The sequence below is a fragment of the Leptodactylus fuscus genome, chromosome 6 (genome assembly GCF_031893055.1).
Source record: "Leptodactylus fuscus isolate aLepFus1 chromosome 6, aLepFus1.hap2, whole genome shotgun sequence".
In the NCBI taxonomy this organism is placed as follows: Eukaryota; Metazoa; Chordata; class Amphibia; order Anura; family Leptodactylidae; genus Leptodactylus; species Leptodactylus fuscus.
In genome coordinates this window covers 71,810,647-71,869,795 of record NC_134270.1, presented here as the reverse complement: position 1 = coordinate 71,869,795, position 59,149 = coordinate 71,810,647, and the positions used below count along the sequence as shown (strand labels likewise).

Genomic DNA, 59,149 nt, shown 5'->3' with positions numbered 1-59,149 from the left:
ATGCACCAAAACTAACTGCACTGATTGGGAACAGTGAGACTAGAGATAATGCATTTTGCTCCTTGACTGGATAAATAATAATTTAATAGATAAACAATATTCATCACATGTGTAGGCATACATATTATCAGGGGTGTAGTTGTATGGGGTGCAGCAGTAGCAGTTGCACAAGGGCCCTCTGCCACCTAAAGACATTATGATTGGCACCTGGTAGGTAGGGATCCTATTACAGATTGTGCATTGAGGCCCAGGAGCTTGAAGCTATGCCTTAACATGCATACAGCAGAGATATTTCAGTTGTCTCTTTAGTTGAGTCAAAAATCTAAAAATTCAGCCCAGAAGCAGAAGACTGAGCACAGAAATAGTTAATAAATTCCACCGTTGGATTTCGACTGATCATTTTATTTTGGACTTCTTTCCTGAAATAACTAGCATTTTATTATGCTATAGTTGCCAACGAGTGATTTAATACACTACGTGGTACACGCCTGAGATCTAAAGAACACAGTAAAACAATATAAATCTATCTGTTGACCTCTGCTTGCACCATTCTGTTCAGGTTGAGTGGGGTCCTGTGCTAAGTTATGTCAGTGACTTGTCAGCAAAATGTTACTTGCAACATACTAGGCCCTCCCACCTTACATCAATATAAACCCAGGATATCAGGTAAACAGATCAGAGAATCTTTGCTGGATGTGAGGAGTTTAGGCTTCTTCTACAGCAATGGCCACAAAATGGGGAATCTGCGCTGCAGGCAAGATAAGCAATGATTTTATGGTAGCCCTGCAAACCCTGCCAGCTAAGGATCACCAGGTAAGTTCTACAAAACTAATCAAAAGCTGTGGCTGTTGTTTCTGAAGATTCAACACTAATATTTTCTTATTATTTGGAATAATTGTTGGAGAAGTTATGAAACTGGCTTTAGGATATTTAGAATTTTCTCGGATGATTAAAGGGGTATTCTGATCTGGAAATGACATAAATAGGTGGAAGATGCGGGGGCCACATTAGTATAAAGTCCATCCTAACACACAATGTCAATTATAATAATCACCTGTCATGTGAAATGTGATGATTGATCATTTTAGCCGATACATAACAGTTATCTGGTGAAAAGTTGGTCAAAATTTTCATCCCATAGTAGCTAGTCCATGAATGATCTGTCTATCACCCAAAGATTTTTTTTATCCTTTTCTCATTTATCATGCATAACCAGTCTGAACAAATGAATCTGGACTAAAATGTGTATTGGTGTACCAGAGGAATGATCCTTCACTGTCAAGTTACTTTTATCCAATGTGTATGGCCAACTTAAGACTAAATCATCAGTTTTATTGCTCTTAGGCAGTGGCTGTTGCAGCTAAAGATCTGAAACGTGCTAAAGAATTTGGCCAAACCCACAACATACCAAAGGTGTATGGCTCATATGAGGAACTTGCCAAGGACCCAAATATTGGTGAGGGATTACTTTGCCAGAAATATAATTCAATACTTAGATAGTCAATGCTACTTGTGGAATGGGCAGTGTGTAGAACATACAACATAAACCACTGAGCATACCTGACATTTCATAGGAATGGTCACTGAGAAGGAAGCAGTAATACTATATGTTGCAATTTCCAGCTAGAAGATCAGAATGACTGAAAGGGAAGAAGTAGAAATGGATCCCAAAGCAATGGCTGCTCATGGGAGGTCCACTCAACAACTAATGGCTGGATACATCATGATGTATGGAAACTACAAATGTTACATAACTATCACTATAGAAGAGTGGAGGTTGACAGATATGATCAACACAATACTTAATATGCCAGGTATATGTGCAATATCAGATTGGTGTTTGGGGGGGGGGGGGGGGCATTTTCTAAGTTTCTTTCTTGTGTCCTTCCATTAGAATCATATTATCATTGACGTGACTGAATTAATCCTTCCCATGAAGAATACTACAGCAATTCAAGACAAACTCTAGTAGTACAATCACAAGTTATCTGTCAAACCTAACTCCCATCATAATGCTACCCTTACTCTTACTTAATTCCGAAATGTAAACTTCCAGCTGCCATATTGCTTGCAGAAATCACAGTGGGTTCCACAAGGGGGTTACAGCATCCATGGTTTGTAAGAAAAAAGGTATATTAAAACGTAACTTTTAATTTAATAAATAATAAAATGCTCAACAAATGGACGTCAACTACAAAAAATGGAATGTGATCGATAAATTTAAAGGACTCCCCTAACAAGAAGTGGGAGTAGGTAAATAGATATAATTCCACCCCACTATCACTATAATAGGGTCATACAGAAAGCTGTACGGCTGAGGAAACCCCACACCGTAATAAGGTACTTGCATCAAGACCCATAACTTTAATTTATTGTTTATTGTGGACTTATTTTTTACGGGAAGACCTGACATTTTTATTCAAGTGATTTTGGTGAATGTAACCCTTTTTGATCGCTTCTTGCAATGTTTTTTTCAGTGGCTGACAGACAACAATTTTGGCATCTTTTTTGAGATTTTTTTTTTTTTTTTACACCATTAAGTGTGCAGTCAAAATCACATTACTGTTGTATTGCTCAGGTCCTTACAGACATGGAAATACCCAATGTGTGTGTTATGTTTTTATTTTTTATGATTTTTTTTGTGATGAGAGATTAATGTGGTGTTATATTTTAATTGTGTGGGTTTTTTTTTATTTAAATTTTTTACTACTATTTTTGTCCACTTTTTTGGTCAAAGAAATATAATGTGTATTTTTTAGTAAATTACTGGGTAAGACTGACACTGAAAAAGACTTGGGGATTTTGGTGGACAGTAAGCTTACTTCTAGTGACCAGTGCCAGGCAGCTGCTGCCAAGGCAAATAAAATTATGGGATGTATTAAAAGAGGCATAAATGCTCATGTCCACACAACCACACATAGACTGTTGTGCACAATTTTGGACACTGACCAAGGTAATAAGGGCAATGGGTGGATTGGAATGCATGACAGATGACCAAACTTGGAGTTATTCAAGTTATAAAAAAAGATGGCTACCAGGAGATCTAATAACAATGTACAAATATATGAAGGGACAGCACAAAGATCTTTCTAATGATCTTTTTACTGGCAGGCCTGTGTCAGGGACAAGAGGACATCATCTATGGTTGGTGGAAAGAGCATTTTACCAACAATATTTTCCCCCTGACATGGGGCAATTGGCATTAGTCTCTTTTTTTTTTTTTTCCTTCCTCGGTACCTACACTGTAGGGTTATAGATTGTACTTGATGGACCTGTGTCTTTATCCAACCTCTACTACTATGTGACTACCATAGGGTGTACTGGGCAGGGTAAGAGGATGTGAGGAGGGTGTACTGTGTGGGGATGATAAAATGCTCTGAGGTGATGTAGGCGGACACTGGAAGGGGCCTAGAAAAACTCTGATACTACTACAACCCAAAAGTGTAAACCAGGAGGTATTGCACGAGCCTGCAAACATTTGGAATGGTACTAATGGTCCAAATACATATAAAGATACTCAGTTACGTTTGTTCAGTCGTACAACAAGCATTTCCTGCCTTTAGTCATTTCTGCTTAGTCCCATAAAACCCCTTGAAGAAGAGGAGAATCTGCCCCATATTTCTCTCTCTCGTTCAGAAATTGACCCTGTATCATGAAGGACACTTATAGAAAAGTAATGACTTGTACTGATGTGAATAAAGTGCTTTGGTTGCGATAGAAAACTCATATTTAGCTCCAGCAACCCACTGTCACTCTCTGCTTCTGCTCACTCCTCTCCAAGGACCTTAAACAGATATGCGTAATATTAGTCATGTGACCTGCAGTCGATCTCCATGTGGATATAGCAGAATATTCAGTGAAATTCAGTTTAGCAGAGGGATGGAGGCAGCGAAAAAGACTGATAAGAGCAAAAAAGAGATATTTTACAAAGTTTCTCATAAAAGTACTTTTCAATCAGGCAAAGTTTATTAAAAAGTTAGTGATGACTTAATGTACAATTACACTGTAAAATGACCCTCTACACAGACTGCATAGTCCCTATAATTATTATAACATAATATTATAATTATATTGCAGATATTGTCTATGTTGGTGTCCTGCATGTAGTGCATCGAGATGTAGCGTTGATGTTTCTTCAGCATAAGAAAAATGTCGTTTGCGAAAAGCCACTGGCCATGAACTTATCTGAGGTTAAAGAAATGATAGCAGCTGCAAGGAAACACAATGTCTTTTTCATGGAGGTACAATCCTTTATTTTCTTATGACTTTATGTAAAGATAATAGGTACATGGTTAATGTGACTGAGGTAACTACAAGAATTTGTGTTAATACTTAGTGCATGTAACAATGTCCAATGCCTAAAATAGGGAATGTAGTTGTATTCTGTACAAGTGTCTTAGGATAAGCTTTGGGCACCTGATGAAGAATTAGGGATGCAGGTGTGGGCTGCTCAGGTCATTGATTCCAACGAAACCTCCATCCCCGTCAGTAGTGACGTGCTGCATCCTGTGTGATATTGCACACTTCTGAACCAGACTTTATCAGGAGCACTTGATGCTTGTTTGTCCCATCTCCTTTCCACGAATAGTGATTGATTCCATAGGCCAATGTCTGTAGTAAGTTATATGGACTTTAGAGAAATAGAATCTGCTCACTGAAGATTTATCATTGATTCTCAGGCAATGTGGAGTCGCTTTTTTCCTGTATATGATGAGATCCGTACTCTGCTATCGCAGAAAGCCATAGGAGATATCAAAGTTGTTCGGGCTGAATTTGGCTCCAACCAATACCATGTTCCTAGGGCAGTGGAAAAGGAGCTAGGTGGTGGAGCTCTCATGGACATTGGTTGTTACTGCCTCCAGTTTGCTCTGATGGTGTTTAATGGTGAAAAGCCAGAATCTGTAACAGCGAAAGGTTTTCTATACGAGACAGGTATGTCTTTTTAGAACAAGAATTCATTACAAAAAGAAAAGTTGCAAGTGTCACTCATTGCTTCTTGTGTTTTAGGAGTTGATGAAACCGTAACCATTATACTGCACTACCCTGGTAAACGGCAAGCCATCCTTACCACCACTATGATGGTTGGAATGCCAAACCAGGCTTCTATTTGTGGTTCTACGGGCATGATACAGGTATTGCCAATTTAGTTATGGTCTACAAAAATACTTTAACACCTTTAAAAATAAGATTCTGGATTTTAAAACTACAAAAAAGCCTCTATATATATAAAATGGAAGGCTAGGAAGATGTCAAATGTCTTCTGCTTGATCATCATTCTAGCTTTATGAAATGTAATGAAACACATTACCCATTCTTCTAAAACCTGGAAATTTTCCATGTTGAAGACTATCCCATTAATCAGACTGTGATGTTGAATTAGATCCAATGTGTGAATAAAATATGTTTTCTTTTCATTGTATGATGGAATTGAGTGGTGTCTGATGGAATCCCTTTGACCTATAAGAGCTATTTGAGGGTCTAAGGTTTCCAGCAAGAATACAGGAACAGACTTTACTATCAGTGCTGTCTCTTTAGGTTCCCTCATGCATGTGGTGCCCGACTTCAGTAATCTTTAATGGGAAAGAAACCAAATATCCTCTCCCCCATTCCACAAAAGCGATGCATTTTACAAACAGCACAGGACTAAGCTATGAAGCTGAACATGTACGCCAGTGCTTGCTTAAAGGTAAAATTCATGATCGTGTCTCCTTAAATTCTACTGATAAGACAAATATACTCTTCTCTTATGGCTTCTTCTGGTGTTACAGGACTGAAGGAAAGTCCACTAATGACCTGGGCTGATAGTGAACTACTTGCCACCATAATGGAGGAGGTTCGCAAACAACTTGGAGTTAAGTTTCCCCAAGACAAAGCCTGAATGAATAATAGCTACAAAAATGTAACTTAAAAATAAGATAAATATAATTATTTTAAATCTAATTGACTTTTATCCTGCAAATATCTATTATTAACAATAAATTTGCTGTAAATATTACACAAAAGAAGACACATTTTATTTTAGTATAGTTGCTAATTGGGCATTTGACAACATTCACTATATTAGAGAACTGGCAACCTTTGGAGTAAATAGTCTCCTATATGTATGTTTTTGAAAGATACCTCTCAAAAGAGCTGATCAATATTTTACTATGCTACATATCTGTGAGAAAGCAATTTTGTTTCTCCCTGGCAGGCAGACAAATTATGGTGCAGAATCACTTAGAAAAACACAAAAGATACAAGCACTGAGCGGCTCATAGCGTAATTCTGCATGAAATATACAGATAAAAATTATAGGAATGGTAGGAATGACAGATTGGCTTCCCACCTTCAAAGGTTGCGAATGTGTCACAACAACAATCAAAGCTTGTAATTAATCAAGATAAGGGTGGCTATAGATGTGTCCTTGTGGGTGGTTACATAAACTGGACGTTAGGATGTTGCCCATACAACACATAATACAGACAGGGGTATATGCAAGATTCAGTCTGTGACAAATTTGGTTGTGTTCACTTATGCTCCTAACACTCATTTCCCCATAGGTCCTTTTCAATCCCTTTGTGTTCCTATACAATACTAGTGTATCACACAGTATAATCATTAGTGGCCCCCACACAGTTTAATGCTTCTTTTGTGGCCCCAGAAATATAAAATTCCCTTAGTGTCCCCCATACAGAAGACTTGCCATAAAAAAACATTACTAATCTAAGATGGTAGATCCATGGTAGGTCTGTGCTGTCCGTCATCTCATAGCCATATTGTATAATGGAGTAGAGAGCTCCAATATGGTGGCTTTTTAGGCTCATGAAACGGCTGCATATAAATACATTCAAAAGCTGATAGGTTGGTTCAAAATATAAGTGTTATTAGTTTATTTTTGTCAAAAATGCAAAATGAATGAAATAAAGGAATATCTAAATCACATCAATAGTTGGGGTGACTACTCATTGTCTTCAAAACAGCCTCAGTTCTTTTACCTGTACTTGCACAGTTTTTTCTCCAGAACTCAGCTGGGCGGTTGCACCAATTATTTTCTGTAGATATAGGCTCGATCAAATCCTTCTGTCTTTTTGTTTATTGTCAGACCTACCAGAGTTGATGTTCCTGCAAGCATAAATAAGTATACTTAAAGGGGTTGTCCCATCACAAGGATCCTATCTATACTGTTTGCTAATGTGAATGTAAGACTTTTCCTAAATACATTGCTTCAGCAAAACTGCTTTGTTTGTCCACGATATCACTTTATTCATTTTTTGGGACACATCCCTTGACTTATCTGGTCATAAGTCAAGTGATGTATCAGCCTGCTCTCAGGGGGGAGGGAGGAGGGGCTAAGTGCACGGGAGCGAGCCTGGAGAGGGGGGGGTAGTTTACCCTTTGGGGGGGGAAGGGGCTGCCAATACACTTCCGCTGTAATAGAGAGGCGGATGCCGGGGATGGTTAGACGCCGGCACAGATGCCAGCAACATCGCTATGCTTCTGCCCTGCATGAAGCTAGCAGCGGCAGGAGCGGAATAACAGCATCGCTTCTGCCGCTGCTGGCTTCATGCAGGGCAGAAGCATAGCAATGTTGTTGGCATCTGTGCCGGCGTCTGTGCATCTGTGCCGGTGTCTACACTCCCCGGCATCCACTTCTCTATTACAGCGGATGCCGGGTCACATATTCACATATGCATAAGCCAAGCGGCGAGATGCCGCTGGCCCTGCGTGCGCGCTCATAGACCAGTCTAGCCTGTAATAGAGAGAGGCGGATGTCGGGTCTGTATTCGCATTGTGAAGGCTAGACTGGTCTATGAGCGCGCACGCAGGGCCAGTGGCATCTCGCCGCTTGGCTTTGCATATGTGACCCCGCCCACCAATGACGCAACAAAGCCAGAAGACAGAAGATTTTGCAACAACGAAGACTGGTGAGTATGCGACGTGGGAATACCCCTTTAATTTTACTGCAGATATATCTGATATAGATTCTAATTTCTTTGTATTTATTCTTATGCAAATTTTACATATGGCTTTTATTTGTTTTACATTGCTTGAATAGTTATTTTATGCTCTTGAGAAAGGGGCACTGGAAATGTGTTTGAACAATAAAGAAATCCTTATAACCAACACGTTACGTGTTACGGTCAGCAGGCTTATTTAAAAAAAAAAAAAAAAAATTAACAAAAGCCTGCAGAGCCCAACTGGGCTCTGGACTGCAGGGCGCACTGATGTGAACAAGACCCGACAGTTAACCTCACTACCGGGCTACACCACAAACTAGGTGCTCCTTGTTACCTCACATGGAAGCTGTCACTGCAGCCACTTAATGAGAACAGTGTCTAACAGTTGCTTCACGGTCAGACTAACAAACTACTATGACCATGTGCTCCCAGTAACCTCCTGGGCCGCACCCACTACAGTTGGGGCAGTCCGGACCCACTGCCCAGAACAGTGCTACAGCTAATGCAGGACTGTACTGCTATCCCAAGAAGGCCCCCGCTACTATAAGGCCCAGTGTAAGTGCATCTTTGTTTCTAAGTGGTGGATTTGAGAGTAAGCTGCTTGCACCATCAGTTGGAACAATGCTCGATCTTTCTCTTTTGCTCCTTGTTGTTCAAAGTCATCTTTTCTTCTAGATCAGCTTGGTCCTGCACTGTATTAACCCGGCTCCATGCTAATGTACATCACTCCGTCAACTTATGCACTTGAAAAAGGGTTATGCCCGAAACGTATTGTGTCTACCTGTTCTATCAATAAAGAAAAACATAAAACAACAGTTTTTTGGATTAGCGTTGATCCTTCTGCCCGTCGTTTCAGGACTGTTTGGTCCATTTTCATCTTCTGTGCTGACGTCAAGGAGATGGTGATATGGCCGCTATCCTAACATTTATTCCTGTTTATATGCTCTTTGGTAGGTGACAACTTCAGAAGGTGAGTGAGTAATTCATTGCTTGTCTCTCTCACTTATCCGTACGGTATAACATGAGGTCCGACCCGGTGCTGTTGCTTTATTTGTTTCCGAATTTATTGGTAACAGGGTAGAGAGATTGAATGTCATGCAGCGTGCTGGGTAGTCCTCTTCCTCCTGGACACCGCCCAGTGACCAAAGCAGGACCAGGACACCCCTCTTCCCCCTTGCAATGGAGGACTCCAGGCTAAAGGCTTTTCTGCAAGAAAAAAATGCAGCACAAGGTACTGGGTGGCTGGTGTCCCTGATACCAGAAAGATTTCTTTGGGGTAAACTTTTGCTGATGTGTCTTGCTTTATTACATATATCATTAAAATAGTTTTTTTTCACTAAAAACATTCATTGTCCTGTTTTTATTTTTGCTTTCTCTGTGGTTTATAAAACCTGCCTTTAAACAGGTTTTCCGGACTGGGGGACATTTTTGATACTAATGGTTTACCCTCAGGTCACCAGTATCAGTTCAGTGGGGGTCCCACACTCAGACCCCACACAGAAAAGCTGTTCCAGTCAACCTCCAGCATTAGAACCTACACAGGGAACTGAGCTGGAAACAGAAGGCTTGGTTAACTGTATATAGTCAGTAGTATAATACTGCAGCTATGCTTCTATTCGGCAGCTATACTGGGAACAAAGATTATTATTATTATTATTATTATTATTAATAATAATAATGATAATAATTTATTTATTTGCTTACTTATATAACACCATCATATTCATATTCCGCAGTGCTAGTTTGCTGGTTCCTATATTGATGGCCTATTCTGAGGATAAGTCATCAATATCAAAAATGTCCTGAGCCACGAAAATAGCTTTAAAAGAGAGTTCAAAGATGCTGCTATTTACAGATATATATGTGTGCAGCTTCTCTAAGAAGATTAGGAAATGGCCCAGCTCAAAAAATCAATGCTGTGTTTTACAAAGTGAATCAGAATCTAACTAAGGGCTCGTTCACATCTGTGCCCGGGGTCTCCACTTTCAGATTTTTGTTTCCTGCCCGAAACTGGGCAGGAGACGGAAACCTGCAGGCATTTTTCAAACCCATTCAAATGAATGGGTTTGAAAAGTGTCCGGCCGTGAGTGTCGGTGAGCGTTTTGTCCTCTCCACGGCGAAAGCGCTTTTTTTTAAACCGGACACAAAGTTGTACATGCAGGACTTTGTGTCCAGTTTAAAAAAAAACGGTTTAGCCACGGAGAGCACAAAACGCTCACTGGCGCTCACGACTGGACACGGTCTGACAGGTTTCCATCTTCTGCCTGCAGAAGACGGAAACCTGAGAACGGAGACTGGATGCTGGTGTGAACCCAGCGTAATCTAGATTTTCAAACAGGAAAAAAAAACTGAGTTACAAAGCCATATTTTTGAAAATGCAGCATTTTACCTGCAGAAACATTTTACCTGCATTTCCCTATAGATTTAAGGTTAAGGCCCCACAATGCGGAATTGCAATGTTTTTTCTGCTGCAGAGAGCACAGAATGTAAACTTTACCTATGGAAACATTCCCGCTTTCCCTATGGATTTAATAAGGGAAATAAAACTTGAGAGAAAAATGCAGCACAAAACTGTAAAAAACGCTGGGGGGGGGGGGACACACACAATGTTTTTAGCTGCATTTTTTGATGTAGTTCACTACGTGGCTTTGAAAATGAGGCAGAAAAAAATGCTGCGTTTTCCAGTAGCAGCAAAGTGAATGAGATTTTGGTTAATCCCATCAGGAGTGAACCTAGCCTCTCTACTACCCCCAGCCATCCAAAAAATACACAAACTTGTGATCTTTGGTTGCTGGATTGTAGGACACACCACCCATTTGCAGATTAAAAATCCCTTTATTTAGCCCTCAATCTGTACAATGCCCCTTTACTAGATCCCACAAAGTATAATATTCTCTTTACTAACCACAAGACATAATATGGCCCCCTTTCTTCCACACAGTATATCCACCTAGTGGGTAGACCCCACATTGTGATATGTTAAGCCACTACCTTTTGGATTATTTCTCACTCATCCACATTCTGCGGACTGCTCCTGCTTCAACCAGGAATTGTTAACAAGACATACCTCCCACCAACTGGGACAGCGGGACAGGACTTGAAATCCAGTTCTGCCCGCTGAATACGGGAAGATTGGGAGGAATGTTAACATGGGCCATACAACGAGAGTACCCACAACTGGGGTTATCAAGAATATGGTGAGTGAGCAGCGCCCAGCATGGAAATAATACTAAGAGCTGTGTACTCTGGTAAATATCTTATCTGCACGATACTCACAGTCTAAGAGATCAGTGGGGGTCTAACACCCCTGGTTCCTGCTGATCAACTGTTTGAAGGGACTGTGATGCTTTTGCGAGTGCTCTCAATTCTTCGCTATTTACTTTGCACAGACCTGTTTTATAGTAGCTATGCAATGTAATTACATTCTGTGATCATATAGCTGCTAGAAAATAGATGGGATGTGATCAGGGGCGCACCTCTAATGAGGTGAAATGAGGTGGCCGCCTGTAGTGCTAAGGTATTAATTGACAATTCGGAATCCATATTGACAGTATCCCTTTAAGAATATTAGATGGTAACAGTTAGTCTGTAAGTTTTGTAGACTTGGTAATGTTTAGTGAGAGAGGGTGAATTCACACTACGTAAACGCCAGCTTATTCTGAACGTAAAACACGTTCAGAATCAGAGGTGTATAAAGCAGTTCCCATTCATTTCTATGGGAGCCGGCATACGAGCGCTCCCCATAGAAATGAATGGGCTGCTTTTTTCACTACGAGCACTCCCATTGAAGTGAATGGGGAGTGCTTGCGTGTACGGCTCAGCATGAGCAGAGCTAGCCGTACACGCGGGCACTTCCCATTCACTTCAATGGGAGTGCTCGTAGTGAAAAAAGCAGCCCATTCATTTCTATGGGGAGCGCTCGTATGCCGGCTCCCATAGAAATGAATGGGAACTGCTTTATACACCTCTGATTCTGAACGTGTTTTACGTTCAGAATAAGCTGGCGTTTACGTAGTGTGAATTCACCCAGACGCTGCATATTTACGCATAGCTCTCTTTATCAATGTTTCTCACAGAATATTGTTATGAGAACGTTGTACCATATAACGCTGGTTGATGGGAATGCAGGTTTGCTTAGCACCAGGAGAATTCAACATCCGATGAAGGATTTTTCTGAAGAGCTGGCCATTCGGAGGGGGGAGGCCTTATACTGGACAAATGCTGATCTGTTAGTTTGCGTAGCACTGGGTTACGCAAGCACTTGTTTTCAAATAAGATATAAGCTGAGAAAGTTTGCTGTGACGTTAGAAGTGTCTGGACCTGCGTGCTAAGGGGACGCCCATGGCGCAGTGTGGATCCCAGGAACTCTCTATCTTCGCTGGCCTGCTTCTCCCAGCTGATGCCGGATAGATGATGCTTATAATTCCTGGTGAAGCGTTAACCTGTATATAGATGTGTAGTGTAAGCTATGGAGATAATTCTCTGCCTTCGCCAGTCGCCACCACGGTTGATGATTTTCTTTTCCAGGCAGATGATGATGTAAGCTCTTGGTGTTGATTCTGTATCTTAATCTTTGTATATTAATCTTTATAACTTGTATTTGTAACTGATATTTTATGTATTCACTGATTCTTCATATAATAAAATTAGTAAAGCATTCAGAGTTGTCTTCTTTAAAGCCGTACCCAACCCCTTAAAATAGTTGGCAAAACACCGCCCCAGGCAGCACTATCAGAAGGGGCAGCATGGAGGGGCGCTGCTCTGCGTATATCCTGTCAGGTATATCATTCTGCAGGTAACTTTGCCTGATAGGACACCAGCAGCCTAGACTTCCCTCCTACTCCTAGGCTCCAAAGATATACTTCACTGTTAACTAGATCGGCATCTGCAAGACATTGATCTAGTTAAAAATCCCGTGATTCTGTCTTGTAAACCACAAGCCACTTCAGGCCTGCGGTTTACAAGATATCAAGGCATCAGACACAAGACGTCCTGTACAGAGATGAGCGAACAGTGAAATGTTCGAAGTTCGATTCGAGTAGCCGCTCAATACTCGACTGTTTGATCGAACATCGAACCCCATTATAGTCTATGGGGAATAAATACTCGTTTAGGGGAACCACTATTTGACTCAGGAGGGTCACCAAGTCCTCTATGACACCCCAGGAAATGATGCCAACACCCAACTGGGAATGCAACTGGGACAGCAGGGGAAGCATGTCTGGGGGCATCTAACATGCCCAAGTCACAGTATTACGTCTGGATCCCTGTCAGCTTGCGATATGCGCGAGCTGACTTTTTCCCATAGGAATGCATTAACCAGCGTTGATTGGCCAAATGCCATACAGTGTACAGCATTCAGCCAATTAACGTTGGTTCTGCCGGAGGCTCATCTGTGAGGAGGCGGAGTCTAAGATCGGACCAGAATGGAGACTGCTGTGGACCGATCTTAGACTCCGCCTCCTCCGGCAGAACCAGCGTTGATTGGCCGAATGCTGTACTCTATATGGCATTCGGCCAATCAATGCTGGTCAATGCATTCCTATGCCGAGATGCAGTAGTGCTGGCCGTGCGCTCAGTTCGTCTACTCTGGAGATGAGACGAGCTGAGCACACGGCCAGCACTGCTACACTGGAGATGAAGCAGATCTGGCCGTGAGCTCAGCTCGGCTACTCCAGAGATGCAGCCAAACTGAGTGCACGGCCAGCACTGCTACACTGTAGAACCGCTACTACACCGGAGAACCGCTGAACCCTGCTGCACACTCAGCTCTGCTGCATCAGAGATGCACTAAACCCTGCTGCACGCTCAGCTCTGCTGCATCAGAGATGCGCTGAACCCTGCTGCACACTCAGCTATGCTGCATCAGAGATGTAGCAGAGCTGAGTGTGCACTGAACCCTGCTGCACACTCAGCTATGCTGCATCTCAGCAGAGCTGAGTGTGCAGCAGGGTTCAGCTCACACTCAGCTCTGCTTCATCTCCGGTGTAGCAGTGCTGAGCGCACAGCCAGCACTCTACATCTCGGCATAGGAATGCATTGACCAGCCATACAGAGTACAGCATTCGGCCAATCAACGCTGGTTCTGCCGGAGGAGGAGGAGTCTAAGATCTGTCTACAGCAGTCTCCATTCTGGTCCGATCTTAGACTCCGCCTCCTCACAGACGAGCCTCCGGCAGAACCAGTGTTGATTGGCCGAATGCTGTACTCTGTATGGCATTCGGCCAATCAACGCTGGTCAATGCATTCCTATGGGAAAAAGTCAGCTCCCGCATATCGCAAGCTGACAGAGATCCCGACCAGATAGAGCCCCAAAGAGCTGGGTGAGTAACATTCCCCCCTAAATAAAGGTAATCCCTAGCTAACCCTACCTGTACATCTATCCCTGTCTCACAGTCACATAGTTCACAGTCTCATATGAACCGGATATTAAATCCACTGTTTGTATAAATTGGAGGTCACCTGAATTAGCCAGCCAATTACTTTTTCCGATTTTTGTTCGATGTCTCCGTTGTCGTAGCTCCTGTCCCACCTCCCCTGCGCAGTTATTGGTGCAAAAAAAGTGCCAGGGAAGGTGGGAGGGAAATCGTATTTTTTGTGAGTTTGCCACCTGGTGTTCGACTCGAATCGAACATCTCGAACAGCCTGATATCCGATCGAACATGTACTTGATCGAATGCTGTTCGCTCATTTCTAGTCATGTACGCTGTACAAGCAGATGTCCTATATGCTGTTATCCTGTGTGAAGAAGATAAGACAGCAACTGCATCAAGGGATCATAAGTAGGTGAGTATAACTTTTATTATTTTTTTTTTTAGCAAAGTTGAGGGTATTTTAATGGTTCATCATGGGACGTCACAGTGCTGCGGGAACTTCCGCTAGAAGAAAATATGGGAGCAGCAGGATTGGAACGTGCTGGGAGACACCGGAGCACCTTCTCTGGCCTGTTATTAAAGAAAAGTGGTTTTCCTGGACAACCCCTTTAAGACGGCAATTGGGCTCTATTAAAAGGGTTTTCCAGCTCATTTTTATTGATGATCCATCATTAAGACAGATATCAATAAGAGATCAGTGGCGTTCCCTACCCCTGATCAACTGTATGAAGGGGATATGGTGCCTGTATATCACACGCTGTCTGTCTATAGTGATTGTGTGATATAATTCCAGTCTTGTCACATATACGTGTATAGGACAAGGCTGTAGTTACATTACATGGTCACTAGGAGTTGAGTGACACTGTGTAAACAGAGAAGCGGTCACGGCGCTTACACAGGTACCACGGTTCATTCTCACATCTGATCAGTGGGGATCCAGGGTATACCAGCCCCACTGATTTTATTTTTATTAATAACCTGGAAATTTTTTTAATTAGGATACACCTGGGAGAATGATAAGGGGCACTATTTATACAAGGGATACATGGGGCATTATTAATAAGGGGCACTATTTATACAGGGTACCTTGGGGCATTATTAATATAAAGATGCATGTGGAAGTATTATTCTTTATAGGATGGCTATATTATATATTTCATAATTGGAAGTAGCAGCAAGATGGGGGGTTTGTGTAGGTGAGTAAAATGTGGGTCATGTGCCTGGAGAAGTGAGGAGACAAAGATGTCTTTGTTGCAAACTTTACAAAGACAAGTCACAGCTGTAAGAAGTGGTGATGCCGGTCCAAAGAGACGGAAAATGTGAAGGTTTAGTCAGAAATGTCACCTTTAAGTCACAAAATGTTACTGCACTGTATTCACCTAAATGATAAAGGATAAATACCTGATTGATGGGGGTCTGTCCGCTGAGACCCTCACTTGGCTTGAATATTGTTCCCTCCCCCTCCCCTGAAGGCTGAATATAGGTATGTTGCTTGGTGGGAGTGTCAAAGATAACTGAAGTACAGTATTCAGCTATCTGAAGGAAGAGAGAGGGAAAGAAGGGAGGGGGATAAACTTCTAAAAAGAAAAAAACAAAACAAAGGGAAGTAGGCGAAACCTCCGTCCTTGTGTCTACACACAGGACAGAAAAAAACACAGGGGAGGGGGAGATTTCTTCTACCTCTTATAGGTGGACATGTTGTATTTAGTTTTAATTAGTTTTAATTAAAAAGTTCCACCTGTCCTAAACAGCACACAGGGGCAGAAATACCCCACATGTTGTGTTCTTGCTCAGACTAAGAGAAAACAGATTATCTACATAACCAAGGATTGCACAACAGGCTGGATTTGGCTTCAGCAGTGATCAGCACAACGTGTGACCCTCCCCTTTGGCTGTCCTATAAAATGCAGACACAGAATTTTACCTTCCTGTGACAGAACCCGGATTTAGTAAGTCAGCCATGGCCACAAGATGGGGCATCTGCTCAGCAGGCAAAATAAGCAATGATTTTGTGGTAGCTCTGCAGACGCTGCCAGCTCAGGATCACCAGGTGGGTGCAGATCTCCAGCTCCATGCTGAGACTACTGTAATGTGTACTCACCCAAGCTATAGCCAACAATACACAGTTATGATCTGTCTGCAGTGCAATGTTCATAGAGGTGGGCAGAAATTTTATCTAGCAATGACCCTGCGTCTGCCACTCCCAAATCTATAGGTCACCCTCATACAGCATACAGTATGTAATCTGGTAATCCTAATGTCATAACATTAGTAAAGAATATACACGTGTTGTAACAGTAACATAACACATAACTAACAGCCATCACCTGCAGCAGAAGTATACATGTACTGTAGTAATGGCAGGTGCATATACAAGATCATCTGTTTCAACGCATATGTAAGGCCGTTATAATAGATATACCCTGTTTCCCCGAAAATAAGACGGTGTCTTATATTAATTTTTGCTCCCAAAGATGCGCCATGTCTTATTTTCAGGGGGTGTCTTATTTTTTTCAAAGAAGAATTCACATATATTGCTAAATATAAAAATTAACATTTTATTAAATACTGTACAGTATAAAAATATTTTCATAGATTTGTAGAGCAAGCGATTTTGGACACAGGGACACCTAACATGTACGGTATGTGTTTCACAGTATTTACATACCTTTATATGTGTTCTAGGGAAATGGGTTGATTTGAATTTTTAATACTTTTATATATATATATATATATATATATATATATATATATATATATATATATGATTTTTTTTTTCTTTTTTTGCATTTATTAACCCCCTGTAATACATTACAGACAGGCAACCTGCCTTCAAAAGAAATGACGATTTTTTTGCAATGCAATTGCAAAGGTCTGATCACTAATACAATGCATTGCATTAGTGATCAGACCTTTGCAATTGCATTGCATTGCAAAAAAATCGTCATTTCTTTTGCAGGCTGCATAGAGCAGCCTGCAAAATAAAAACACTGCATACAGGCCGGGGAGCCTTTACAAGGCTCCTGGCTGTCATGCCAACGTGATGTCGAGCACCGGCGCCAGAAGGGTTAATGCCCACGGTCGGTCTGTGGGTGGGCATTCAGGGTGCGCCGTCTTCTTCAGCCACGCCTCTTCTTCCTCCGATGTCCTCCGGTCCCGTCCTCCTCCGGCGCTCGCTCGCGGACACTGATAAAAAAAAAATAGCCTGGGAGCATGCGCAGTAGCCGTAGTAGAAGCCGCATGCTACTGCGCATGCGCCCAAGCTATTTTTTTTATATCAGTGTCCGCTCGCGAGCGCTGGAGGAGGACGGGACCGGAGGAAGAAGAGGCATGGATGAAGATGAAGACACACCCTGAATGCCCGCCCAGCGTGCACGATACGTAAGTAGAGCACATTCTTTTTTAGGTTATTATTTTAAAACGGGGGGGGTAGTGTAATATAACATTTATGGTGCCTGAATAGCCTTTTTAAAGGCTATTCACGCATATGTGGGGCTCTAGCAGCATGATTTTGCTGATAGCACCCCTTTAACGCTGTAAAAACAGAATGCAGAAATTATGATAGCATTGTGGTGTTTTTTTTTTTCCCCAAATGGACTCCCAAAAAGTTAAAAAAATAAAATAAACTTACGTAACTCAATATGGTGGCAAATGAAAATGCAACTCGTCACACAAAGAATAAGCCCTAACATAGCTATGTCGACAGAAAAATAAAATGTTCTGAATTTTGGAAGGCAGGGAAGGAAAATATTAAAGTCTCTGTGCATTCATGTACAAACTACCCTGTGTCCTTAAAGGATTAAAGGCCTGTCCGCCTCCTCCCTGTTAGGGTCCATTCACATGGAGGAAAATGGTGAGGAATTTGGTGTGGAATTTCAGCGATTGAAAAAAAAGCCTCCCATTGACTTCAATGGGTTCCTTTTAGAGAAAGGGGAAAAATGGGTTCCTTTTTTTGGAGGTTGATTTTGAGGCCGATTCCTGACCAAAAAACTCCGTGTGAACTCAGCCTGATTGAAACCTCATCAAATAATAGCATTTCCTTATTACAGTGATCTATCCATATCGCTAATGATTTTTCTCTGACCCTTTCAGGCAGTAGCAGTGGCTGCCAGAGATCTGAACCGTGCTAAAGAATTTGCCCAAAGTCATGACATTCCTAAAGCTTATGGCACATATGAAGAACTTGCTAAAGACCCCAACATTGGTAAGTGAAATCTGGAGGATCGATTTATTGCCGACTGCTAAATCTGACATTTGGATTACTAGGTAGTGGCAGCAATCTTGGTCTGTCCACTGCAATAAGTATGAACTTTAGGCGCATTGTTTGGTCTTAGTAACTACTTTGCATCTACAAACTTTTTGCCATGTTGTTATGGGTACATCAGCTTATGGGGCAGTAATTGGCATTTCAAACGGGTCTCACTGCATCTTATAATTTTTGAGGATTATTTTTATCCACAAGAGTACGAAGCTCACAGTAAGATGTAATAATGCTAAGGGAAACCATTCCTCTATATTTATAGTTTTTGTCATGTTTTAATACCTTTCCTAAAGGATGTAACTTTCAATATATCCTCAAAAGTTCCATACCCTCCTAAGTCACGTGACTGATCCTCTGAAACCCTTGGGGTTGCGGCAAATGCACATACAGCTGAAAACTGTCAGTGTTGGATGCGGGTCCGCAATATCCTGGGCAAAAGACACAAACTGTGGTATTAATGTAGCAGTCAGTAGTAGCCCCTATTGTCTTAACAGTGGTGTTTTGCTGCCATCTACTGGTGTGAAGAAATATAGCCTGGGACTGCACTACTGTGAGAGATAATAATCACAAATGGTGCGGTCCAGAGGAAGTGACGTGAGCAGGAAGCACAGAGCAGCGTGGTGTGGGCCCAGAGTGTGTGCTGTGAGGACCTGTGAGGGGCCATTGCTGCTGTAGGCCATAGTAGAAGGCCTGAAACACTGCAGAGACTGACTGGAGGAAGCGGCAGTGTTGTGGAGATTGTTCTGGAGACTAAAGCCGGACTGTGCCTTGGACTGGGTTCAGACCTTCACCCAAGACAGAAGCAAGACAGAGTCTGCTGAGTTCCTGGACAGGCCTGCATCGAGGGAGCACCATAGAGAGCTGAGAGACTGTAAAAACCCGGTACCGTACAAGTATCTCAGGGACAGCTAGGGCCAGTTTATAGCGGGCGTTATCCTCATATTGTTATATGTAACTTAGTTTCTTTTGTTGATTCCTTCCCATTTTCCATAAGTAAAGTGTGTTATATACCTGCCAGTGTGCGTCTGTCTCCTAGTCGCGGATCCTTGTTACCTGCTGGCCCGGACTTACATTAACCAACATCGCTACTTCTTAAGTCTCCATCATGTCAGTGCCCTAGGTCTCCAGATGCATAGTCACTGTTCTATATTATCCACCTGCAATGAACTGACTATTCTCATTAAATCTAGGGATAAGGGAATCCTCTTCTAATACCTCGGTTTCTCATCCTGACTAATAAGGGATTGTCTAGCCTGCATTAGGGCCTTTCTCCTATTTGTCTCTATAAGTTTAGTAGGGTACCCCTATCTTTAAATTTTCTTGCCATAATATTCATGGCCTCCTCCATTTCCATGTCCTCACTAACCACCCTCTTAACTCTCACAAATTGTGTAAGGTATCAAATTCATCATTACTTTAGGACTTGCTCAAGATGATGATAATAATAATACATTTTATTTATATAGCGCCAACATATTCCGCAGTACAATTTGTAGGGTTCAACTACAGACAAGAGACATTACAAAGAAAGTCACTTCACACAATGGGACTGAGGGCCCTGCTCGCAAGAGCTTACAATCTATGAGAAGAAGTTTTTTATCTGTAGGTTTAGTGTACAGGCTGTTTTTCAGCCTATTGCTCTTCAGGGTGACTAATACATCCGAAAACTGTATTGATATATTAGAATGGACCAGTGTGAATTTAACATCAGAGTCTAAGCTGTTAAGATAGTCATTAAAACCACTCAACCCTTCTACGGATCATTGCCAAGAAGATGAAGACTGACTGAAAATGAGTCTTTGAAAAGGTCCTGTTTATACGTGAGGCATCCCTCCATATATCTGCCAGTTATATCTCTTGCGGTCCTGACAAAGTGGGGTACGAAACGTATATTGGGGCTCAAAGTGGAGATCGCAGTGCTTTCCCATTTGTGTTGCTAGTAGGTAACTGGTATTTACTGTCTAATAACATTGTGCAGTACATGTGCTTAATATAGTGACATGTAACCGACATTAATTGCTCTTCTACCTTGAGCACTATATGAGATTTATATGTAATATATATAGTGATATGTGCATGTTTCTATTGGTCAATTAACTGTTGTATAGATATTAGATGTGACTTAAAGAGGACCTTTCATCAGATCGGGCACATGCAGTTTTACAGTATATACTGCTGGAAAGCTGACAGTGCGCTGAATTCAGCGCACTGTTGGCTTTCCCGATCTGTGCCCGGTGTAAAGCGCTATCGGTCCCAGTACCGTAGGGCTTTACAGTCAGAAGGGCATTTCTGACACTTAGCCAGGGACGTCCTTCTGCCTCGCGGCGCCTATCGCGCTGTACTGTGGAGCAGGTAGGAACTCCCCCCTCCCGCTCCTGATAATACTCGTCTATGGACGAGCTGTGTAAGCGGGGTGTGTGTGTGTGTGTGTGTGTGTGTGTTCCTCCCCGCTCCACAGTACAGCGCGATAGGCGCTGCTGGGCAGAAGGGCGTCCCTGGCTAACTGTCGGAAACACCCTTCTGACTGTAAAGCGCTACGGTCCTAGGACCGATAGCGCTTTACACCGGGCACAGCGCACTGTCAGCTTTCCAGCAGTATATAAAACTGCATGTGCCCGATCTGATGAAAGGTCCTCTTTAAACTACATCCTTATTTATTATTGATTGATTGATTCTTTATCATATGTATCACTGACTGTTGGTATGCTTTCCGGCCTGCCCTGCGACCTCTGCTTTCATGAAATTTTTTTGTAGATGATCCACAGGAGTGTATATATGTATATGTGTGTATATATATATATATATATATATATATATATATATATATATATATATATATATATATATAAATAATTTAATTAATAAAAACTTTATTGGTATATTTATAATGTTGTGTTATTATATTTTTTGTTACTCATTGAGCGTTGATACCAGATAGTACATTTTATTTTTGAAAGAAAGCACTCGTATTTCTAATATAAACAACATTCTTCAATGGAATGATGTCTGAAGGAAAAACATCAAAGTTTTTTTTTCAGATAATAAAATGATCATAATATTCTCTTCTGCTTTTCATTTGCATACAACTATTTTCTGACTTAGATGTGGTCTATGTTGGAGCCATACATCCTGTCCATAGGGATTTGGTCCTTCTGTTTTTTAAGCATGGAAAAAATGTTTTGTGTGAAAAGCCTATGGCCATGAATCTTACAGAAGTTAAGGAGCTCACCGCAGCTGCAAGGCAACACAATGTATTCTTTATGGAGGTAAGTTTAATTCCCTATTTACTCTATGATCATGACTAGTTACTACATTCATACATCACCGACATATAGTTCAATCTCTCTGTTTTAGGATGTTTTCCCATAAGCATGTATCCCCTATGTAGAAGGAAGAAGAAGAAAGGGGGGCCTCACCAAAACTTTATAAAATCATCATGTCTTTATTCTACTGTATATTCCAATAAATAAGAGAACAGTAGCAGTAATAAGAGAGCGGTGACTAATATTCAAGCGACAGCCGTTTTGCCACTATAAGCACTTCTTCTGACTCCTATCTGCACACAAAACATGAATACTCACAAGGCTTTTATATTGTGTGTCAGGGTCACCCATCTAATAGAGTGTAGTGGATGAGTGGTGAGAACCTGACGTGGCACACTCCGTGTCCACCATGCCCCAGCCATTGTATCCCCACCCATCTTGTAAATTAGTGCCTGACCAGAGGGTGACCAGGTCATGACAGAGCTGATGGGGCCGATCTGTGCATGCGCTAAACTGAACCCTACTCCTTATGCTCTAACGGTGATCGGTGCTGAGACTCCAAAACCATGCATGAGCAATTCAAAAGTCCCCACACTACCTGTGTCTTGTAAAAAAAAAAAAGAAAAAGAAATGCAAGATGCAGCAGCAACACTGTTTGGGCAATTGTGAGGCTAGCTAGATCTCTGCTTGCTGTCAATCATTCTGCTTACTCCCAGTTGATAAAATCAGTCCATGGTCGAGTGATGTCACACAAGTGCACAGCTCATTACCAGGCTGATTACTGGGCTGTGACTATAATGAGCAGCACCTATGTGCTCATCACATGACCATGGACTGGATATCACATGACCATGAAATGATTTGTATCAATTGAAAATAAGCAGATTTAAAAAACTGAGGCACTGGCAAAGAAAATATAATAACTTTCAATAAACCAACAATAACACGTGCCATTTGTTTGTAACTAGACAGGGCTTATGGGCCCTGGTACAGAGGGATGGAGGAGCTGCACAATGGCTCTTTACAACTGTCAGCTGTCTCCCATCCAGCACATGGTTTCCCTTTTCTTCTCTATAGGAGCCCAGACTGCTGAGTACATTTGTCTAAAACATGTCTGTGCATGCAAACTCATCATTCCCATTATCTGCCGGAGCCCCTCTTATAATAACCCATGTACCCACTTTTGTGCACAAATTCCTCATTAACTGTATGCTGCTGACAAAGTGCAATTTTTTTTTTTGCCAATAAAGAGCTAATTTTGTCCTTTTTGACAGCAGAAAGCTGTATGTTAATAGTCTGCTTTACTTTTCTCTCTCGCTGCATAGGCTTTTTGGAGCCGCTTTTTTCCAGCCTATGAAGAGATCCGTTCTTTGCTCCACCAGAAAGTTATTGGAGAAGTGAAAGTTGTACGGGCAGAATTTGGTGCTAATTTGCTTGGTGTTCCACGGGCCGTGGAAAAGGAACTTGGTGGAGGAGCAATTCTGGACATTGGTTGCTATGGTATACAGTTTGCATCAATGGTTTTTAATGGAGAAAAACCCGAGTCTGTAACTGCCAAAGGTTTTCTGCATAACACTGGTAAGCCTGTCTCAGAAGGGATTTGTCAGAAGAATAAACTAGTACATTTTAATTCTTACATTATAAAACCTTAAGGAACGCTCCATGCAAAACCTGATACTCTGTATTATGGCTAGTATGGGGCTTCAGAGGTAGAGAAGACACCGGAATTCACTCTGGCATTCGCCAACCCTAAGGCTAAGGCCCCACGGGCCGTAATCGAAGCGCTAAAGCGCTGTGGAAAGAACCGCTGCGTGAACGCATTGTGGTTCTTTCTGTAGCGCTTTTAAGAGAAAGTCAGTTTTCCTCTGCGGACTTTCTCTTAACATTATATCTACGGGAAAGCCGCCGGCGTCTCCGAAGATATGAAATGCTGCGATTTGCAAAGCCGCAACGGCTTTGCAAAATGCAGCATGTCCGCGCTGCGTTTTTTTTCCGCAAAGTGGGCATGGGAGTCACATGAATCCCATCTCCTTTGTTTCCACTGTAAAATGACGCGATTTTTCCCACAGCGTCTCCGCTGCAGGCAAATCGCGGCGTTAACGTCCCGTGGGGTCCCGGCCTAAGGGTCCATTCACACGGAGAAAATGGTGAGGAATTTGGTGTGGAATTTCAGCGCTGAAAAAAAAGCCTCCCATTGACATTGAAAATTATGTTGTTAAAAAAATATAGCTGTGTTCTAATAATATGTTCTACAAAAAAGAAACCCTCAAAAGTAAAAGATAACTTTCAAAAGAGGAGATGAAAAAAATGTTTAAAAAGTCAAAATTGGCTGATGCAAGTCTCTGAAAGGCGTTGTTCCATCCATTCCTATAGTCATAAGTTTGCCAGGTGTGTTCCTTGACATTGCAGCTCCATATATCAATTAGAATGATGAAGTATGAAAATGAAGCCTAACCTATTTGTATCATATTTAGGTGTAGATGAGACTGTGACTGTGATTCTGCAGTACCCTGGAAAACGTCAGGCTGTTATCACCTGCACTCTGGTGACTGAATTGCCAAATCAAGCCGTTATTTCTGGCACCAATGGAATAATTCAGGTAAGCCATACCACTAAAGAAGGCAACAAAGGGTACAGGGGTTTCCAGTTTTTTTTTTTTTTTTTTTTAAATTAATTGTTGACCTATCCTTAAGATGGATATCTTTAAGATTCTGACGCCCTGGCTCCCTGCTGATCAGCTGTTTGAATGGGCCATAGAGAGCACCACGATAACTTCAGTTTACAATGAATGCGGTCAGTTACTGGCTGTATGATGTAATGACAGCTTCATCCCATAGAAGTGAATGGGACTAGACCGTAATCACATGTCCACTGAGAAACAAATGGCATGCTATGTAAACAGTGAAGGGGTCACAGCACTTGCACTAGTGCTGTGTCCCATTCAAACAAATATGTAGCCTTAGGGTAGGTCATAAATAATATTAAAAAAAATCTTGACAACCCCATTAAATATAAATGATCATTCTTCTAATGAGTGGGTCCAGAATGGCCTAGCATTACATAAACTGTCTATTTAAGGAGAACTGTGCATTGTTTCATTTACCTGTTGAAGCCTTGTATTTGCTTGCAGTTTCATCCCCAGATTACCACTGATCACTGGGATTCTCAGCAGGGGGTCACCCTATGATTGATTTATTCTGTAGTGCCAAAAAGAGGTTGCCTGAAGTGGACAACTTCTTATTTATGGGATATAGTGGCTCATAGATATATTTAATATGTACAATAATTTAGACTTTTTTTTGTGTGAATAGCATTGGCTACATGTTTAGATACATAATATAATTCTCATTCATTCCTCCCCAGATACCTTCCTATATGTGGTCACCAATGTCCCTTATAGTTAATGGAAAGGAAACAAAATACACCCTCCCTCCTACTACAAAACACCTGTTCTTCAATAACAGTACAGGCCTGAGTTATGAAGCAGAACATGTGCGGCAGTGTCTTCTAAAAGGTAAAGAGGAGCATCTAGAACAGGGGTGCTCACACTTTTTCAGCATGTGAGCTACTTTATAACATGACCAAGTCCAAAGATCTACTACCCACTTCTTGTCGGTGGGGCCAGGTGGAGCGTCAGAGCAGGAGACAGTGGCGTTCTGTGGCTGCCCAGGGATCCCCGCTGTCTGCTTGTTCACAGAGCAGGCTGAGAGTTCTCTCTGGACACTCACAGGCTGGGGCTGTGGCAGCCCCGCCTGCCAGTGTCCGTAGATGACTCTCAGCCTGCGCTGTGAACAAGCAGCACTCCGGCCCCCTCCATCCCTAAGAGCGGGGAGCGCGTCATCCCCCAGAGCTGTTGCTGCCCGGCCTGCAAGTGTCCGGAGTGCTTGTTCACAGCGCAGGCTGAGAGTCGACTCTCAGCCTGCACTGTGAACAAGCAGACATCGGGGATCCCTGACTGCATCCTGCGATCGACCCATACGTCCATTGCGAGCGACCGGTAGATCGCAATCGACGTATTGGGCACCCCTGATCTAGAAGTAGTTCATTGTTTATCTGCAGGTCATGCAAGAAATCTACTTAGAACAGTCAAACTCACTAGCACTGCACACAGTTGTAACATTCCCTTTTATGTGATCTTTCTTTCAGATATCTTACTATACTGCACCACTCCTAAAAGACTATATATAAGCCTGTATTATAGAAATGTCTATAAATGGACAATCGCATTTTAACACATTGGTAGTCCCTGACCTGCACAAATTACAATGCTCACTAGATAGCCCCCACATAGCATAACACCCCTTTAGTGGCTCTCACACAGTATAATGCTCCTCATTTTGTCCCCCTCCAGGTTGTCCCTACAGATTCATATCCCCCTCCCTCCCCATTTTGTCATATCCTCCCTTCCAGCTGGGTGGTGGAGCAGGGAGTCGATGGCTGTCACTGTCTGGACACCGATGAGTTGGAGAAGCCCAGACCCACTGCTCCAACTCATGAGGTCTTTTTTTTTTTTTGTGGGGCCAGATGTACTTTTTAGTTATACCATTTTGGGGGATGTCTTTTTTTTTTTTTTTTTTAAATTAAAATGAGGTGAAACAATGGCAGTTTGGCTCTTTTGATTCTTCTGCTATGGCGTTCACCATATGGGAAAAATATTGTTGTAGACTGGGTGTTTGGATTTTTTTTTTTTTAAACTTTATTTTTCGTGCCCCTAAAGGTCTTGAAACCCAGGGAGGTGTGATCATTAATACAATGCATTGCGATGCCAGGCATTGAGTGAGAAGTGTTTTAGTGTGCATTGAGCCTTAATATAGTCCCACAATGTGTGAAGGTTATTCAGATCCTTTTATGCACAGTTCAGTTGATATCTCATATGAGTACTATAACCTTACCTAACCTTATATACTGCATATATACTTTTATATATTTCAGGATTGAAAGAAAGCCCAATAATGAGCTTAATGGAGAGTGAGCTGTTGGCCAGTATCATAGAAGAGGTCCATATTCAGCTTGGTATCTCTAAGAATAAGGGATAAATGACAAAGACTTTACCAGCCTTATTGGGATCAATAAATGTTCAAACATATAGAATATTTCTTCAATTAAAGAGGCTCCATCATTGGGAAAAAAAACATTAACTAATCACATCCTTGCATAGCCTTTAGAAAGGCTATTCCACACCTACCTTTAGTATGTAAATTGCCTCAATGGTTTTTGAATGTCGGTTTTTAGTCATATGCTAATTAGACTGGGTGCACGATGCATTGTGCACTCTTTGCTATTTCCTATGGGTGAACAGGCTGCTGCTGACTCAGCTTCCTGTTTGCACACACATAGGAGATAATAGAGAGGAGTGCTGCTGGGAACTTCCTGTGCTGGCTGGAAGCTCATTAGCATATGAATAAAAACCTGACTTATTCAGAAACCACTGAGGCAATCTACATACTAAAGGTAGGTGTGGAATAGCCTTTCTAAAGCCTATGCAAGGATGTGATTAGTTTTCCCAATAACAGAGCCCCCTTTAATACAACCTTTGACATAAGATTTTGGCTTTAGGAACATTTTATATCTATTAGTTGGACAAAAATGAAAACAAATTTGCGAATAAAGTTTACCACCAAAGTTTCCGATTCCAATGTATAAACGTGTGCAGTGACTTGTATGGTATGTAATCTGGATTTGATAAGAGTATGTCTCTAGATTGCTTCTTCCACCCTGCTTTCATAGAACCTGTGGCACTGTATCATATGACAGTGTCTCTGTACAATACAAAGGGGCTTTATTAGCATAACCGAAAACATGGTTAGTATTGCCTAAGTAAAGAATGGTTGGGGGGTAGGGTTAGAGTCTCGTCATTCTTGGCTAGGGCATGTGGATATGGGCGGGTGATTCAGTGGATGTTTAATAGTCTTCCTCTCATTTGGTGGCAGCTAGACACATCTGTATAAGTTGTGTGCGCATCTGAAGTTCTGGCATCCACCCCCTCATGGCTTGTAGGTGTGCGAGTGGATGATTCTTTAGCACCTGTATTTTCCATCCTAACTTGCTAGCATCTTCCACAGCCATGGACCTGGTATTGGACTTTTTTTTAAAAAAACTTTTAGCCTATCAAATTTCCTTTTAAAGAGGACCTTTCACCATTTTGCCCACAGGCAGTTCTATATACTGCCGGAAAGCTGACAGCTAATCGTGCTGTGAGAGCCGGGAGGAACCCCTCCCTCTGCTCGCAGTACTCGTCCATAGACGAGCATTATCAGGGAGGGAGGGGGGGGGGGTGAGTTCCTCCCGGCTCTCACAGCACAGCGCGATTGGCTGTGCTGTGAAGGATGTCTCTGACTGAGTGTCAGAAACGCCCTTCTGACCATAGAAGAGCTACGGGACCGTAAGCTCTTCACACTGGGCCCAGATCGGGAAAGCCGACAGTGCGCTGAACTCAGCGCACTGTCAGCTTTCCGGCAGTATATAGAACTGCCTATGGGCAAAATGGTGAAAGGTCTTCTTTAATAGAAAACACACTGCTATGATATCCCAGCTGTGTACAGCACTGTTTCAATCTAGTTGGATCTCAGCACAGCTTAGGGAAAACTGATTTGGCAGAGATGAAACTTCTAGAGCAGGTTCTGGGGATATCACCCCTTAAGGAGAGATCACCTTATCAGGCATATTGAGTCTTACAAAAAGCCTTTTTAGCTCCAAGAGGATTAAAGGAAAAAATATCCAAGTTTCCCAAGATGTAAATAGACGAAGTGCTACTTACTGGCAAATTAGTGCCAGGAAGTAACACCATTTTACATACTGAACATGCAGATTAAAGGAACGTTTCCATGGAGTTTTGCGGGCCCACCATTCAATATCTGAAAATCTCCCCACCACCAGGGCTGCTTTAACTATAGGACCAACAGCGCACTTACACCATGCCCTATGGTAGCAGGAGCCCCCTTTGGACAGCCATGCATTTTCTGTCCCACTGTCTAGGACAGTGGGTGCAGGCTGCCAACTCATTGGCATTCTCAAGGTGTGGTGCAACCTGGGCAGTGAGGATACAAGTGTATGGGCGCAACCTTTAAGGGGGCACTAGCCACCAGGGATGTTATACTATGTAGAGGCCATTAGCATTTGTGAAAGTCAACTATTACTAGGTAGTGGCGATTCACTTGAGCCCTTGCAGAGGGCCTAGCAAGGTTTTAAAATGGCTCTGCCTGCCACAGCAGAAGGATTTTACTCCTGGGTTTAGGCACCATTTTTTATTTTCACCCTATAGAAATAAATTGAAGGTGAACTTCCAAGTGCACTGGTGCTGCTTCCCACATGTCCACCACTTTGAGGGTGGGATGGTTTAGACAACACTTTAAAGAGTCTTTCATATTTGACGGTTTCATATTTTAACTCACAATAGTGTTTGGCCAAGTCCCAAATTGCACTTAAATTAGGGGGAGAAGTGCCCAGGAATTTTTTTTTTCCTGATTTCAGTATATATAAAAAAACAAAAACCCACAAACTTTACCTATGTGGACCTGAAGGACAAATGTGTGAATTTAGTATAGCAGATTGTCAAATCCTACTCCACCATGAAAGCTTTAGAGTTGCATACTCTAAGGTAACTAAGAAGTTAATTAACGCCACTGCAGGTCTGTTTGTGCACCCAGACAGACAAACCACTTTCATTTACTCCCTTTTATTAGTCAGTTTCAGCAGTTAAATGCAAATCAATAAATAAAATACAATGATGTTATCCATGAGACAATGTCCTAGTATGTTTCAAGCCATATACCTAGGGAAGAAAAAAAATATAAAATTAATCTTGTACCAAAGGCAAGATTACCTTCCCCTAGCAGTTGTACAATCTGTCTCAGTGTATAAGTGAGTGTTTTCACAGATAGTCAAACAATGTAGGTAAGTATACAAAGCATCACTGACAGAACACATGTAATTTATCAAGGAAATAAATGCTGTAGCTTACCATATACAAAAGTGGTTGAAAACTTCAAATCCTTCCAACACCCTGAAAAGTAGAACAGATATCATTGACTTCAACTTCCATCACAAATTTTACAGCCAAACACTATTAAAACTACTGCTATACGTATCATAGGTGCGCTGCATACTCCTGGGTCAACTAGGGGACAGGTTTTTGTCCACTTACATAGAAGTTTGTCAGTTATGTTCTAGTCCTAATTGTATGGCAGAAAAGGTTTGTAAAGTACCTGATGAAGCCAATGAAGTGCCTTAACATGGCAGATACTGTATAGGACATTTATCTTTGCATAACCAGAACAGAGAAGTGCACCACACCATGGACAACCACTTGACTAAGGGCTTTTCTATAGTTCTCAATGGCATCAGTCTGGAGGACTAGTAAACTAGTAGTCAAATCCAGTTTCAGCACATTTGCAGTTACGTATCTAGCAGTTTTTAGAAGAGATTTGAACAAGACCCAGTCACTGGTGGCCACAGGTCACATGGTCAATTCTGCTTGAGTGTCAAAACCTTTGTTTTGGGGTTTAGTGGGAAAAGGCAATTTGAGGTCTCCAGTTACCGTGCCATGAGTGGAGACAGCAGTATCATAAATGCAACGGATAAAGTTTAAAATTCACAAGCCAATGAGTTACTGGGCAGTAGTGCTACCACCATGATAGATTTTTTAGAGTGCCAACAGTACACAGCACTTTATAAAACATCCAATTAAAGTACAGACAATCTAAGAGTGATCAATTTAGAGAATAGTAGGGTCCTGCTCTCCATTACATCAATGAACAGTCATTCAGCATACCTGAAGTCAGCAGACTCCTGTTCAAGACCTTGCTGAGCTTTTACACGCCTGACCTAAAAAGGCAAGGAACAAGTTAAAAACCTTGAAAAATAATTGGGGTTATTGTTATACTACTTCATTGGAATCAGCAAAGCCAGTTGGCATTATCGTCAGGGCCTCTTCACCGAGACTTGGAAGACCATCGTGAGTAAAGCATCATTTGCATTGAATTGTTATGATTCCCCTCCCCCCCAAAAAAAAACCCCACAAAGTTACCTTTGAATAGTTTTTTTTCGCACATTGTCCACTGAAGTTTTCCATGAGCCTATAAAATTAAATACAATATGATCAGACCACAAACATGTTCCAGTACACATTATCAGCCATGCACAGGATTTCTAGAGAACTCAGCAGTCAGATCCATAAAAGTTGTGTCATCACAATTCAGGTTCGGGATAGACTCATCATTGTTGAAGTAAAGCTTATGACTGTGGCCAATAGTGGAATTTGCAGCTGATTGGAGCATGTGTGGAAGTAGAATCTAAGCAAAGCTGTGGCAGAGTCAAAAGACCCACAGGGCTGAAATATGGAGCAGAAGACCACCTCAGATTCCTCTACACTCGAGATACAAGCCTTAGATCTACACAAAGAAGGTTCCAGCCACATAGAACCAGTTCCTAGTGAGCTCTTCAGAAACAGCTACAATTTCCACCAAACACCTTATATTACGCAACTTTATGCCATTAGTACAAGAGGCCCCTCTAGGACAAAAGGCCTTTAGGCTGATGCCCTATTATGCAGAAAGGATGCTTTTTGCTGCAGTTGAGCCATGGCCAGGAGTAGATTGAGCAAAAGGGAGAAGCGCTTACTTTAAGTTTTCCATTTTTTTTATAGACACTCCATGGCCAAAAAAAAAAAAAAAGGCACCAACCACATCCTTCAACAAAAAGCAGTTTCCACAACAAGGGGCCTCAGCAGCTTTTCACCCTGTCTAATGATACAGCAACAATCGAGTTCTTCCATACCTTTAATTGATCCAGCTCATTGAGGGTCTCATCCGGCTTCAGCTGCCTTGAAACAATCTACAATATAAAGTTATCGTTACAATTGGGAATTAACAGCCATTATTAATCTAGTGTCATGCTGGGCATCAGTAAAGCCAATAGGCATTGTCGTCAGCACCTCTATGAGGCTTGGAAGACCATCGTGAGAATAAACATCACTTGCATTTTAATTACTAGAAAATCACAATCTGCAGTGCTGAAACTCTTACCTCAAATCCTAAACAGTGTTCAGGTTGTACAGCCATGGATTAACCTGGAATAAAAGAAGTTTTAGTTCCTATGGGTTAAACTTTTCAAAGTTCACATGCCTCATCTTAAGCAAATTTGCAGAGGACAGTCAAGGAGAAACAATTAATGTACTGCAGCTGGTATGTACAAAGCAACTCATCAATTGTATACTGGCAGGAATTCAACTCCTAGCACCCCCACAAACCAGCGGTATTAATGCGTACAGCAGTAACTGTCAAAGGTCATGGGATTTCACATTGGTGAAGCTGCCTGTCTGCAGTGCAATTCCATTCACTAGAATGGGTTGAACTTCAATACCAAGCATAGCCACTGCACAAAATATAGCCATGGGCTTTGTTGTCAGGACAGCGTGCAACCTCTTCAAGTAGCATTGAGTGTGGACTAGAGATGAGCAAACACTGTTCGGATCAACCGATCCGAACACTGTTCGGATCAACCGATCCGAACACTGTTCGGATCAACCGATCTGAACACTGTTCGGATCAACCGATCTGAACAGCACGCACCCATAGAAATGAATGGAAGCACCTGTGACGCTGACTTTGCCGGCGGCACAGGTGCTTCCATTCATTTCTATGGGTGCGTGCTGTTCAGATCGGCTGATCCAAACTGTTTGCTTATCTCTAGTGTGGACCCCCTGATCTTTGAATGCCAACCCATCCTCCCTTACAAGTCCTATATCCAAGTTCTGCCCCGTATGCCATTAATACCATAGCGAACTCAGCAGTCAGATCCATAGTTGTTTGTCATCAGACAGGTCAGGTTCGGGATAGACTCATCATAGTTCAACTGCACTGACTTGCCTGTGGAGGTGCTGAAACTAAGTTAATAGGCACCCACAGTTTGCATAATCTATGCAGATAGTTTTATATGGAGGTAGAACATTCATACTGGCACTCAGTTAGCCATGGGAACCACTTGCACACCCCATTAAAAACTTTTAAAGCTCTTTCATACCAGTGTATAATCCAGCTCAATGGTGCCACCTTCAGCTTCTCCACCCATCTTGAAACAACCTACAACAAAAAGCTATTGTTATAAAGGGGACTTCAGGCACATAATATATACAGTGTCATTTAGCGCATCAGCAAAGCCAATAGGCATTGTCGTCAGAACCTCTTCAGTGAGGCTTGGAAGACCATCGTGAGAATGAACATCACTTGCATTTACACATCAACTGGTGGTAACTGATGAATAAAAACTTACCTTTGGGTTAATGGAGATTTCATGTTGTACAGTCAGAGCACTAAAAAATAAAATAAATCAAAATTTCAAGCTTTAGCACAGGTCATAACATTAACAAATACACAACTCTAGGTCATACTGTATTAGTGGTAAAGTCACAAACCAGCATCGTGCAGGTCCCTTGTGCTATACTCATTACTACAATCAAGAATGCTGGCAGAATGTCATGAAATGCTTTACTTAGAAGTTTGATACCTAGGATGTTATGTAGTTCTCCAAGTTTCAGCAAGGTGTAAGTTTCCAATACCAATCATCTTGATTTTAACATCTAAAACCAGAGGGACTGAAGCTTGAGGTATAGAAGCAACAGCACTTACACACATGGAGGCTTTATAAATGACCATTACTGAGCTGCAGCAAGGACCAAGTGACTAGGCAGCGAGACCTCCTTAGAAAAGGCTTTTCAAACAGCAGATTGGTATGGATGCCTGGTGTTTACTATCAATTAATCGTTACCTATTCTATTCCAATACCCTGGAAAAGCCCTTTCAACTAGATTGAGGCACCATGAACTCAGCAGTCAGATCCATAGTGTTTTGTCATCAGACAGGTCAGGTTCGGGATAGACTCATCATAGTTCAGGTAACTTTAATGTCTACAGAAAAGCATCTAGCTTATTGTGTCTTATGGAAAGTCCTGTCAGCCAGCTGCCCAGCTTGGACTTTAGTCACACTGGTCCCAAGTTTGTAAAGACCAAAGTTATGACTAGACGCCAGAGACTTGTGCATTAAGGCATGAACCTGCCCAGTTTATGCCCTGAAAGTCAATGGGACTGTGCTGGAACCCATTAACGGTTTCTCAGGGATAAACTGTTGATTACCATTCCTTTGCTGCTCAATATCAGATAATGAATGTTTGGCAATCAACATTTTTATAGTTATGCTCCACCTACTGTTAAAAGGTTTTAAGTGGAAATGAAAGGTTATTACTGCTCAGTCTACTGATAGCAATATTAGTCCAGCCATTAACCACTGTACATGAACATGTATCTCCCAACCTCTAACTAGAAGCAGCATGTTCTGTGCCTGCTGGAATACCTGTCTAGTGCAGGAGGAGGCTCTACATTCTCTGCCAGTGTCAGTCATTTTCAACAGTAACGTCCAGGAAGTGTCCTCCAGATTCACTGCAAAAAAACAAAGTAGCAAAGAAAAAAACGTTAGTAAATTCACTCTAGCAAGTGTTTTCATAGCATTCTTATTTTAATTGGATAAACTTAGTGGAAGATGGCAGTGCCCCCTACAGCCTGGGAAATTTACTGCAACTTGTGGCAGAGGCAGACACTGAAATCTGTGGCAGCTGATGGCTGGGACTGTCTGGTGCAGATTAAGATGCAACATATTAGAAGCATTGAGCCCAACAGTGTGTGCTAAAACCCAGCACGCAAGGTTGGAGTCACACTTGCGTTGGAATCTCTGCTTAGAGTCACAGAAATAAGAGTCCTGCAAGGAGAACTCTGCCTGTTTCATTATAAAGCCAGCAGAAGCATGGCAAATCCCATTAGATTTCATGGATTAAATGGGTTTCCACCTTTTGTAGGCTTTACAGATGCAAGTTCTATACTGTAGAAGAAAGTTTATACTGGTTTTCACACTAGGACACAGTGATAGGCTAGGTTCACATTTGCACTGAGCCCCCAGTCGGTCATACCCATCTCAGGACCAGCACAATGGAGAACCTGCCCGCTAAAATAGCAGTTATCCAATACCATAGGCTACAATAGGGTGCAGCCAGTTTTACATTGAAGACTGCAAACTCTTTCATGGCTTGTGGTTTTGGTTAAGTCTAGGGTGAAATTGCCCCCCAAAAAACCAACCACCCTCGACTGACAGAAGTCCTCTATGCAGTACTTTAGGTGTCATCTAAACAGACATGGAAAATGCAGCACTTGATAAGTCAGGCCCCAAGTGGTTTCTTCATGCAGTAGCAGAAGAGAAACTCCTGCAGAAAGCCACTCCCAACATATCAAAGGAATAACATAAGGGTCTGCTCACATGTTCATCACAAGAAGCCTCCACCACACTAGATAGAAGAAGCAGGCAGCAACGTGGCTCACAAGAAACCTCCATCACACTAGATAGAAGCAAGCAGCAATGTGGCTCCCTGACTACACACTAGTCTACAGGGCCAAGCACCGGCTAATATAAGGCACAGCCTGAAATCACATCAGTGTCTGAAAGAAAAGGAGTCAGCAGCTACGTGTGCTAGTGCGAGGATTCCCTGGAGGGGGCATGAAGGGCTCACACTAGTGATATGTGCACCGGTAACCCGCACTTACCAGGCCCGGCCACGTGTTACTAGCCCACTGTCACAATTAGTATAAAACACAACAACCTCTTACTGAGAAGATAAAGCCCCTCACACACACCCGAAACCAGCCATAACAGCGAGTAATACAGCCGCGCAGCCCCAACCCAGGCCCTCACCCTGCTCCGCTCACCTTCCCACAACGCACGCCGTGAAGAAAGAGAACGCTTTCCCGCTACGGGGTCGCCTAAAAACTCCGAGGGCCGGAAATGAGCTCGTGGCAGTGGGCGTGTCTTTATAGCCGCATATGTGGAGTTCGGAGAGGCGCGGCCATTATAGAGATTGTGGGCGGTAACTCGGAAGGGACGTCATTAGGACTGCTAGAGGACTAGAGAGCTGGTGTTCGTGTCTGTAGCGGCTGCCATGTTTGCGAAGCTCTAATAGCTATAGAATCTTATTACATGGCATCGTCTACAGATTCTCACCTTTATGTTGCTGGTTTCCATGTACATGAAATACAAGGCGCTATAAATACTTCCTGGCACATATAGAACACGCTTCTAGCAGTAGTAACTCCTAGTATAAGTACATTGTGCTGTTATTCCCAGATTACGCCCTTAGGTTTCTTTGAAAACTAGTTGCTAATCTATAGGGGACAACATTTCTATAGGTGGCGTTCGGGTCAAGTGGCTCTTTTATCACCAATGACGTTTTATTTGCATTACGGTACTCCGAATTCTTCTAATAAGTCCTGTACCTTCTGTCCCTATTGAGAAGCATTATTCCTTCTGACTGGCCTGAAAGCTATATTTGATTGGCTCACAGCACAGGTTTTCCCAAGGTTACACTTGGAGAGATGTATTAACCCCTTCCTGCCTCATCATTGATTGTGTATTGATTTTCGTTTTTTAGTCCTGCTTTCAAAAAACAAAAAGCCACAACATTGTACAATTTCCCTTACAAGAGCTGTAAGGGGGCTTATTTTTTGCAGAACAGATTACACTTCATAGCAGCACTAGTTATTATTCTATATAATGTACTGGGAAGCTGCAAAGATTCATAATGGAGGTGATGTAGATGAAAACCATTTGCACCATTTTCTGATGGGTTTTGTTTCTATGTCATTTAGGGGGAGTTCAAACTACCGTTACTAATGTTTATTAGTAATGTCTACCTGTCTTCCTTCATAGGATGATAGCAATGGACATCAAACTGTCACAGAGAAGGGTCACAGACTAATTCTATCTCCTTTCCCATTAACACTAATGTAAACAACAACATGGCAGACTCTAGCTTCAATCATGTTTGTTTACTTTTGTAATGGAAGATGAAGTCTTGTTTACATTAGTGTCAATGGGAACAGATGCAGAATGAGTCTGTGACAGTTTAATATAATATAATAATAATATATAATAATACATTTTATTTCTATAGCGCCAACATATTCCGCAGCACTGTACAATTGTAGGGTTCAAATACAGACAGAAAGATACATTACAAGAAAAGTCATTTCACACAATGGGACTGAGGGCCCTGCTCACAAGAGCTTACAATCTATGACAGAAGACAGCAACGGACTTTAGTAACTGTAGTGTGAACTCCCCCTTACTGTGCATCCAAAATGACATATTGCCTATATTCTTTCGGTTGTTATGATTATGTTGGTGCCAAATAACATTTTGTTACATTTTAAAACTTTAACAAAAGTCTGAGTCGCCATATTCTAGCATCCATAATTTTTTTTATTTTTTCAGAATATGGAACTGGGTATAAGGCATTTTTTTGCAGCACCATATCTACTTTTCATACCATTTTGGAGAAAGTATGATGTTTTGATTGCTGTCTATTAAAAAATTTGTTTGGAAGGCGAAATAGCAAAAGCAGGGTAGTTCGGCCATTTTGATTTTTTTTTCCAGCTATGGCATTCACCATATGGAAAAAAATATTTGATGTCTTTGTAGCTTGGGTTAACTGTGTTATATTATTTTTAAGTCCCTTCTTAGGGTGTTTGAACTTTCAGTCATTAGATCACTTGTGCCATAGGAAAACCTCAATAGCTACAGAACTTGACGAGAACCCCTGCTGTCATAGAGCTCATGGTGACCTCACTGTGGTGGAATTGGCCCCTGCTCTGCTTCTAAGTGGGCATCATATTTAAGGTGCTAACATTTGCTATACTAGTGCAGTCATTGCTTAAATTGGAAAGAATTTTTAGGGGGAACTCTAGAATATGGCTCCCAAAGATTTGTCCTAATAAGACAACCGATATAATGTGAAATTAATTTTTGATGGCGAATAATACACATCGGAGCCATGAGAAACTTCTCTGACAAAAGCTATTTGTAAATTCTCCATGAAATAACGATGCTGAAGCTTTATTTCTTGCAATTGTGCTTTGAGTTGTTCCTGTTATTCCTTGTGGTAATGCCGCAGTCCAATGGAGGGGATGAGAGCAGTAGTGGCAGTGGTGATGTCACAGGATAGGCTGAGTACACTCAACCAAAGTTCTCTAGCCAGTCTCCCAGGCTGGACAATGACGAGGAGGACCTGCGTGGTACTTGATGGTGGTGGTAGTTGTTCCCCTGGAGTGCTTCCAGTTGGAGAGCAGTCCTCTCTCACCCTGAGCCATATGGTGGTGTTCAATTAGGCCCTGATGGTAAGAACAGCAACGAGGCAGTGGTACAATTTAACTAAGATGAAACTTTACTGAGAACTTTGCAACAGTTAACTCATGCATCTTCCTGATAGTTACCACCTGGATGGCTATTCCCAGGCTTGGGAGGAGGGGTGCCCAGTTTAGGATGTTAATAGTGCCTTTACTCCACTCCATTCAATATATGGTACTCTGCCTCACCCACTATTTGATATGGGGGCTGAGTTAACAGAAGTCACAGAGGCCCATATACCTGGATGCAAATGGGTCCTGGCTGATGGATTCCTGTAAAGCATGACTCTTTTCTCATGAACTTCTAATGGTCCTCTGGACACTCAGATTCTCCACCCCAGCCCAGTGGCCTATGATAGGCCTGGCTTGTGATCATCTAAACCAGAGGGGTAGCCAACCAGTGACTTATACCAAGGGGATAGTGTGGATGTGTACCTTTTCCCAGTCACACTTTCCCTCCCGTTGACATGAAGACACCAAGAACTTTAATTCCTTTTGTGGGCAAAAGGACGGCCACAGTTTATTTAAAATTGACTATTAACTTGTCTAACCCGTTGCCATGGTTACCAGGTTGTCATGGCAACCCACAAAACAAAGCTCGTAACCATGGAAATCAACTCTGGATCAGGAGCGGATGGCCCGGCGCTGACATCTGGAGGACCAGACACCTCCCTGCCCAACCTCTCTTCTGTGCAGTACCTGCCACAGAGGGACCGTGTTCCCCTACACCGGGCTCCAACCACACCCAAAAGAAATAGCACCTGTTTGACATCATCTTACAAGCTGGACAAGAACCTTTCTAGGCTAATGTCGTTTAAATGTACACCATCGGGGCGCATCAGCCTAGCATTGTCCCTCTCCAACTGCCCATGCCGAACCACTACCCCACCCGTAGATCTAAAAAAATGGGCCATCCTAGCATTTACTGATCTTCAGCATCGTTCCACCAACTCAATGTCCCTGGCCCCTTGCTACATTAACCTGGAAACGATTTCAGACCATATGATTACCACCTCAGGGATGAAGCCAGGTATCCTGTCTCAGTCTGATCACATGACAGCCAAGAGCTCTGCCATGTGAATAAAGCAGAGGTCATTTCCTCCAGGGTGGATGACCAAGAAGACCGGCTATGGCTGAAGTCCACAGCTTACAGGAGCACCTGGCACTATCTCAAGCCCCTGATGCCCCTCCTTGATATGTTTAAAACCAAGGTTTCTACCACCTGGTGTGAACTTAGCCCTCTGAGCTGCCCAAAAAATGTACGAATGGCCTATAAAACAAACAACAGGGTACTGACGATCTGCAAAAGAAGAAAAAACAACAGAATCACAGGACGAGGACCGGCCTCACATATCTGGCATAATACGCCGATTTCCAATTCTTTTCACGTCGTCTTCCATCAGCCCAGCATGGGCCACCTCCGTTCCCACATTAATATGAAAAGACTGAGTACCATAATCCCACAGAGGGAAGCTCAGTTCCTGCAGATCTTGCATAGAAAGCGCCTCAAACTGATATTAAGTAAGAGGCGACCCATCTGGGTGTGCTAAAAAGGCATTTGCCTCTGGCTTGTCTGCCAAATACCGCGACACCACCCAAAAGGGGCATGCCAAGCTTCCCATGACTAGCAGAGTTAACCATGCCCCTTTTCCCCCTAGGTCAGTCTTTGACCGCCAAATCCTCACCTGTACCATACCGTTAGTCACCATCACATCCCCTGCTAATATCCCCTCCGTTTTAGTCGCGACTCCAACACTAGTTCTCCTACCCTCAGAGCACTGAAAAAAGCTGAACAACATGCCACCATAAACAAATTTGCCTCGTATATGGTTGAGCACACTAGAGGTGAAGCTTCGACCAGTTGCAGTAAAATCCTGTGCGTCACCGGAGACCTACTCTCCTTCCCACATACGCCTTACACCAACCCTTTAAAGCTTAAGTTTGAGGAAGTGGTGCATTACATCTTTCAACCTCGCCAATTTCAGATGAAAACCAACTGCCTCCAGATTCATGTCCCCCCATCTCCACCCACTATTATGTTGACTCCGCCCATTCTCATTAATTTTTCATGTGCCCCCACACAGTATAATCCTCCTACAGTCACCCGTAAATTATATATCCCCCCTCTATCTCTCCCCCAGTTTCATATACACCCTTCATCTGCCCCCAGTTTCATGTCCCCCCTCCATCTCTGCCCCAGTTTCATGTCCCCCCATCTCTGCCCCCAGATTCATGTCCCCTCCATCTCTGCCCCCAGATTCATGTACCCTCCATCTCTGCCCCTAGATTCATGTCCCCCCATCTCTGCCCCAGATTAATGCCCCCCATCTCTGCCCCCAGATTCATGTCCCCCCATCTCTGCCCCCAGATTCATGTCCCCCCATCTCTTCCCCCAGATTAATGTTCCCCCATCTCTGCTCCAGATTCATGTCCCCCCATTTCTGCCCCCAGATTCATGTCCCTCCATCTCTTCCCCCAGATTAATGTTCCCCCATCTCTGCCCCAGATTCATGTCCCCCTATCTCTGCCCCCAGATTCAAGTCCCTCACATCTCTGCTCCCAGATTCATGTCCCTACATCTCTGCCCCCAGATTCATGTCCCCCCCATCTCTTCCCCCAGATTAATGTTCCCCCATCTCTTCCCCCAGATTCATGTCCCCCTATCTCTGTCCTCAGATTCATGTCCCTCACATCTCTGCCCCCAGATTCATGTCCCCACATCTCTGCCCCCAGATTCATGTCCCTCACATCTCTGCCCCCAGACTCATGTCCCCCCATCTCTGCCCCCAGATTCATGTCCCCACATCTCTGCCCCCAGATTCATGTCCCCCCCCATCCAGGGGTGAACCTACCCCTTTCGCCGCCCGAGGCGAACTACAGATAGCCCCCCCCCCGGGAGGAGGGGCGGAGCGTAGGGGGCGTGGTGGAGCGAAGGGGGCGGGGCTTAGTGCCGTTCGCAGGCAGAGAGCAGGCACGGAGAAGACCTGCTCTCTGCCTGAGCGTGAGGGGAGGCTGCTGGAGCAGCGCTGCTTCAGTGGCCTCCCCAAACCACCGCTCGGTGCTAAGCCAGTCCAGGACAGCTTGTCCTGGACTGGCTTAGATAATCAAAAATGGCGCCCTCCCTGGGGTCCTGACATAGCGCCGCCTGAAGCGCTGGCTTCAGGTCGCCTCATGGGAGGTGTGGCGCTGCCACCATCTCTGCCCCCAGTGTCATGCCGTCCTCTCCTTTATCTGCCCCCAGTTTCATGTTCCACCTCAATGATGTGACATCATCACATCGCGTCTACACAGCCACTAGCCGGAGCTAGCGGCAAAGCAAGGAGCTGAGCTGTGACAGCTCCTTGCTTTAGTCGCGTATGTATTCAACTCAAATCTGCGTCCTCCAGACGCAGATCTGAATTGAAATCGGGACATACCTCCCTCCAACCGGGACCGCGGGACACGTCACCGAAATCGTGAATGTCCTGCGGAAATCGGGACGGTTGGGAGGTATGTTGATGTTGTGTTTAAACATGAGCCCTAGTTAACCCCCTAAGAAGCCAATATACAGTAAAACATTTCTCACACTCTGAAGGATCAGTCCTGCTGTACTACTACCTGGTCCTGCTGTACTACTACCTGGTCCTGCTCTATTGCCTTCCAGGCTTCCCCTGCATACCTGGTCCCCGAGACATCTTCTGCTGTTCCTTGGACAGTTGTGTCCAAGTGGAGCCCTTGCCACATCTCTCTCCCATTGATGGGGGCCAGGGTTGGTTGGCGCTAAACCTGGTTCCCTCCCAACATCATTCCGCTGCTTTTTCCCCCTTCCTCCCTCATGTACCTCCATGGTTTGCTAGGAACCAATTACTATTGCATGGATCTGCCTGGGTTTTTCCATTGCCTGTGCATAGTCATGGAATTTTTCTTTCAATGTCTTTGTTATTTTCTTGCTACGTGACTAAATTAAATATCATTATACTTAATTATAAACACATTATACAAAAGGCCTTATATCAGAATATCTATGTAATAATATAGCCATATGATTAATTAAAATCCATGTAAAATATAGATAAAAAAATCTAATAAATATAAATAAATCTAATAAATATAATAGCTAATCTTAACAAGAAAATAAATAAAATAAAATATAAAAGAAAACAAACTAAAAAATCTGAACCAAAAAGGAAAAAAAAGCAAACAATCTTCAGCGAAGAAGTAGGATATTCCACTAGAGGTCCTCACAGTTCATGCTGCCACATCCATATAATAAGTTCCCATTGTAGTAATGAGAATAGACCACAAGATGTCCTTCTAACAACTGGTCAAATATCCATTGCAGTACACATAGAACTATAGGAAGAAAGCCTAATGTGGAGCAGTAAAGACAAGAAATAACATATAGCGGTGAGAGAATAGATAAGTCATTAAAGGGGTTGTCCCATAACCAGGATCCTATCAATACTTCTAGTTTACGTGGATATAAGACTTTTTCTAAATACATTGCTTTATCAAAACTGCTTTGCTTGGCTGCTATCTTAATTTATTCACTTCATTGTTTACACTGGTTTCTATGACCAGGGGCTTATCTGCTCAGTCCCCAAGTGATGTAGCTGCTTGCTCTCGGGGGTGGGGGGGAGAGAGGGGCTGAGTGCTGGGAGCAGCTGTAACGCTGGGTTCACACCGGCCCCTGAACTCTGTTTTAAGGTTTCCGTCTTCTGCATGCAGAAGACGGTAACTTGTCATGCCGAGTTCGGCCGTGAGCGCCAGTGAGCGTTTTATGTGCTCCGCTGCAAAACCGTTTTTTTTTTTTTCTAAACCGGACACAGAGTACTGCTTGTCCGACTGTGTCCAGTTAATAAAAAAACAGTTTCGCCGTGGAGCGCATAAAACGCTCACTGGCACACATGGCTGGAGACTTTTCAAGCCCAAATCAATGAATGGGCTTGAAACATGCTGGCAGGTTTCCATCTCCTGCCCCTGTTTTGTGCAGGAAACGGAAACCTGCAGAACGGAGTACGGGCGCAGATGTAAACGAGCCCTGAGCTGTGTATGTCTCTGCCACAGACAAGCAACAGAGCTCCTCAGATAGGGGAGGGGGAGGTGAGAGCTCCAGGATTTCTGAGCTCTTATCTTCTGCTCTTCCACTTATCAGTCGGTTTAATTGAATTTGGCTGATAAGGGCTTAGATAGGGAGTCTGTTACCTCTATATGTATTACAAACTGACTCAAATCCAGCTCTGCTACATCAGCCTCTACATCAGCTTCATACTGTGGTAATTTATTTACAAACAGTCCCTCATTACTGACTGCAAACATAGCAGATAGCAGGCAAGTGAAATACCGCCCACCAATGTGCCGAGAAAGCCAGGAAGTGAAGAGAGCACACAGCCTGCAGGTTGGTGAACAAGTGTGATGGGAATACCCCTTTAACAATTACTCTATATGTTAATTTTGTTGACTATATGGCAAGAGATAAATAGTTATTGACTGTATTAGTTGAGCTGAGCATTATCTGACAGAATTGCAGGGGTGCCAATACTTTTGGTCAACACTGTATATTTATTAAATTTTTTATGATCTATAGTTTCTTTTATGGATTTTTGTATAATGTTTATATAATTAAAGTGGCTGTCCAGGAATTACAGATTTTTACCAGGAAGCGGGAGAAGGTGGAAAATAAAAAACAAACAAACAAAAACAAAACAGTACTCACCTGTCCATGGCCATCTGGTGTCCCCTGCTACTGTTCAGTTCAGAGGAGCCTGGGGGCTTCTCCTTACTTCATGTGACTGTTGAGGCCTATCTTCCACCGGAACAAGTTCCCGGGTGCCACTGGATCAGACAGCATCAGGGGGCACCCAAGCGCTGGAGAGAGGGGAGTATATATATATATATATATATATATATATATATATATATATATATATATATATATATATACAGTGGCGTAACTACCGTGGTAGCAGCAGTAGCAGCTGCCACAGGGCCCGGGCCATTAGGGGGCCCGGTGACAGCCGCTACCGCTGCGTTTTTTTTTTCAATAGGCAGTTACAGGCCCTATTCACTTGCCGATCCTGGCTGGGCCGGGATCGGCAAGTGACACCGCGGGCCCCACAAGGGCTATCATTATACTCGGGGGTCTTTGCAGACCCCCGAGTATAATGATCGGCGGACCGGAGAGGTAAGGGAACATAAAAAACTGTTACTTACCTCTCCGCGATCCTGCCAGGCCTCTGCCCTACTGCTGTCTGACGTCTCTGACGTCACATGAACCCGGCATGCTTCCCGGGTCATGTGACGTCCGACGTCATTAACGAAGGACGCGAGAGGAGGACAGCACAGCACAGGAGCCGGGGAACAGGTAAGAAGCAACAGTGGTTTTTTTTTTTTTTATGTTTTTATTTCCCGGGTCTCCGATTATTATACTCTGGGGTCTGAAAAGACCCCAGAGTATAATAATTATTTATGGGTGTCCACAGAGGAACATAATACTGTGTACAGGGGACACTATTGGGGTTAATACTGTGTGTGCAGGGGACACTATTGGGGTTAATACTGTGTGTGCAGGGGACACTATTGGGGTTAATACTGTGTGTGCAGGGGACACTATTGGGGTTAATACTGTGTGTGCAGGGGACACTATTGGGGTTAATACTGTGTGTGCAGGGGACACTATTGGGGTTAATACTGTGTGTGCAGGGGACACTATTGGGGTTAATACTGTGTGCAGGGGGAAGTAAGGGACATAATAGAGTGCGGAGGAGGGGGTTGGTCGAGGTCTTCGGCGTCAGTTGGGATGGGGGGGGGCCCCATGTCAAAAGTTCGCCACGGGGCCCCGCCATTCCTAGTTACGCCACTGTATATATATATATATATATATATATATATATATATATTTTCATCTTCCTGGACCTCCTAGCTAAAATATGTAATTCCTGGACAACCCCTTTAACACCTTAATCTTCCTGCACCTTACAGTGGTGTAAATACCTGGGCAGCTGCGGTAGCGGCTACCACAAGGCTCGGGACATTAAGAGGCTTGGTGGGCCCCTGATTTTTTTTTTTTTTAATAGACCATTGCCTGCTGGAGTAATCCCTGCAGGTAACGGGCCCTATTTACTTACCAATCCACGTTCCTGCTCACGGCCGCCTGTGTTTCCCCTGTGAACAAAAATTCATACATACAAAATGACGTACAGTATGACAAACTGTTACAGAGAAAAAATAAGAGTAGCAAAGCAAAGAAGAACATGGCAGAGATAAAGACAAAATGGCATGGTTATAGAGTAAGATACTGTGACAGAAAGAGACACTGAAACCGGGGGCCACACGGTGGCTCAGTGGTTAGCACTGCAGCCTTGCAGCTCTGGAGTCCTGGTGTTCAAATCCCGCCAAGGGCATAAAACCATCTGCAAGGAGTTTGTATGTTCTCCCCGTGTTTGCATGGATTTCCATCCCATATTCCAAAGATATACTGATAGGGAAAAATGTACATTGTGAGCTCTGTGTGGGGCTCACAATCTACATTTAAAAAAAAAAAAAAAAAAAAGAAAGAGACACTGAAACAAAGACACAAAGACACAAAGAGACAAATACAAAGAGACATGGAGACACTCCTAGACAGAACTCTGGTACATAGGCATACACGCAGAAACAGAGACACAGAGATGACAGAGATACACACAGAGATACACACTAGGGGAAGTTCACACTAGGTTTTTTTGGTCAGGATTTTGAGGCCGTATTCACCTCAACATCCTGACCAAAAAGATGGCTCCGACTGAAATTGCTGAGATATCTATTTATTTCATAATATATGGAGCACTCTGGAGCTCTGAGGGCCACTCTTTGAGTGACAGGACCAGAAAGCTAAATTGTAATCTTTCCTGGCCCTGTCACTCAAAAAAGAGAGGGAATACTAGAGCAGTGTGAGGCATAGCATTTTGGGCCATCAGAGCCACCCTCAGGGCTACAGAAATGAATATCTTGGAAACGGAGGCACAAATTTTCATGAAAAAAAGCATTACAATGAGGTAAGCCTGATCTAGGTAATTTTTTGCTGATTTGCTATGGAGCGAGCCCAGAAACATGTGGTTCATCACAAATAGACCTGAGGGTAGTAAATGCCCGCACAAACAGCACTACACCTGTCTACAAGCTGTGTCTTCAATATTCAATAAAAACCTGGACAATGTGTAGGGAGAGAGTGATAGAACATGTTTGACCAGGCATAGCTTAAACGGTTGTTGCTTGGCCAAACATATTGTAACACTGTCTCCCTACACATTGTCCATATTTTTATTGAAGATGGAAGAGAGGACTGTATTTTATAAAAAGTACGGCCTGGTGAGTGCTGCCTCTTTCTTTTCTTATTTTTCTGTTTATATTAATATTGGTGCACCAAGAGAATGAAAAAGGGCCCCCCCAGGAATTTTGCCTGGGGGACACATGGTGTAATGGCCCATAATAATTTAGAAAGGTGGCTAATTTTTTATTAGGATTTTTGAGGTGTTGTTTTTTGTGGTGCGGTGTTTTCTCCCCCTTTTTCTCCCCCTCTTTTCTCCTCAGGTTTACAATGGTACTTACGAGGATGATCCCCCTCTGAGGTTGGTCGCAGTGGTCGTCACCGAAAGTTCCAGATGGTTCTATCTCCGGGCAGATGTCTTCTCCATCACCGGGCAAGCTTCTCCATCACCAGGCAGATTTCTTCAAGCAGCTGTTGATTGGTCAAAGCTGTAAAAAAGAGCGGGAAATTTGAACATAAATAAACGGATCTGCCGCTGTGGTCAAGCAGTCTTTTTCAAGGAGCTATTGGAACCGGAGCTCCGCGCCCCCCCCCCCCATTTATAAAATGAACTCTTGCATTGTCGCGATGTTTTGGTTAGAGGGTAATGGTCACCCAGCTAATGCTGGGTGGACTAGATTATTGGTTTTTTCATGCTTATTGGTTATTTATTCGATTGATTGAGTTGGTTTTATTGGTCAATTATTTATTTATTATTTATTTATTTATTTGTTCTTGAATTGATTGATTTGGTATTTCATTCTAACAAATTCTTATGTAACCCTTAACAAATAAACATCGTGTCACGAACTGAACTCACTGGGTCTTGAACCCATGATTTCCTGGCTATGTTCTGCGGCCTTAACCATAGTACTATTTGGAATCCTGTTTTGTTCTGTACTTCACCTTGTCTGGTCTTTTCTGTTGGAGTAATTGGGTTATTACGATCACCTGTTCTGTGGCCAATCACAGTTTAGCCTGTCCTATATAAACCCACAGCTTACTCCATCCTGTGCCTGATTATTCTGGCTGTCTGCTTCCTGTTGCCCTGAACCTCACCACTACCTTGCTGCTCCTGTGTACCGAACCTTGCTAACGCCTGACTACGATTGATCTGCTGCTCCTGTGTATCGAACCTTGCTAACGCCTGACTACGATTGATCTGCTGCTCCTGTGTACCGAACTTTGCTAACGCCTGACTACGATTGATCTGCTCCTCCTGTGTACCGAACCTTGCTAACGTCTGACCACGGTTTCTTCTACTTCTGAGGTACTTATCCTTCATTTATTAATATTTAAGTACTGTACCACTTGCCCCACCAATTGGACTCCAAATCTGATAACTAGCATCGTTACATAATGATCAGGCCCAACATGGAGGCCGGAGGGGCGGAGTCTGCTTTGTCACAGCATGCCTTCCAGATCTCGGAATTGCATAACCTTGTGTATGGCCTTCAAGGACAATTAAATGAAATGAAAAGTCAAGTCACTGAATTACAACAACAAGTAAATGAATTGCGTTCAAATTCTGCTGCTGTCAGTGCCACCTCTCAAGTTTATCGGATTCCACTACCAGAAAAATTTGGTGGAAAGAGACACTTGTACCGAGGATTCCTTAATCATTGCCGGATGATTTTTTCTACGCATTCCTCACAGTTCCCTACTGATAGGTCCAAAGTTGTGTTCATCATTGCCCTGCTAATAGACGATGCACAAGCATGGGCATCACCTTATTTAGAACAGGATGATGAGATTTTGGACAATCTGAAGGACTTTCTTGCAGCAATGGACTTAGTATTTGATGACCCCAATCGTTGCGCCACTGCTGAGGGGGCTCTGCGGGATCTCCGCCAGGGAAGACGCTCTGTTGCGGAATATGCTGCAGAGTTTCGGCGCTGGGCTTCTGATGTTTCCTGGAACACCTCCGCACTCAAATGGCGGTTCTATGGAGGACTTTCTGAATCTGTTAAAGATGAACTTGTTAAAGTAGAACTTCCAGCTGACTTTGAGGAGTATATACGGTTATGCGTCCGTATTGACCAAAGACTCCTGGAAAGGAAGCGAGAAAGACGAGGTTATTATGATGCAGGCACCCTCTCTCATTTACCTGAGGGACGGTTTCTCCCAAAGATGCAGACACCTTCTCAAACAGGTTCGGCCCCAGAACCTATGCAAGTAGATGCCATCCGGGGACCAATTTCAACTGCTGAAAAACGTCGCCGCCTTGCTGAAAGATTATGCCTTTATTGTGGACAACCTGGACATTATGTTCTTGACTGCCCTAAGAAACCTCAACGGGCAGTTGCGGCAACTGAGATTCTACCAAATTTGGAATCTTGTCCCCACTGTGCTTCTCTTAGTCTGGTGACACAGCCTCTGTTTTCCACCACATCTTGTCCTGACAATATGACCTCTAACCGACCTCATTTCACCTTACCAGTTCAGCTTTCATATGGTTCCTACAAGTTGTCCACTACAGCAATGTTGGATTCCGGTGCAGCTGGAAATTTTATGGACATTAAGTTTGCATTTGATAATCATATTGAGCACAGTGCAAGATCTTCACCAGTTGAATTAGTAACTGTTGATGGGTCACCTTTAAATTCTGGTCCTGTTACTCATGAAACTACTGAACTGGAAGTATTGATTGATCCCGGTCATCAGGAGAGGATTAGTTTCCAGTTAATCTCTTCACCAAAATTTCCAGTAATTTTGGGCATACCATGGCTCAGCATTCACAATCCTTCAGTAGACTGGAAGTCAGGAAATGTAACTTTCACTTCTGAATATTGTCAACAAAATTGTCAACTGAAGCAGCCTATTCTTTCACAGGTAGGAGCTACTGAAAGATCCAACACTATCGCTGTCGAATTACCTGAACCTTATAAGGACTTTAAAGATGTTTGTGACAAAAGGAATGCCGACCAGCTACCCCCTCACCGCACGTATGATTGTCCTATTGAACTTTTACCATGCGCATCCATACCTTATGGACGCATCTATCCACTTGCAGAGATGGAGCTGAAGGTCCTGGATGAGTACATCAAAGAAAATCTGGCCAAAGGATTTATACGGCATTCCACTTCTCCGGCAGGAGCACCTATATTCTTTGTACCAAAGAAAGATGGCACATTACGTCCTTGTATTGACTACAGAGAACTAAATCAAATAACCGTTAAAAATCGTTATCCTCTTCCGCTTATTCCAGAGTTACTCGAGAGATTACGGTCAGCAAAGGTCTTTACTAAGTTGGATCTACGAGGGGCATACAATCTTGTCCGTATACGACCTGGGGACGAGTGGAAGACAGCATTCCGAACACGCTACGGCCATTTTGAATCCCTTGTTATGCCATTTGGACTTTGCAATGCCCCAGCAACTTTTCAACATTTTATTAATGATGTCTTCCGAGACCTGCTGGATCAATTTGTGGTGGCATATTTGGATGACATATTAATATACTCTGAGAACCTTGAAGAACATCGTAAGCAGGTTACCATGGTTTTGAGCCGTCTAAGAGAGAACCAACTATATATTAAACTGGAAAAATGTGAATTTGAAAAGACAGAAATTCAGTTTTTGGGGTACATCATTTCTACGGAAGGATTGCGCATGGACCCTAGTAAGATCAAAGCTATTTTAGACTGGCCTTCTCCCAAGAATGTCAAGGAGATCCAAAGATTTGTCGGCTTTGCAAACTTCTACCGCAAATTTATTAGGAATTTCTCAAAAGTTATTAGTCCGATAACAAAATTAACCCAGAAAGGAATTCCTTTTAAATGGTCTTCAAGTGCCAATGAAGCATTTAACCAATTAAAGACACTTTTTACTTCTGCTCCGATCTTAGTTCATCCTAATCCAGACCTCCCATTTATAGTTGAAGTGGATGCTTCAGATTCAGCAGTAGGAGCAGTGTTGTCCCAAAGAGTTGGAGATAAACAGTTGCTTCATCCTTGTGCTTTTTTTTCTTGCCTGATGTCTCCTCCTGAAAGAAACTATGACATTGGGAATAAGGAATTACTTGCAATTAAGAAAGCATTCACAGAATGGAGGCATCTCCTTGAAGGAGCATCTCATGTGGTTCAGGTTCTTACAGATCACCGAAATCTAGAATTTATTCGATCAGCCAAGAGACTTTCTGGTAGACAGGCTAGATGGTCTTTATTTTTTTCAAGATTTAATTTCATTATTTCCTACAGACCGGGGTCCCGCAATGGAAAAGCAGACGCCTTATCCCGGATGTGTTCTGAAATAACACAAGATGACACATCCGAGACCACCATTTTACCTGCTAAGAATTTTGTAGGGGCAATAATTTCCAAGGATATACTTCAGAAGATCAAAGAAGATTATAATGGAGATCCCTTCCTTAATCATCCCCCCACAGATATTGATTTGGTGTTTAGAGATGGGGTTTGGACTCTTGATCAGTGTATATATGTTCCTGAGACTACTCGATTAGAAATTCTGCGCCTGGTTCACGACTCTAGACCCGCAGGTCACATGGGAGTCGAAAAGACCAAAGAACTTTTGTCTCGCTCATTTTGGTGGCCTAAATATCAAGTGGATGTAAAGAAGTATGTTTCTTCCTGTCAAACCTGTGCTAGGAATAAGACCCCTCGATCCTCACCAGTGGGATTACTTCAACCCCTTCCTATTCCATCTCGTCCTTGGGGTTCTGTTTCCATGGATTTTATTGTTGAACTACCATCTTCAAAAGATATGCGTGCAATTCTGGTAGTGGTAGACCGTCTGACCAAAATGGCTCATTTTATACCAACAAAGGGGGTACCCTCTGCTGAAGAGACTGCAGAATTAGTCATCCGAGAAGTTTTCCGCCTACATGGCATACCCGACAATGTAGTTTCTGACCGTGGGGTACAATTTACCTCAAAGTTCTGGAAGAGTTTTTGTGCCACTCTAGGAATTGAAGTAAACTTATCTTCTGCCTTCCATCCACAAACTAATGGGCAAACTGAGCGCACTAACCAAACCCTTGAACAGTATTTGCGGTGTTACACAAGTTATCTCCAGGATGACTGGGTTAATTTCCTTCCTACAGCAGAATTTGCTTATAACAACTCCCAGCATTCTTCTACATCCCAGAGTCCATTTTTTGCCAATATGGGTTTCCATCCTACATTCATTCCCAACCTTCCAATTTCTTCTTCAGTTCCTGCTGTCTCTGACAGACTGTCTACCTTGAAGCAAGTTCAAGAAAAATTGACAAACGCTCTGCATGAAGCTCAAGATCGCTATAAGAAGACTGCTGATAGACATCGCAAGTCTTTTCCTTCCTTTGGTATAGGAGATAAGGTATGGCTCTCTACAAGAAATTTGAAGCTCAAGATACCTTCAGCCAAGCTAGGTCAGAAGTTTATTGGACCTTTTGAGATTGTGGCTCAAATTAATCCTGTAGCGTTTCGTTTAAAACTCCCAGATTCTATGCGGATTCACCCTGTTTTTCATTCCTCCCTTCTCAAGCCTTTTGTGGAAAATCCATTCCCGGGACGTAACTTGCCTCCACCTGACCCAGTTATTGTTGAAGGAGAAGAGGAATATCTGGTAGAAGAGATTTTGGATTCTCGAATTCATCGAAATCGGTTACAGTACTTGATAAAGTGGCAAGGGTATGGTCCTGAAGACAATTCATGGGAACCCGTAAACAACATCCATGCTCCACAACTGGTAAGAGAATTTCATCAGCGCTATCCAGAAAAGCCAAGCCAAGTACCGTCCAGAGGACGCTCCTGGAAAAGGGGGAGTAATGTCACGAACTGAACTCACTGGGTCTTGAACCCATGATTTCCTGGCTATGTTCTGCGGCCTTAACCATAGTACTATTTGGAATCCTGTTTTGTTCTGTACTTCACCTTGTCTGGTCTTTTCTGTTGGAGTAATTGGGTTATTAAGATCACCTGTTCTGTGGCCAATCACAGTTTAGCCTGTCCTATATAAACCCACAGCTTACTCCATCCTGTGCCTGATTATTCTGGCTGTCTGCTTCCTGTTGCCCTGAACCTCACCACTACCTTGCTGCTCCTGTGTACCGAACCTTGCTAACGCCTGACTACGATTGATCTGCTGCTCCTGTGTACCGAACCTTGCTAACGCCTGACTACGATTGATCTGCTGCTCCTGTGTACCGAACTTTGCTAACGCCTGACTACGATTGATCTGCTCCTCCTGTGTACCGAACCTTGCTAACGTCTGACCACGGTTTCTTCTACTTCTGAGGTACTTATCCTTCATTTATTAATATTTAAGTACTGTACCACTTGCCCCACCAATTGGACTCCAAATCTGATAACTAGCATCGTTACACATCGCGGCCTATTTTTAGCCACATAAAGTCGTTATGGAGTATTTATTTTAATTATTTTAGGCTTTTGGGTTAGTTAGGTTTATTCTAGGGAATTGGGCCTATTACACCATGAGTTCCCGCAGGAAGAAGAAAAGCTGCAGGTCACCAAAGAGCTAGCAGGACTATCCTGGGGAACTCACCAGTCAATACGATGTGTGTATATACAGGTGCTGGTGTGGGGGCAGGGCTAGTTTTAGACAAAGTGTGCCCATGGGCAAAATTAACAGCATGGCCCCAAGTGGCAGATATACAAATAACACCATCGTCTTCCAGTGGCAACTCCTATGATAATGCCTTCTGTCCGCCTCCTTTCTGACCCCAAAACAGGCACCTGGAGCTGGTTGATAGCTACATATGACTTTTTGATCACATATGGTGTTCACCATGTTGGATACAAAATGTTACATTTATCAGTGAAGTCCTGGGTTTGAATCCAACTAAGGACAACATCTGCAAGGAGTTTGTATGTTCTGCTGGTGTATGCCACGATTTCGTCTACGATTACGTGTACTCCGGGTCCTCCCCCACTGACAGGGAACTTACATTGTGAACTCTTTATGGGACAGAGTCTGAAAAGCGCCATGGAATATGTTAGTGCTATACGAGTAGGAGAAATAAATAATAACAGTATAGCTGAATACGGGTATATTAAACATGTAATTAGATTTATTTCTTTACACCATGTAGATGTTGGACAGGTTTGTAACTGGATTTTGTTGGTTTCTTGAAATGTTTTTATTTTTTAACATATTAAAACATTTTTTTTATTTTTTTTAACCTTTTAAGATCGTGGGGTCTTCTGATCCCTGATCGAATACGCTGCAGTACTAATGTAATACTAGAAAAAACAAAAAAATATTTCCAGCAACACAAAAGAAACAAAAAAAAATGTATAAAACAACTTTTAATGCTCCATAGCACAATTATAAAAAACACATCTACTGAATAGAAAAATCTCATGGAAAAAATGCACACAAGATCACAAACACATAAAAGTGAAGACAAAATAACACCACCAGCTTCTTACATGTTTCAGGGCTTGTTGTCCCTTACTCATAGTGGCCTATTGTCTCCCCACTAAGGCCACTGTGGCACTTACAAGCCATCAAAACTGGCTAAACTTCCTACCAAACCATTGCTTTGTTTGTAGTATAAGGCTCCGTTCCCACGGAATAATGCGGCGCTCATTCTGACACGTAAACACGTGTCAGAGTGAGGCACTTCAAAACAGATCCCATTGACTTCAATGGGTGCCGGTTTGCATGCGCTACGCATTGCACTGAAATCAATGGGTTACAAAGTCTGTTTTGAAGCGCCTCACTCTGACACGTGTTTACGTGTCAGAATGAGCAGCGCGTTATTACATGGCAACAGAGCCTAACTGTCATGTGTGTCTAAAAAAACCCAGACACGCAAATTTCTCTAATAAATAGGGGCACAAACATGATTGTCAGCACAGTGTATGGTTAAACTCCAAGTTTGTATCCTCTGCTTACCATACATGTTACATTCACTTTGACATAACTTCACCTGTGTTTGCCTTAGAGAACTAGAAATTAAATAGATTCCTATGAGTCCTAAGAGTATTCTACACTTTATTTTATGGATAGGTTCCTAGGATCCTTGACATTGTCCTACACTATGTCTACTAGATAGGTTCCTAGGAGCCCTGACAGTATTCTATATTTTATGGATAGGTTCCTAGGAGCTATGACAGTGTCCTACACTATGACTACTAGATAGGTTCCTAGGAGCCCTAAGAGTATTCTATACTATATTTTATGGTTTGATTTCTAGGAGCCCTGACAGTATTCTACACTATATTTTATGGATAGGTTCCTAGGATCCTTGACATTGTCCTACACTATGTCTACTAGATAGGTTCCTAGGAGCCCTGACAGTATTCTATATTTTATGGATAGGTTCCTAGGAGCTATGACAGTGTCCTACACTATGACTACTAGATAGGTTCCTAGGAGCCCTAAGAGTATTCTATACTATATTTTATGGTTTGATTTCTAGGAGCCCTGACAGTCTTCTACACTATATTTTAAGCCAATTTAAAATGTAGGTCATACCAAACCTGTTCATCCTGAAATTTGCTGAGGACCCGAGCCACTGAACCTGAACATGAAACGTATCCTGAGCGGTTCACCCATCTATAAGCCAGAGTTGTACTTTCCATTTTGACTCTCCATTCACAGCCAGAGCTGCAATCATCAGCTTGACTCTCTAGTCACATCAAAAGTTGCACTCACCATTCTGTCTCTCTATTCACAGTGAAAGTTTAACTTACATTCTTACTTTCCATTTCAAGCCAGACTTTAACTTACCATTCTGACTTTTTAATTCCAGCCAAAGCTAGACTCACCATTCTACAGTAAATCTCTAGTCACATCCAGAGCTGCACTCACCATTCTGACTGTCTAGAGACACAGCCAGAGCTGCAGTCATAATTCTGACTTTCTACTCACATCCAGAACTGCACTCACCATTATGACTCTCTGTTCACAGCCAGAGCTGCAGTCACTATTCTGACTCTAGTCACATCTAGAGCTGCACTTACCATATGTAGGCCAGATATGTGACTTTTCTCTTCACTTTCTCCAGGTCCATCACATTCTATGTCGCTGCTCTCATTATCTCGCACAATACTCATCTAGGACTGAGCCTAGAACTGTCCTGATAACCATTTGTGTAACTCGGGTTCTTATAAAGCACAGGTTTGCAGCTTATAACCATTCAAATGAATAAGACTGTGATGCAATACCAGGCAAACCCCAAGAATATGTCTGGTGCTGTCCTATCTGATCCAATTTTTTCTCATCAGAAGATCTCCTGACACTTATGTTGTAGTAAAACTTTTATTCCCCATGAATTAATAACTCTGGAACTGTTTGCCCTAGAACTTTACTTTTGTAATTCCTTCTGGAAATATATGAATACATTTCCTTGAAGACTAAGGCTATGGCCCCACGTAGCAGGCTGTAGCTAAAAAGCACTGGAGGAAAAACTGCAGCAGAAACACATTAGTTTTTCCCACAGCGCTTTTAACAAAAAGTTTCACAGTGGTTTCCTCTGTGGACTTTATGCTTCAATTACACCCATAGGGAAACCGCCAGCATTTCCATATATATAATTGACATGCTGCGATTTCCAAAAACGTGACGGTTTGGGAAATGACAGCATTTCCACTGCAGGTATTTTACTATAATGTGTAGATGGGATGATTGTATGGTCCTGACAGTAAGGGTATATGGGGATTCCACAGAAACAACAGGCTGTTTTGTTTTTTTAATAACTACTTCCTCTTGGGCAAATATGTAACGTTAAATTGGCTGTAAAAATAAATTGCATTGTTTGTGGGAAAACCCCTTTAAGTTCTAGAAAACTTTGTTTTTTTATCTTTCTATGTTTTTACAGCTGTACCACCTTTCTGCCTCTAGAAGGTGTTTTATACCTTGTTATTTTGTATGCTAAGGCCCCATGTAGCGGGCCACTGCAAAAAAACACAGCAGGAAAACTTTTCACAGAAAGTCCATTCTGAAATTCTTTCCAGTGTATTGTCAAGAATATTAAATGGAACTGCTAAGTATAATTTGATCCTATCGAGACCACAAAAGTGACAAATAACTAGCACCACCAGATTGGCCTGATGAAGACACCAGGTTAGGTGTCGAAATGCGTTGTCATTACCCAATAAAGGATTATTAACCTACAGCAGTGTATTAATATTCCAGGATTTTTTGTCGTCTTGTGTCTACCATTTCACTGACAACCATCTATTGTTTGGTCCCGGGTAATGCAGCAGCTGTCCACACAGCAACTCCATGGCTAATTTATTGTCTATCTGAGGTGCCAGTTTTTTTATTTATTTAATAATAAAACAAATAGATAAGGCCGCAAAGCATAATAAAGTCATTATTATGGGGGATTTCAACTACCAAGATATCAACTGGGAGGCAAAAACCTGCAAATCCAACAAAGGGCACAGGTACTTGTCAGTAATAAAAGACAATTACCTATCACAGTTATGGCGAACCTTTTAGAGACTGAGGGCCCAAACTGCAACCCAAAATCCACTAATTTATTGCAAAGTGCTAACACGGCAATTTAATCTGAATACTCTGCGTATCCAAAAATTACAGACGTGTGAATGGGGCTTTACAGAGCTTTTAATAATACACACAGCTTTGTACTGAAAGGTAAAGGTCTCTGCATTTGGAACTTTTGAACAATTAATGTTCACTCCATCCACAGGATCTGTTTTATAGTGACTGTGCAATGCTATTACAGCCTTTACTAATATCACGTTTGCTATAAAACAGATACTGTGCAATATAAATAGCGAAGGGGCCCCCACGCAGTACAATCTGCCTCACAGTGGCCCCCAGACAGTATTATATGCCCCACAGTGGCCCCCAGACAGTACAATCTGCCCAACAGTGGCCCCCACACTGTATTATATGCACCACCATGGGCACCATACAGTATTAGATGCTCCACAGTAGCCCCACACACAGTATTCTATGTGCCACTGTAGTGCCCCCTCACGGTATTATATGCTCCACAGTAGATCCCCCCACACACAACATTGTATGCACCACAGTAGCATTTGCACTTACAGCTGAAAGTAGCGATCACTCTCTAATGGGGAATCCTGTACTGAATTCCCTGTTTGTGAGCGATCCGAGCGAAAGTGTGCATGCCAACAGAGGGCCCTGTGTGCTCTCTCTGGCACGCTTGCCATAGGTTCGCCAACACTGACCTATTACAACTAGTGCAGGACCCAACAAGAGGCGAGGAACTTTTAGACCTAATTTTTACAAGTGCACCTAACACATTGTTAAAAGTGGAGGTTGGGGGACATCTGGGTAATAGTGGCGTTTAATACGTTTTCATGTAAACTTTAAAAAGATGTTCAGTAGAGGGGGTACAAAAACACTAAACTTCAGGAATGCTAATTTTAACCAGCTGAGAGAGGAGCTTAGCAGCATAAACTAGGACAATGTCCTCAACGTAACGGGAACACAAACAAAATGGGACATCTTCAAAAACCTGGCAATGCAAAAAAAGTGCTTGAATTAAAAAGTGCTTGGGTGCATATATGCATTAAACAGTACTCAGGAAAGAGTAGATTATGAGTAAGTATATGGTAGTAGTATAATTCATAAATGGATACTAGTATCACTAAATTTAGACAAATTAAGATAAAAAAAGGTCTTGACAATTTTTATTATAGTGCACATAGGCTATCAAGTAACGACCGTTATATATGCAACCCCAGATAAAGTGCACAATGCATCAAAAAATAAATATGGTGCACAATTCATCAATTGGTATCAGTCTTGATAGGATCATATTTGAGCTTAGGGAGATTGATACCACTACATGTCCCTGAAGTTTAGCGAAGTATAGGGTTTCTTATAATTATAATTTGCCCTCATATGGCACTGTCAACAGAAAAATAAAAAAAAATCCTGTAGCTTTAGGAAGGTGGGAAGTCAAAAATGAAAATAGAAGATTCGAAAAATGCCTGATGCAAGAAGGGGTTAAATATGGTTATGCTTGTAGGAAAGACTTTAGGCTTAACCCTCACAACATTTTTTAGTGCATTTTTGTAGCATTTTTCTCTGCGGATTTTCTTCCTTTATTAAACCTGCAGAGAAAACGCAAACAGAGTCTCATTCACTTTGCTGGTGCTGTGGGGAAAACGCTGCGTTGGGCTTTAACTTTGGGCTAAGGTCCCAAATCGTGGAAAAGCAGCTTATGTGATGCAGATTTTGCTATGGTTTTTTTTGAGCCACATGTCATAAACGCAAAAAACCAGAGCGTTTTTCCTAGCAAATCGCACACACACATTGCGGAAGAATACACGCTGCAATTTCCAACACTGTCACGACAAATTCCAGCATGTCAATTATACCTATGTAAATGCTGGCGCTTTCATTATAGGTATAATGGAAACAGAAACTTTCTATGAAAAACGATGCGGGAAAAAGTGTGATTTGTTGCCGCCACAGTTTTTTGAATATTGCTTTTGTTGTGGCCCACCATGTGGAGCCTTAGCCTAAACTTGTATTTGTAAACCACCTCCTAGCAAAGTCAACTTTTATCTCACCATGTATCCTAAATGTTATATACAAGACATCTCTGTAAGGAGTGTGCAGTCCAGGCAGGTTGTGACAGAGTTGTTTACGATCTGTTATTACTATTATGGATTAGATGATTGATATCTGTAGTAAATATAGAATTTATGCCAGTTAATGTTGTATCTGGTGTGAGAGAGTGAAGGATGTGGTCTGGGAAGACAGGTACATTCCAGCCAGGCACCTAAAGGGTGTATGGTAAAGACCCACACCAGGGAGGTCAGCTGACTATTCAGGCCCTAATAACAGTCTGAGTGTGAAGACCACACTGATAGTGTTGAACTTTCCAGATCGGACCTCCAAAGCAGGTACTGTG

General features: G+C 42.6%; 2 protein-coding genes, 1 long non-coding RNA gene and 7 other non-coding genes across 10 annotated transcripts; 2 read left to right on the top strand and 8 right to left on the bottom strand.

Annotated features, from left to right (window-relative positions):
- Positions 1 to 635: 635 nt before the first annotated feature.
- LOC142209568 (trans-1,2-dihydrobenzene-1,2-diol dehydrogenase-like) lies at positions 636 to 5,894 on the top strand. Its single transcript, XM_075278577.1, has 7 exons — positions 636 to 813; positions 1,345 to 1,456; positions 4,078 to 4,241; positions 4,680 to 4,932; positions 5,008 to 5,132; positions 5,536 to 5,686; positions 5,769 to 5,894. The coding sequence occupies exons 1-7, from the start codon at positions 724 to 726 to the stop codon at positions 5,876 to 5,878; spliced, it is 1,005 nt and encodes a 334-aa protein (XP_075134678.1). The 5' UTR covers positions 636 to 723; the 3' UTR covers positions 5,879 to 5,894.
- A 10,336-nt stretch (positions 5,895 to 16,230) lies between these two features.
- On the top strand, positions 16,231 to 27,439 carry LOC142209567 (trans-1,2-dihydrobenzene-1,2-diol dehydrogenase-like). Its single transcript, XM_075278576.1, has 7 exons — positions 16,231 to 16,364; positions 18,407 to 18,518; positions 21,678 to 21,841; positions 23,164 to 23,416; positions 24,313 to 24,437; positions 25,202 to 25,352; positions 26,771 to 27,439. Exons 1-7 carry the CDS (start codon positions 16,275 to 16,277, stop codon positions 26,872 to 26,874), a joined length of 999 nt encoding a protein of 332 aa, XP_075134677.1. The 5' UTR covers positions 16,231 to 16,274; the 3' UTR covers positions 26,875 to 27,439.
- A 2,058-nt stretch (positions 27,440 to 29,497) lies between these two features.
- Positions 29,498 to 35,615, bottom strand: LOC142209566 (uncharacterized). The gene is made up of 10 exons (XR_012716948.1): positions 35,583 to 35,615; positions 34,183 to 34,268; positions 33,107 to 33,146; positions 32,858 to 32,916; positions 31,861 to 31,904; positions 31,613 to 31,669; positions 30,864 to 30,912; positions 30,609 to 30,661; positions 29,799 to 29,840; positions 29,498 to 29,609 (listed from the first exon to the last, which is right to left on the bottom strand). It is a non-coding gene; the product is annotated as an uncharacterized LOC142209566 (long non-coding RNA).
- On the bottom strand, positions 29,681 to 29,759 carry LOC142211043 (small nucleolar RNA SNORD34). The gene has a single exon (XR_012717139.1). It is a non-coding gene; the product is annotated as a small nucleolar RNA SNORD34 (small nucleolar RNA).
- On the bottom strand, positions 30,724 to 30,812 carry LOC142211046 (small nucleolar RNA SNORD35). Its single transcript, XR_012717142.1, has one exon. It is a non-coding gene; the product is annotated as a small nucleolar RNA SNORD35 (small nucleolar RNA).
- LOC142211051 (small nucleolar RNA SNORD50) lies at positions 30,992 to 31,060 on the bottom strand. Its single transcript, XR_012717147.1, has one exon. It is a non-coding gene; the product is annotated as a small nucleolar RNA SNORD50 (small nucleolar RNA).
- Positions 31,729 to 31,815, bottom strand: LOC142211045 (small nucleolar RNA SNORD35). The gene has a single exon (XR_012717141.1). It is a non-coding gene; the product is annotated as a small nucleolar RNA SNORD35 (small nucleolar RNA).
- LOC142211050 (small nucleolar RNA SNORD50) lies at positions 32,618 to 32,687 on the bottom strand. The gene has a single exon (XR_012717146.1). It is a non-coding gene; the product is annotated as a small nucleolar RNA SNORD50 (small nucleolar RNA).
- Positions 32,976 to 33,065, bottom strand: LOC142211044 (small nucleolar RNA SNORD35). Its single transcript, XR_012717140.1, has one exon. It is a non-coding gene; the product is annotated as a small nucleolar RNA SNORD35 (small nucleolar RNA).
- LOC142211048 (small nucleolar RNA SNORD50) lies at positions 33,656 to 33,725 on the bottom strand. The gene has a single exon (XR_012717144.1). It is a non-coding gene; the product is annotated as a small nucleolar RNA SNORD50 (small nucleolar RNA).
- Positions 35,616 to 59,149: the final 23,534 nt, after the last annotated feature.

What these genes read in the sequence shown, in the direction of transcription:
- LOC142209568 (XM_075278577.1), top strand. Translation starts at nt 724, where the DNA reads ATGGCCACAAAATGGGGAATCTGCGCTGCAGGCAAGATAAGCAATGAT. An exon ending in AGGTTTTCTATACGAGACAG is followed by an intron (nt 4,933 to 5,007) that starts GTATGTCTTTTT and finishes CTTGTGTTTTAG; the next exon opens with GAGTTGATGAAACCGTAACC. An exon ending in GTTCTACGGGCATGATACAG is followed by an intron (nt 5,133 to 5,535) that starts GTATTGCCAATT and finishes CTGTCTCTTTAG; the next exon opens with GTTCCCTCATGCATGTGGTG.
- LOC142209567 (XM_075278576.1), top strand. Translation starts at nt 16,275, where the DNA reads ATGGCCACAAGATGGGGCATCTGCTCAGCAGGCAAAATAAGCAATGAT. An exon ending in TGCTAAAGACCCCAACATTG is followed by an intron (nt 18,519 to 21,677) that starts GTAAGTGAAATC and finishes TTTCTGACTTAG; the next exon opens with ATGTGGTCTATGTTGGAGCC. An exon ending in AGGTTTTCTGCATAACACTG is followed by an intron (nt 23,417 to 24,312) that starts GTAAGCCTGTCT and finishes TATCATATTTAG; the next exon opens with GTGTAGATGAGACTGTGACT.